The sequence below is a fragment of the Prunus dulcis genome, chromosome 3, assembly GCF_902201215.1.
Source record: "Prunus dulcis chromosome 3, ALMONDv2, whole genome shotgun sequence".
In the NCBI taxonomy this organism is placed as follows: domain Eukaryota; kingdom Viridiplantae; phylum Streptophyta; class Magnoliopsida; order Rosales; family Rosaceae; genus Prunus; species Prunus dulcis.
Genome location: NC_047652.1, coordinates 16,833,982 through 16,906,070, shown reverse-complemented (window position 1 = coordinate 16,906,070; position 72,089 = coordinate 16,833,982). Strand labels below are relative to the sequence as shown.

Sequence of the window (72,089 nt, the reverse complement as noted above, 5' to 3'; positions counted from 1 at the left end):
GGTCTTTGAGGCATGACTAAAAGTGCATTCACTCCTCGTATTCATTAAGCAAAGATAATGGCATGTTAAAAGACGATGACAACTCAGCGATCTCAATCCCATGCATCCCAAGATTGTGACTGTACCAGATAGCCCATGAAGCTCTTTCCAAGTACCCATCATTGTGCTCAGAAGAGCGAGCTTCAAAATGAAAGACAATTTCAGCCAAACGCACATAGAAACCATGGTGGCTGATAGGATTTTTAGTACTTGTGCAAACAGGGTTACATAAAATACTTGCAAGAATACAAGGCTATTGTAGTATAGATGCTCATGCAAGGTCGTTTTCCTCAAGGACTAATTAGCAATTTAAGTAAAAACAAATTCCAAATAACTACTTAAAATAAAAGGTCAAGAAAGATGATTATGAATTTGGTTGATTCTAAAAACAAATATTAAACAAAAATAAATACGATTGAAGGAAAGAGTTTTGAATATCAATTTATAAAAGCACTAGGGTTTCACCATCACCTAGCAATCCTATGAACTTTTACCAATTACTTATGATTTGCACATGCCACTTTGAAGGTTAGGTTTTCCTAATGTATATTCTACTTGGAACCTCCAACACAGAACGTATATCTAACATGCAACCCGTCCGGACGTTCGGATCAAATCTGAACATGAAAGATTCATTAAGTTTTGTGAAAACCCTTTGAAAAACCATGCAACCCTTAAGACGTGGTGTTCATCTTAAGTGAAATTACAATTATTAATCACAAGAAGCTAGCATCAATTTCAGGGAACCTTCCGACCAAAATTGCATCCAATTACTTTTCTAAAGATCCTAATGGTGATCAGGCATTAAGACAATTAGATAGTTTAAAACAGTGATTAACAATTCAAGTAGGCATGCACTCATCATAAGCAATTAAATAAAAATCACATATTCATGCTAAGGTTCAAGGCTTCACCCTAGCAAAAGAAATTTAGTTACGCATACTCATAATTGAAATCCAAGAAAATATCATTAAGAAGAAAAGAACGAAAACACCTGAAAGTTGTGAAAACCCAAAACCCTAGCAATTGCTCTCCACAATGCAAAGTTCAAAAGTGAAAAAGAAGTCCTAAATTCCTTGTGAGAAAGAGCTTAAATACCCCTTAAAACCTAGCTGCCAATGTACAGCTTTTCCATCCCCACAAGGAAACTAATTAAAATAAAATAAAACTAGGAAATAAAGTCCAAATTGGAATAGGAGAATCTGCCCAAAATCTGCCCAGCCACGTTTTGGCCCCAAATCTCCTCCAAATCTGGCCCAAGATAGCTTGTTTTAAAGATAAAAATGTTCTGAACACTTCTCTAGAAGGCCACGAACCCATCCGAGGTCATCTTGTGCTCCAAAAACTCAATAAAAGCCCAACACGTCACTATTCCAGCACCGCGCACTGCTCCTTTATTTTATTGCCAGAAAATAACCGCTTGGAAGAAAACTCTGAAATTTTGATATGATCAAGCTAAGTGACTCAAGAACGTCCTCCAACTGAAATTACTCCAAAATTCGTCCATTTGATTATGTTTTGCTCCAGAGAGAGTCGAAAGTCCTATATTGGAAATATAATTTAAAGTATCAAAATTCTTCCAAAATATTAACCAAAATATACTAAGAATGAGGTTAAATATATAATATAAAATATGTCCATCACTGGCTCCACAAAAATTCTGCAATGAATAAGTTGACATGACATAGCAAATGTAGAGCATGATAAGAGACCATATGCGCTTCCTTAGCTTGGGTACGGTTTGAAATAAAGAACCGGATGCATCCCTACTGTCCCTCATGACCTTCATATCTTGGACAACCCTATCTTCATTCCACATTGAGTGAAATGCCAAACCAACTGGGAAGCTCCTAGTGCTGGAATTTTTGCATAAACTATACCATAAGATTCAAGAATTTATACTGCATCTGACAAAAATCCTCAACTTGTTACATAGCGACCTGCCATGAAGGAGAAAGCTGTAGGTTGACACAGACCCTTGGGATTCCTACTGCAATCGGATCTGCGATCATGAAAGATGAACATGGATCAAGTACGAAATGGTCACAAAAAGAGGAGGAAACTCATGATCCTCCTCATCAAGGGTCCTTCCTTCAAAAGTGGAAGAACATATTTGTAGCATCATGTCTGTTTCCTGTTGTACTAGATCCATTGTTTCTCTACGTTCCTATAATGAAGGATGATATCAAGTGCCTGCTGTCTAACAGAAACTTGAAGATTGCCACTCGTCTTTTAAGATCACTCACTGATCTTCTCTATATATTTGACATTATTTTTCAAATTTATACATTTGACAACTTTTCGGCTTTAATGGATGAATATGGTGGCTGAGAGTACAGCTCAGAAATAAGATTTTGGTGGAAATCTGGGTGTCATATAATATCTTATTTGACATTTAGGCTATCCTTCCGCTTCCACATGTAGGAGAATCCCTTTGTTGAGTTTATTGTTTGTTTTCCAATCTCCCTATTTGGTCTTTTGGGCTTATTAAGATATTACATTCATCATAAAAGCATAAGAAATGTGCTCCATAGATTGTGGTTGAGAATTACATACACCAGGCAATTTATGAAATGGGATATAACATTATGAAATTAAGACAACCCAATATCTTAGTTAACGATTGCCTATTTTACTCGTGATAATTAGATTTAAATTGTTTGTATTATTAATGGGCGTTGTATGGGTAGCAATTCTCACTTTCTTTTAAAAAATGAGGGACTTGAGATATGTGAACACAACAAGGATGGTTATCATGAACCTTTTTGTTCTGTTGCAATATGTGTCATGAGTTCTTCGCATCTACTTCTTATGCAAGGAACTTAAAAAGACACCAAAAGGAGAAACAAGAGAGACTTCCATATGGGTTAAAAGTATCCTAAATTTTTTTATATATATCCTTGCTAGTCATGAAAGTTTCAATATTTCATCATGATTTATTTTAATTCCATAGTGCTTGCTTTGCTTTGTTTAGATAAATTAAATAGGCTTATTTAGGATTGTTTGGTTGGATTTTTTGGTAAAAGTTTAGGTTCTTAAATCAATCAATCAATCTTGATTAATGGCAAATGTGCATGGGGCAAAAATCCTCACAATTCTTAATCTATGTTTAAATCTCAAGAAGTTGAGCAAGTAAGAATCACATGCTAATCCATCGTGAGAATTTAATGTTGTGACGCGAGTCCTCCCAAATTTGCCAAAATTTGACAACATTTATTTAGTGTATATATGTTGAAGCATTTGTCTTATTTATAAATATAAAAAACATGTAAACTTTATTTAATTTCCTTACTTGAATGAAGTCAAATTTCCTTTCTTTAATTATATTTCATAATCATCTCTAAGTCTAATCTAACTAATTAACTTGTTATTCTTTAGATACTTAGTGTCGTATAGTATTTGTTCGCTATTCAATGAAGGGCCATTTGTTGGCATGATGCATGTGGAAATAAAATGAATGTAACACAAGTACGTCTGGTTGTCATGACAATCACATGTTTAGAAATATCACATTTCTAAATGATTCATGCCCTATAAATTCAGTGAATACAATGCTCTTCGATTTTGGTACATGTATTACAGTCCTTCAGTCTGGTATACCGGGGTCAATCAATTATTTTCAAAGTTCACTAATTGTTTCTGGTGGAGTTGTCCTATTGGAGCTACTAATAAGTCGAAGGGCAATTTTTCATGAAAGTCCTAACGTAGAGAAAAACCTAGCAAACTTCTTTCTTTGTTTAGCGGAACAAGGACACTTGGATCAAATTCTTAATGGTGAGATAATCAATCGGGGAAGGAAAAAGTAAGCTAATTAGCAAGAAGATGTTTGACGGTTAGAAGGGAGGAAAGGCCTTCTATGAAAGAAGTAGCCACCGAGCTCGAGCGGTTAATTATGGCGACACATCGAGCAAAAAAGGCTAATTTCTCTTCACATACCTAAGACTCTAGTAATTAGTATCTTCGGTCACCTTCAAACTCTTACGTTGTGAATATTAGAGATGAAGGTGATGATGTTAGTTCTAGTGGTTCAATTAATTTTTGTGTCTAACTAGTCTCTATTAAAATTTCAGCTCTTTTACTCTCTGCTCAGAAATTTATTTAGGAGGTCAAGAGCTTTTACTTTTGACCTCTTAACTTTTAGTATTATATTAATCCTGTTTAGTTTGAAATAACACTTGAGAAACAAACCAATGTCTTTACACGTTGGGAGTGTGGCTGAGAGACAATCGCGAAGAAGTTCACAAATACACGAACTCCACGTGTCAGATCACAGATCAATCAAACTGCTAATTGATGCCTTCCCGTCTAAGCTATTGCAAATGTGCAACTCAGAAAGGCTATATACACTAATTGGATCGACTACGAATTTGTCGTTCACCGTTGCATCAGAAATTCTTATAAACAAATCACAAATCACACACAAAATTTGTGGATCCAAATAATAAATTATCAATTACCCACACAAATCCAAATTCGTAATCTTAAGAAATTAAAATTTTGAGCTAGAAAACAAACTATTAAAAAGGTTCCACTTGAAAGCAAGAAAATTGCCACACTAATGTTTATGTAAAACCAGCATATATATATACCATCAAACTGCTTTCAAGCTGATTCACTGGCACTGCCTGTAAGAACCCAAAACAAAATATCAAAAAGAAAGAAAATATCTTAAAAAGGTAAGGAAAATATCTTTTAGCAAAATGACCAAATTGCCCTCGCATATTTTAATAGGGAAAAATTTGACTTTTTAATCGGGAAAGAATTTGGGAATTTCGCCTATGCCATTGCGTAGAGCGCGGCGAAAGGACTTCGTAGACACGGACTAGACCCGAATCGGAGCCGTAACGAAAACGTTATGGTCTAAAAATCGTGAGGGGCAAAATGGTAATTTGGTCAAAAAGTCAGATATTTATATCACTCTCTCTCCTCTCCCCCGTCAGCCCTCTCTCTCTCCTCCCGCAGCCAAACCGCCCGCGACCTCCACCCATTCAACTCGTCGCCACGGCCACCATACTTGGAACCGATCTCTGCCGTGGGTACCGTTGGAACCGTAACTCGACCGCCGTTCATTTCCGACCAACACCAGCCTCGGGGGTGCCGACATATGGCCGGAAAACCATGATTTCCGACGATGGTTTGTCCGAATGCCACCCGAACTTTCAGCTCAGATTTCTCCTCCGTTTCTCCACCAAATCGATCAAGTAAGGTATGGTTTTTGACCTATTGTTCGTGCTCTAGCTGATGGGTATATGGGCTTCGATCGATTTTAGCGTTAAGGGGTTCGATTTACGACTTAAAATCTGGCCGGAACTTCGGCCGCTCGAAACTACCATTTCCAGTCACTTTTTGGGGGTGGTCCAAGAACAAAAGTGACTCCAAATGGGGTGTTTTACCTAGGGTAGGAGTTTGGAGTCTCGGTTCCATGATTTTTCGGCACACCCGAATCGCTTTGGACACCCGATCTGCCCGCGCGTGTAGCAGCGCGTGGGCCAGGGTGGTGGCATGGCTCTGGCCAGTTTTGAGGTCCTCGTGTCGTCACGAGCGCGTGGGATTTCGCGGATCTCAATTCGGAGTCCGTTTGAGCCCCGAACGAATTTTACATATCGCGCGATCCATGGGTGCAGTGTCGTGTGATCGTTGGATCGCGCTGAATTTTGGATATGTCGGTCTACGTGAGTTCAGGATCGCGTAGCATTCAACGGATTGGGAATCGGAGTCCCGGATACTCCGGAGTTGAGAACCTTGGGGCTAGGGTTAGGGTTTTAAGCGGTAATGCGATTTTGGCCAATCCGACCGTCCGTTTCGGACCAAATTCGCAGAACATGGTTCCCGTTGTGTGAGAAACCTTCAGGGAAATCCAGATTGGCCATCGGAGATTGTGGACCCAACGGGTCCCGGGTCGGCCGATCTGACAGTTATCGCTTAGTTGAGTATCGAACCTCCCAAAACTGGTCCAACTGTCCAAAAAGGCTAATGTGGGCATAAGAGTATTTTTGTAAATTGAAAATCACGTATTTCTAGGAGCCGGGGGCAGGGTGTTTAGTTGAAATTCGTTTTATTTCAACAGCTTATTAATTTAATCTTTCGGGGTTATCAGGCGCCAGGAGCCCGACAGGATTTTAAAAGGTGACCTCTGAGGGATCGAAGTAGCTCGGACCATCTGTGGGTGGACCTTCTTTCATAAATCAGATTTCATGAATGAATTGATGTGCTTTTATATGAATTGATGTGCTTTTATATAAAATAGATTTTATAAATGATTTTATCTACATGAGTTTTATAAATGAGTTTATTTGAGTAAGTTTTTTCATTCAGTCTTTGAGTAAGTTTTAATACGATTTTGAATATGAGCAGTACAGTAATAATGCTATAAGTCTGTGCTGCTTATTTACCAGTTACAGAAACAGAGTTTGAGTTTTGAATCAGTTAAGACCGCAGCACGACTTGAGTTTTACAGTTATTATTCAGATATTTCTTTTTAAAAAGACATTATTTTAAAACCACCTCGTACCCGTTTTTCTTTATGGTGATTACCCAGAGTCGGACCGATGTCTACGGACATCCAGTCTGATTATAGTTCAGTCAGTGCACTTGACTTACCTCACGAGTTTCGGGGACGCTCGGACCGTGAGTGCCAGGATTTGCGGCTCGGCAGACTTGGTGTCCCGAGCCCTGCCAGGATTGCGGCTCGGCTGACTTATGTCCCCGAGACCTGCCAGGATTGCGGATCAGGCTGACTACGGTCCCCTGTATCCTGCCAGAGCGACTCGAGTTGACTTGGTGTCATCGAGGAATCTCCCGGCGGGACAGGCTGATCATAGTCCCCTGATTTCGCCAGTTTGCGGCTCGGGTAAGTCTGTGTGACGCCCGAGACCTGCCAGGGAATTAACGGAAATGACAGGGGTACATACTGGTGGTATTTTCAAAGGATTCTGAGTTTCTTTATTAAATGTTGATTTTCAGCTATTATAAATCAGTTTTTCTGATTTTTTTGGACATAGATCCCTTTATATTTATTCAGTTATATGAAAGGTCTAAGTACAGAGTTTTTATACGCGTTTGACTTCAGTACTTTTATGAAAGCTTTGAATTCAGTGGTTTTTGTATGAAACTTTCGAGCTTGAATATGACTGATATAGAATGCCTTGAATTGACTATGCGTGATGTAGAAAGTAAGTATTCGGTTTTATTTAGTTAAATTTCTTTTTTTTACAATGGGGGATATTATGTTTATGAGAATTGCTTTGAAGAACATTATTTTTGGTCCACTCCCATTTTTCAAACTGTTTTTCGCCCCCAGGCCATAGAGGTACGCGGGATCCACCACCGAGCCAGTCATAGCTTCCGCACCACCAAGTAAGGTAGCGTTGTAGAAAATCCTTTAAACCCTGAGAACTTGAGAATATGCTCTGATATCCAGTTGAAAATTTGGTGTTTAGAATCCAATTGATTACTAGAAATATTCTGGCTGTTGGGTGAAATATTTGAGACTGTTTGACAGGTGAAAAATTTTGGGTTTGGCCAAAATACAGGGGAGACTCTGCCGAATTTTCGGCAGAAGTCTAATGAAATTTTAAAGAGAAATTGAAGTAAGAAGGGTAAAAAGGTCATTTGTGCCCGACATTCGCCAGGTGTCGGACACGCACAGGACTTGGCTCGAATTCCAAAGTGGAAATTGGGTCGGGTTCTGTCAATTTGGTATCAGAGCATAGGTTTTATTTCCTGTAGACTTCGCACTTTGTGCATCCTCGTTTTCTTCTCAAGTTGGGCCCCAATGGTGGTGGTATCCGTAGGAAAATCAGATAGTTATCTCGACGTAAGGGAATGAAATTCCCAAGTCAGACAGGAGCTGTGTCGGTATCTAAACCGGCAGAGTAATCTCTTAAGAGGTTTGTAAGGAGCCGTACCTACTATACTTAGTAGGCAGGAAGATCCTAACACTCAGTAGACCCTGGAGATGTTAGCCCAGGTTATAGTCAGCCAGAGATCCATCTGCGAGATGTGTGGATCAAGTAAACAAGAGTAAGAGCTATAAATTGGAATAATAATGGTATCTAGCAGTAAAAGAGGATTGAGTTGAAGGAGTATAGCAGGTCATAGGAAATCCTGGTTGTTTCACAGGAGAATAAAGTTTTGGGTAGGATGTGATTAAGAAGTGATGTTAAAATCCTTTGACCCGTACGAAGTAAACATTTTGGGAACAGAATATGATAGTCAACCTTATTCATGAGTCTACAAAAGGTGTGAACACAGGAGTTTTGCAGCAGGATAGAGGATAACGGTTGAAACCGAATACAAGAAAAAGGTTTCACGTTCTATTTCTAGTAATAAACAATAGGAAGTAAGAGGTAGTATCTGGTTATGATAAAGTTAAAAAGCCTCCATCCCAGGTATTGTAATTAGTTGGTGGTGATGTCTGTCCCAGCCAGATATGGGGCAGACTATGGGGTGCACTCTGTACACAGTATTGGGAAGGAGATAATCTTACTCAGGAAGAGATCAAGAGAGATACTACAGTGGTGATTACAGTTTTCCATCATCGAACGACCGCAGGCTTGGAGGCCATCGAATTGGAGCTAGTGTTAGTAGAGAAACCAGCTAGGATGGTAATATTGCAAATGGTTTTAAGGCTGGTGTAGCCAAAAGTATGGAGAGACATAATGAACTACAGTTTCAGAATGCTAAGTAAGGTTTATTGAAATCTGGAAGTATTGTAATCCAGGATTGACAAGGAGTTAGGCAGATATTGGGAGAAGGATCTTCAGATAAGTATTCTCGATAGTTATCACCTGAGGAAGGTGAAATGAGATTTAAGGAAGTCAGGGAGCCAAATCCTAGCTAGATTGGACCCAATAAGATTACAGAACGTGTAGAAGACAAGCAGTCCAGATTTTTTTTTTTTTTTGAAGAGAAAGTAATTAGCTTTCAGTGAGATGTGCAGTGTAGTAACCCGAGTAGCCAATGCAGGAGCAGTTCTTCTCCCCTCCTGGAAGGACAGAGATGCAAATTTCGAGGACGAAATTTTTATAAGGGGGTAGATTGTAAGAACCCAAAACAAAATATCAAAAAGAAAGAAAATATCTTAAAAAGGTAAGGAAAATATCTTTTAGCGAAATGACCAAATTGCCCTCGTATATTTTAATAAGGGAAAATTTGACTTTTTAATCGGGAAAGAATTTGGGAATTTCGCCTACGCCATTGCGTAGAGCGCGGCGAAAGGAGTTCGTAAACACGGAGTAGACCCGAATCGGAGCCGTAACGAAGAAGTTATGGTCTAAAAATCGCGAGGGGCAAAATGGTAATTTGGTCAAAAAGTCAGATTTATATACTCCTCTCTCTCTCTCTCTCTCTCCCGTCAGCTCTCTCTCTCCTCGCGATTTTGCCCAGCAGCCGACCTTCACTCACTTTCGACGTCGCCACGGCCACCACACTTGGAACCGATCTCCACCGTGGGTACCGTTGGAACCGTGACTCGACCGCCGTTCTTTTCCGACCAACACCAGCCTCGGGGGTAATCAGGCACCAGGAGCCCGACAGGATTTTAAAAGGAGACCTCTGAGGGATCGAAGTAGCTCGGACCATCTGTGAGTGGACCTTCTTTCGTAAATCAGATTTCATGAATGATTTGATGTGCTTTTATGTAAATAAGTTTTATAAATGAGTTTATATTGATTTTATATAAATAAGTTTTTAGAGATGAATTTATTTGAATAAGTTTCTTTATTTGATATTAAATAAGTTTTATTACGGTTCGGAACATGATCAGTACAGTAACAGTTCTATAAATCTGTGCTGCTTATTTACCAGTTATAGAAACAGAGTTTGAGGTTGAAATCAGATGAGACAGCAGCACAATTTGTGATTTCAGTTGTTATTTAGATTTTTCTAAAGGCTTTTATTTTAAACCCACCTCGTACCCATTTTCTTTATGGTGATTACCCAGAGTCAGACCGATGTCTACGGACATCCAGTCTGATTATAGTTCAGTCAGTGCACTTGACTTGCCTCATGAGTTTCGGGGACGCTCGGACCGTGAGTGCCAGGATTTGCGGCTCGGCAGACTTGGTGTCCCGAGACTTGCCAGGATTGCGGCTCGGCTGACTCTGTGTCCCCGAGACCTGCCAGGATTGCGGATCAGGCTGACTACGGTCCCCTGCATCCTGCCAGAGCTACTCGAGTTGACTTGGTGTCATCGAGGAATCTGCCGGCGGGACAGGCTGATCATAGTCCCCAGATTTCGCTAGTTTGCGGCTCGGGGAAGTCTGTGTGACGCCCGAGACCTGCCAGGGAATTGACGGAAATGACAGGGGTACATACTGGTGGTATTTTCAAAGGATTCTGAGTTTCTTTATTAAATGTTGATTTTCAGCTATTATAAATCAGTTTTTCTGATTTTTTGGACATAGATCCCTTTATATTTATTCAGTTATGAAAGGTCTGAGTACAGAGTTTTTATACGCGTTTGATTTCAGTACTTTTATGAAAGCTTTGAATTCAATGGTTTTTGTATGAAACTTTCGAGCTTGAATATGACTGATATAGAATGCCTTGAATTGACTATGCGTGATGTAGAAAGTAAGTATTCAGTTTTATTTAGTTAAATTTCTTTTTTTTACAATGGGGGATATTATGTTTATGAGAATTGCTTTGAAGAACATTATTTTTGGTCCACTCACATTTTTCAAACTGTTTTTCGCCCCCAGGCCATAGAGGTACGCGGGATCCACTACCGGGCCAGTCATAGCTTCCGCACCACCAAGTAAGGTAGCGTTGTAGAAAATCCTTTAAACCCTGAGAACTTGAGAATATGCTCTGATATCCAGTTGAAAATTTGGTGTTTAGAATCGAATTGATTACTAGAAATATTCTGGCTGTTTGGTGAAATATTTGAGACTGTTTGACAGGTGAAAAATTTTGGGTTTGGCCAAAATACAGGGGAGACTCTGCCGAATTTTCGGCAGAAGTCTAATGAAATTTTAAAGAGAAATTGAAGTAAGAAGGGTAAAAAGGTCATTTGTGCCCGACATTCGCCAGGTGTCGGACACGCACAGGACTTGGCTCGAATTCCAAAGTGGAAATTGGGTCGGGTCCTGTCACTTTTTCTCAGTATGAAGGGGTAACGATATGGCTGGTGAAAGCAATTTTGTACAGCCAGCCATTCCCAAGTTCGATGGGCACTATGATCATTGGAGCATGCTAATGGAGAATTTTCTGCGATCCAAGGAATTCAGGGGTTTGGTGGAAGCTGGGATCCCTGCAGCAGCAGAAGGGGTGGATTCTACAGAGGTACAGAAGAAGACAATCGAGGATCACAAGCTAAAGGATCTGAAGACAAAGAACTATCTGTTTCAAGCCATTGATCGATCGATTTTGGAGACAATCTTGAAGAAGGATACAGCAAAGGATATTTGGGACTCCTTGAAGCAGAAATATCAAGGCACAACCTGAGTCAAACGTGCACAGCTGCAAGCTCTTCACAAAGAGTTTGATGTGCTTCACATGAAGGTGGGAGAATCGGTGAACGATTATTTTGCACGAACTCTCACTATTGCCAACAAAATGAGAATTCACGGAGAACAGATGGGTGATGTGGTGGTCATTGAGAAAATCTTAAGATCCATGATCCCAAAATTTGATTACGTTGTGTGCTCAATTGAGGAGTCAAATGATATTGACATTATATCCATCGACGAACTTCAAAGCAGTTTGCTAGTTCATGAGCAACGGATGAGTAGACATACTATGGAAGAACAAGCATTGCAAGTCACAAATGAAGCTCAGCCAGGAGGATGGAGTGGGGGTCGTGGCTCTTATCGAGGAAGAGGAAGAGGACGAGGCCGATCTGGGTTTGACAAATCCACGGTTGAGTGTTACAATTGTCATGGGCTTGGCCATTTTCAATGGGAGTGCCCTAAAAAGGAGAAGCTGGCACACTTTGCCGAGACAAGTGAAGAAATGCTGCTTATGGCGTATGTGGATGACAACAAAGCTAGAAGTGATTGCCTAAGGTTCCTAGATTCAGGGTGCAGCAGCCATATGTGTGGTAAGAAGGAATTTTTCTGTGATCTTAATGAAGGCTTCAAGGATTCTGTCAAACTGGGAAATGACGCAAGCTTGAAAGTACAGGGAAAGGGCAGCATTTGAATGGAGATAGATGGGACCATGCACATGGTTACTGAGGTGTTCTTTGTGCCAGACTTGAAGAACAACCTACTAAGCATTGGGCAGCTACAAGAGAAGGGTCTTGTAGTTCTCATGCAACACGGAACTTGCAAGATCTTTCATCCTAACAGGGGCTTAATCATGGAAACTACCATGTCACACAACAGAATGTTCATTATCATTGCTCGATGTCAGTCAAAGGAACAAAGGTGCCTTGTCTCCCTTATCACAGACCAATCCCAACTCTGGCACTGTCGATATGGACACCTAAGTTGGAATGGTCTCAAAGTTCTTCAACAAAAGAAGATGGTGGAGGGTATGCCACAGGTCGAAGCTCCTCTTAAAGTTTGTGAAGATTGCTTGGTGGGGAAACAACAAAGGGACTCAATTCCAAAGGAAAGCACATGGAGGGCATATGGAATTCTTCAGTTAGTACATGCTGATATTTGCGGGCCAATCAATCCAACATCAAACAGCAAAAAAGGGTATCTCATCACCTTCATAGATGACATCAGTCGAAAGACTTGGGTATATTTTTTGGTGGAAAAGTCTGAAGCTTTTGTTGTTTTTAAAAACTACAAAGCCAGGGTGGAAAAAGAAACTTGAGCATACATAAGGGCCCTTCGCACAGATCGTGGAGGTGAATTCACATCACAAGAATTCACTAATTTTTGTAGTGTGAATGGAATTCGAAGACAACTAACAGCTGCATACACTCCCCAACAAAACGGAGTTGCCGAGAGGAAGAACCGAACAATTATGAACATGGTTCGCAGCATGCTTTCTGGAAAGCACATTCCAAAAACATTTTGGCCTGAAGCAGTTAACTGGACAGTGCATATTTTAAATAGAAGCCCTACACTTGCCGTGAGAAGTAAGACACCAGAAAAGGCATGGAGTGGAGATAAACCATCAGTGGGTCATTTTCGAATTTTTGGATGTATCTCTCACGTTCATGTATCTGATCAGAGAAGAATAAAGCTTGACAACAAGAGTCTCAAATGCATATTCTTTGGGGTAAGTGACGAGTCGAAAGCTTACAGATTATTTGACCCGATTTCTAAGAAAATAATTGTGAGCCGAGATGTTGTTTTTGAAGAAGATCAAAGTTGGGATTGGGAGGTGTGTTATAAGGAAGCCATTGTGGCAGACCTTGAGTGTGAAACAGATGAAGGAGAGGGAACAGAAGTTGGTGACAATGAGGAGGAATTGGAAGCTGACAGCACTGAAGAAAACGAGGACAGTGAAGAAACGGATCATGGTATTGCCCAAGAAAACTCGTCTCATGAGGAGATTGATGAGAACTCACCTCATGATGCACGGACACGAAGACCACCAGCATGGATGAAAGACTATGAGAGTGGGCAAGGTCTTTTCGAGGAAGAAGAATCAAACATTGCTTACTTGGCTTTGTCCACTGACAGTGATCCTATATTCTTTGAAGATGCGATAAAGAATGAGAAATGGAGGCAAGCCATGAACTCCGAGATCGAGGCAATAGAAAGAAATGATACGTGGGAACTTACAGAGTTACCACTTGGCAGCAAAGTTATTGGGGTGAAGTGGGTTTACAAGATGAAACTCAATGAGAATGGAGAAGTAGATAAATACAAGGCACGACTCGTTGCAAAAGGGTACAGTCAAAAGTATGGAGTAGACTATGCTGAGGTATTTGCACCAGTGGCTAGGCTTGACACCATTCGGGTTGTGATTTCACTTGCTGCTCAGAAGGGTTGGACGATCTATCAACTAGACGTCAAGTCTGCCTTTCTACATGGAGAGTTAAATGAAGAAGTTTTTGTCACCCAACCTCCTGGCTATGAGAAAACGGGACATGAATACAAAGTGTACAAGCTTAAGAAAGCCTTGTACGGTCTGAAACAAGCTCCTCGAGCTTGGTACAGTCGTATAGAGACTTATTTTGACAATGAAGGTTTCAAGAAGTGTCCCTATGAACATACTTTGTTCATCAAAACAGCGGATGGAGGTAAAGTTTTGTTTGTTTGTCTTTATGTTGATGATCTCATGTTTACTGGAAATGATGAGGTTATGTTTAAAGATTTCAAACGATCCATGATGATTGAATTTGATATGACTGATCTCGGAAAGATGAAGTATTTTCTTGGTATTGAGGTGTTGCAAAGACCAGATGGTGTTTTCATTGGGCAACGAAAATATGCACAGGAGGTGCTTAACAGGTTCAAAATGGATCAATGTAATCCAGTGCATAATCTAGTAGCTCCTTGGTTTAAACTCATGAAGGACGAAGATGGAGTAAGGGTAGACAGTACACTCTACAAACAAATTGTAGGAAGCCTTATGTATCTGACTGCTACACGTCCTGATATGACATTCATAGTCAGTTTGATTAGTAGGTACATGGAGCGTCCCACTGAGATGCATCTACAGGCGGCAAAAAGAGCATTAAGGTACGTAAAGGGAACTATTGATTTCGGGGTGCTTTACAAGAAGGGAGGAAAGCATGAGTTTTTGGGATACACGGATAGTGATTACGCAGGTGATCAGGATGACAGAAAGAGCACTTCGGGGTATGTGTTTCTGATGAGTTCAGGTGCTGTGTCTTGGTCTTCGAAGAAACAGCCAGTGGTCACTCTTTCCACCACTGAGGCCGAGTTTATTTCTGCAGCATCTAGTGCTTGTCAAGTAGTCTGGTTAAGGAGAATTTTAAAGGAACTGGGTCATGATCAATGCAAATCTACAATGTTATATTGTGACAACGTATCAGCCATCAAACTCTCAAAAAATCCAGTCTTGCATGGTCATAGCAAGCACATTGATGTTCGCTTTCACTTTCTTCGTGATCTTACGAAGGAAGGAATTATGGAGTTGGTTCAATGTTCAACCCAGGAGCAGGTCGCAGATATTTTTACAAAGCCTTTGAAGCTTGATGTTTTCTTAAAGCTGCGAGGTTTGCTGGGTGTATGTTCTTATCCAGCAGTAAACTGAATGACAATGGTATTCAGTTTAAGGGAGAATGTTAAAGTTGTTAGGACTTTCTTAGTCACTAAGGTTAGACTTCCTTTGCAGGTCTAATACTTACGTAGCTGTTAATAATTCCTGTTTCTAAGGAACAAGTATTGTTGCACGTTCAGTTTAAAGTCTAGTCATATACCACGATTCTAGGAGCTGTAAAATCGTGGGTTGTTGCATTTCCATTCAGTTACTTTGTAAGGCTTTTAAAAGCTATTGTGATCTTTCATTTTTAATAAGATATTCTTCCTGCAAAACAAGTGCTATCAAACTTTCTCTTACTCAGTTTCTTGTGGATTTTCTGGATCTAACATATTCAAGGAAGAATTGTTCCCCTTAGGAAGAATTGTACACACGGCTTTCTTGAAACTCTTCTTGTTCCCCTTAGGAAGAATTGTTCTATAGCATTTTTTTTTTTGACTTCGAGAATATATATATTGTGTTTCCAAAAGTTTGGCGTTGTTACTCTCCCAATCAGACTTTCCAAAATAAAACCCAGAAAAAAGAAAAAAGAAAGCATTTCCTAAGTTCTAGGTTATCCCTAGTCACCGTCTTACACGCACCAACCACCTCCACTCCAAACCCATGTTCAAGCCTGACACCTTATAAACACTCTTATTTTATCCACATTTTACATGCCAAACGGGGCCTAAATCAACATTTTGTACAAAATGCCATGTTATTCTAGTCCTCTCATCTCTTATTCTAATGTGGACCCCATTTTCTCAATCTCAATCCAAATTTACAATCTTTGCGTTCACACTGGTATTTTCGTTTCACACTGATGTTTCCACATCATGCTGACAATATGCTCAAGATCAACGGTTTTTGTAAGTCTTTAATCATCCTCATGTTTACATATCAATAATGGGTGGGAGGAAATAGAATGATTTTCATTTTTTATTTTCTCTGTGTTTACTTGCAATTAGGAATGAAAAAATAAGTGGCCCCACCTCAAAATCCGTAATCACATCCCCTTAAAACTAGATATTATATCAACTAGAGGGGAGTACTCGATACGTTTCCCTTTCTTGTTTTCTCTTAATAACTTTCAAAAATACCCTTACCACTTTATCATAATTTCAAAACACCCCAAGTCGTAAAAAAAATAAAAACTCATGCTAAGAAGTTCCAAGACACTCTAACTTCTTGTTCATGTTGCAGACACAACCTCCTAGAAGTAGGAGCAACATGTTGTGCTACGTAAGTCATTCTATCTATCTATCTTTCTTCTTCTATTTTCTGTCTTCACATTCATCACAAAACAAAGTATGGTCATGGATAAAGACTTTTGTGGAGATTATATATCTCCTTTTTTGGCAATATGTAGGTTATTATTATTTGAATGTTTGCTAGTTACGTAAGTGAAAGATATACATATATTTATTGGAGTTTATTTTTCGTTTAAAATTGGCTATGGACAAAGGTGTTATTAACATTATCATTGAACTTGGCTCTTGCTATTCATCTTGTTCAACATATTGATTTCTCATGTTTACACCGCCTTACTGGTTTGCTACAGGATTAGTTTTTTGGTCTCCTTAGCTAATTTGAGAATTATATATGTGCTGTGATGAAAATATGCAAGCATTTTAGTAATAAAATTAATTTGGATTCAAATTCATGAAAATTAGTAAACCATAACAATGGGAATCAACCCCATTCCTTTGCTAATTCCATATGTTTAGTAAACAACTTAATGGGAATGATTCTTCCCATACCGATTCAATAGTTCCCCGATTTCTAAATTCTATGATTCCTTACTTTCTCCATATGTAAACATCTGTAGAGAAAATTGTAGCTTTTAACAAATTTTTATCCTTCAGAACTGCATCCCAACATGCTCTACATGAAAACGCCGCTGAAATGAAGTTTGAACACTTTCATGGGCTCATACATAGACCACCAAGTCTGAGCGTTCAGCATCTGCAGATCTCTTCAGGCGATCAGCCGCATTTACAACCTACGAAAAAACCCATGATTAAAATCATTGGCGACAATGTGACCAAATGCAGTTCATGTTTACTATATCTGATCATACGATAGTTTCGTCAAAATTCAATCACCTCGGCATCCCAATTTGTTCTGGCGGTGAGAACAATTAGAGCTACTGTTTGTAAAAAAACTCCAAGAAGCATCCCCCACCAAATTCCCTGAAAAGGCCAAAAATGCATCATGTTCTATCACAAATCCTCAATGACTTTATTAGCAAGAGGGATGAGAGGTTCAACTTACTGCCACTCCCATACTGGTTTTAAACCCAAGAACACATCCAATTGGAAGACCGATAATGTAGTAACAAGTCAGGTTAACATATGCCACAACAGCTTGCCATCCACTTCCAATTGCCACACCTGAAATTCCACACAGCTAAATTTAGAAAATGATGCCTAGAGGGCTAACAGTTTGTGCAGATCTGGTTTGTTCATCTACTATGCTTTTTTCATATATCACCATACCTGAGAGTATAGGTTGAATGCCATTCAAGAAAACAGAGATGGCTAGCAATGGAGTTAAATCAGACACTGCCTTGACAACCTCGGGATCACTTGTAAATAGCTTGCTCAATCCGGTTCGGAATATCAATATAATTGCACTGAATATTATACTAATCAGGATGCTTGTTCCGGTAACTACAAACACCGAAAATTTGGCCACTCTTGGATTACCAGCCCCTAGCTCATTACTGACTCGAACACTGCATAAACCCAATAATCCCGTTATGATTAGAATACTTGTTTTGTCTCCCTCACTATAAAACATTGAACATGTAAAGGATAAATTTAAAATTCTGGGATATACCTGGCTGCCGCACTTAGGCCTAACATAAATTGCAAACTGAAGTTCCAGTAGTTCATCCTGGAAAGATATATCTCATCAGAACATGTAAAATTAGAAAGAAACCTCGGTTAGTAGAAGGTTAAACAGATTGCATTAACAAATTCCATACTTACGAAATCGAGATCGAGTCTAGTGAGACTGTAGGGTTCGGGAGGAGCCCAGATATGAGCGTTAACCCTTGATTGTACCATATCTCCAAACTACATTAATACATGATCATACGCAAATTATTATTCGAATTTATTCAAAAGGAAAAAGATATAAAGACCACTTTTTTATACCACATTAGTGGACCACCTTATGTGGTACATGAGATTGAGCCTCACTGGTGGGTGGGCCATGATGTGACTGGAATAAGTCCGGCATAGAGTCCTGCAATATTTTCTCTAACTTGTCGAACAATTACCCAATTTAATGAGTCCAGTTCCATCATAGTTAAGTTTACCAACCATATGACCCAGGACACTTATCCATTTTAGTTGAATTTGTCATGTCCTGACCCGCCCACCAGACTAGGCTACATCAATTATAGACATCACCTTCAACATAATAAGATTGTTGACTAATAAGGTTTGGTAAAGCGGTTGCTTTAGCCTTAATGTCCACACCTACCATAGCATGATAGCAGAGGCAACAGTCAACTTAAAGTAGGGCCACATTCCTTTGAAGGCTTTCCAAGACAAGCCAGTCCAAGTTTCCTTGCAACTGGGGCTTAGACGAATATAAAGCCCATATATCACGACAAGAAGCCACCAAGAGAAGCTCAGCATAAGAGCAGCCCCCAGTAGGCCACAGTCCAGAACAAAAACCACCACCCAAGTGAGAATAATGTGTAGTACGAAAACTGCAACAGATATGTAGGCCAGAGGGTTGACTATGTTCTGTGCTTGAAGGAACCTCTGCTGAGGGCAGTTTATGGCAAAGGCATAAAGTTGAGGGATTATGCCCCTGGCAAAGATTTGGCCCTGCTCTGCTATTTCGTCTGATTGGCCTATGGCTATAAGTATTGGACCTGACCACCAATACACAAAGGTAAGGAGGACTGCTGCTCCCAAGTGCAAGATGATTGCCCTTTGGCATATAATTCCCATTGCTGGTAAGTGTTTGGCTCCATATGCTTGCCCACAAACAGTTTGCACAGCACTCGCCATTCCTAACTTTGAATAGAAAGGAAGAGTGTAACATATGTTAGATTATATATGGAAAAAATGCTCTCTTGCTAGATTGTCTAACATAAGATACTTATGTTGTAGGGAAAATGACCATTGATCTGGTTGGATCTTGCTCGAACATGTGAACTAAATTCATAGCCTGACAATATAAGCATTTGTTTGGCAGCAACTTAGGCAAGAAAGCATTATGCATAAGTTGATTTCTCAGTCCAAAAAAACAAAAACGTTCAACCACCAAAATAAATAAATAAAAACCATAGAGATGAAATTGTTTTAGCTACATGAATTTTGGATGCATACCATAATGCCATAAGCAAGACCCTGAATTCCAACACTAGCAATAGAGGCTCCAGCAAGCTCCAAGGCATTCAAATGCCCACAAAACATAAGGGTGACAAAGCTAAGCATGTAGTTGAATACGGAAACGGTGATAGATGAACCAGATAATGTCCAGAGGAGCCTTGACTCCCAAACAACTAGCCTAGACCACCATCGAAGTTCAACTGGCCGCTGCCGTTGCCCCAGAAACTGTTCAATGGAAGTGGATGACACGTCAGCAATCCGAGACTGCTGGTCATCAAGCCTGAGTAGTAGCGGCTGCTGGTACTCCTCCGCCGATCCCATGTAGTTAATTAGTATGTCAGCCGCTGTGCCGCCACTACTCAAGGGTTGCAAAACTTTGTGTTTTATTTGGAGAAAACAATGAGGACATATATTTGTATGAGGTTGAGGTCATAGTCTTATATAAAGGGAAGTAACTGTATCATCCGACAGTCTTACTACCATAAATGTTAGGTACCAAACAAGCCAAAAAGCAGGGAATGCTCTATTTTATTCATATGCGTACCCTCAGCAAAAGAATAGCTAGAGTTTCCTATTTTGGGGTACAAATTCCTCCAAACGTTGTACAATTGGAAGCCAAAAGTGTGACACGGAAATCAATCACTGCGTTATAATTTTGTTACAATGCAAACTAACGATGTATGCACCTGTGCATTTAAGATGGTTCCATTGTCAAAAGGTGCTGCGTTATTTCCTATCAGTGGGACTCCATTTCAGCGTCTTTTTCATCTCTTAGTCTAATCACGAACCTCTGAATCGGTAGCATGCTTCTTTTTTTGGTCAAAATCCGTTCTGCCTTGGTTTTCTCCAGATCTTGGTAGAGCTTTGTTAGATATAAGCGTGTGTATCTAAAGGTCAACATCGCATTGTGACCTTTAGGTTGGTTTGGCTATGTTGTTCCTAGTTGTACAAACTTAATATATTTCCAAAGCAGCTTTAAAAGGGGGGAGCTAAACTGCATTATATTAATCAATTGTATAATGATAACTTAAAAAAGTTGGGGGAAAACCTATTGGGTTGACAAGCCAGCTGACATACAAGGGACTGATCACCTAAACAATCTGCTTCTTGGCCATATGTCCCTTTTTCCTTGGTGCTGAAAACTTTTCCTTGTGAAAATTTTAGTATACAATATTGCACATTTGCCAATGGTTGCTTCAGTATTAATTTGTTTTATGCACGCCACTTGCTAAGATTCGAATATTTCGTGTCAGAAGCCTTCTGGACAGCAACTTGGATATGGCTTTACATGACAGAAAGATTATTAGTCTGTCGAAAACACACACTACTTCTATTGATTTTCAAGCACAACTAATAATATAAATTTGAGTTACAGTGCTTTATATGATGAAGTTTAGGAAGGAAAAAAAAAAGGGTGGGAAAGGGAGAAAAAAAAAAAAAAATCATTTGTACCATCTCAATTCGTATCGTGTACAATTTTTATATTAGGGATATGAGACGTACCGTCTATGTGAGATTTATTTATGTGAATTCAATCCAACCTTTAGATGATAAAAAGGAATACCAATAACTGTACGTCAAAACTCTCCTAATTAGTCCTTGAAGGGTAGGTGAAAATTTATCATGCATGTTTAGCAGCCATAGTTGACTAATTGAAAATATTAGGTGACTTGATAACGAAACCCACACCATGATTTTTGGCCACTCTATTAATAGTCAATAAATTTCACATGAGCTAGCGGTACAATTTCAAGTCAAGATAGGCGAATCTGCTTTGGATTGTAGAGAAATATTTTATTTCGGGGACCGGAAGAAAATGGAACGTAAGGAAATGATAATATTAATATATAAAGATAACATAATATAATGAAAGAAATAAATATAAAATTCCTTCCTTTGTCTTAATGGTTAAAAGAAAACAATGACGAGAGAATGAATCACAATAAATCTCATCATAACCAAGATATCAGATGTAGAATATTACAATTTACAATAAATAAATTGCTGCTTCCTACAGTAAACCACAATTTTCTTCCTAGATAGTTGGTGCTACTATTTTTTTTACTATTGGTATTAGAAGATTTTAGCAAACTAGATGGCTTGCCAAAGGCAAGGTCGTTCAGTTTTTAGCTTATGTTGAGATATAATAAAACAATAACAAAATCGACCCTTAAAAATAATAATAATAATAATATAGGCCAACATTTATTCCTAAGGTGGTGGGATATATTGTGTTTCAAAATTCTGGGAATTCAAAATAAGAGTATTCAATTTTTTTTAAGGGGATAATTGGCCTAAAAATGAGGCTAAATTTTATCAGCACTTTCAAATTTCAAAGTGTGGCTTGCTTCATCTGTCTCATCTTGTTTTGCCTATATCAAGGTGATATAAAAAATAAAAAAAATTAAGGGGAGAAAAAAGAAAAAAGGAAAAAGGAAAGAGGAGGCTACGGTAGAGATTTTACAGAAAGAGAGGAAAATACAAGTGGCTGGTTTACTTTGTTGAAGAGAAAGCAGAGAGACTCAGACAAAGCAAATTGATGGTGGCCAGCAAAAAAGAAAGGAAAAGACGCCAGGGCAAAGAAAAATGAGTAAAAAAATATTTAAAAAATGGAAAAAAGGACTAGCACCTCTTTGTAGCTTGCGGTAGCCTATTTGTTTGTTTTTTCCTTTTGCATGCGAAAGTTCGGTGCCAATTGTGACTTTTTGTGTAGTCTTTCAAAGGCTTAAGAGATATATAGTGATTGTTCTCAATTTGGATTGGTCACAAGTATTCCAAATAAATAGGGGAATGCAAGGTTTGGTTTTACTTGGAAATAAATTCTAGAAGAGTTGAATAGTTATCGGGTTGGCTTCAAGCGGCTGCTGGATACCAAAGCTTTTTTGATGTGGACTCCTTGCTCAAGCCTAACTCATAACAAATATCAAAAACCTGAAAGAGATTCATGGGTTGTCAAAATAATTGCTCATTAATTCTCAAAAGTCCATAATGTTTAGTGGGTGGTCCAAATAAACACTCATTGAATTTACAAAGGAACAAATTACCTATTATATGATTAATAGATCAATTTTAAAATCCTCAAAGTCATATTTGGGTCCAAATGCAAATGTCAATTGTAGAAAATTAATGGATTCATCAAAATTGCTCATTATTTTTCTTGGACATTGACAATAAGAAAATTGTAACACCCCGACCCCAAATTTCCCCAAATTTAACCCTTATTGAATTATTTAATTATTTAAGGGTATTTTAGTTATATATTTAACCGGAGAGAGTTTGGGACCGTGACTTGTATTTTTGGATAGGTCACACTGAGACGAGTTCATAGACACGTAGTGGGCACGAATCGGAGTTGTAACGAGAGAGATATGGTCAAAAGAAACCCAGTGGCACAATCGTAAATATTTTGAAATGGGATTTTTTATAAAAATCTGATTTTTTTTTCTCTCTCTCTCTCTCTCTCTCTCTCTCTCTCTCTCTCCTCGTATCTCCAGCCACCGGTCGCGGCTGACAGGACCCGACCCAATTTTCACTTTGGAATTCGAGCCAAGTCCTGTGCGTGTCCGACACCTGGGCAAGGTCGGGCACAAAAGACCTTTTTACCCTTCTTACTTCAATTTCTCTTTAAAATTTCCTTAGACTTCTGCCGAAAATTCGGCAGAGTCTCCCTTGTATTTTTGACTAATCCCAAAATTTTTCACCTGTCAAACAATTTCAAATATTTCCTCCCAACTGCCAGAATGTTTCCAGTAATCAATTTCAACTCTAATCACTAAATTTTCAACTAGATATCATAGCGTTTTCTAGGTCCTTCAGGGTTGTGAGGATTTCTTACAACATTATACTTGGCTTTGAGGCACGGAAGCTATGAATGGCCCGGTGGTGGATTCCGCATACTTCTACGGCCTGGGGGCGAAAAACAGGTTGAAAATGTGAGTGGACAAAAATAATGTTCTTCAAAACAATTTTCATAAACATAATATCCCCCATGGAAAAAAATAGTTAAATAAAACTGAATACATACTCTTTTGCATCAAGCATATTCAACTCAAGGCATTCTATATCAGTCATATTCAAGCTCGAAAGTTTCATACAAAACCACTGAAATCAAAGCTTGCATAAAAATGCTGAAATCAAACGTGTATAAAAACTCTGTACTCAAACCTTGCATAACGGAACAAATATAAAGGTATCTATGCCTGAAAAATCAGAAAAGCTGATATAAAATAACTGAAAATCATCATTAAATAAAAGAAACTCAAAATTCTTTGAAAATACCACCAATTTGTACCCCTGTCATATCCGTCAATTTCCTGGCCGGTCTCGGGCGTCACACAGGCTACCCGAGCAGCAAACTGGCGAAATCAGGGGACTATGATCGGCCTATCCCGCCGGCAGATTCCTCGATGACACCAAGTCAACTCGAGTCGCTCTGGCAGGATGCAGGGGACCGTAGTCAGCCTGATCCGCAATCCTGGCAGTTCTCGGGGACACAGAGTCAGCCGAGCCGCAATCCTGGCAGGTCTCGGGACACCAAGTTTGCCGAGCCGCAAATCCTGGCACTCACGGTCCGAGCGTCCCCGAAACTCGTGAGGCAAAGTCAAGTGCATTGACTGAACTATAATCAGACTGGATGTCCGTAGACATCGGTCCGACTCTGGGTAATCACCATAAAATAAACGGGTACGAGGTGGTTTTAAAATAAATTCCTTTAAAAAGAAATATCTGAATAATAACTGTAAAACTCAAATCGTGCTGCGGTCTCAACTGATTCGAAACTCAAACTCTGTTTCTATAACTGGTAAATAAGTAGCACCGACTTATAGAACTATTACTGTAATAATCGTGTTCGAAACCATAATAAAACGTACTCAAGATCAAATAAGGAAATTTATTCGAATAAACTCATTTATAAAAACTCATTTATATAAAATCAAAATAAAATCACTTATAAAATCTTATTTATGGAAATCCTCTATATAACTCATTTATAAAATAATTTACAAAAGAAAGTCCACTCACAGATGGTCCGAGCTAAATTGACCCTTTGAAGGTTTCTCCTGCTGGTCGGCTGGACCTCTGATGCCTGATTACCCATGAATAATAAATCAGTAAACCGCTGAATAAAAGAATTAAATTAAACACCCTGCCCCCGGCTCCTAGAAGTACGTGCCTTTCAATTCAAATTACTCCTATGCCCACATTAGCCTTTTTCAAACGCTTGGAACAGTTTTAAAGGGTCCGACGCTCAACTAAGCGATACACTGCCCGATCGGCCGACCCGGGACCCCGTGGGTCCACGATCTCCAATAACCAATCTGGGCTTCCCTGAAGGTTCCTTACAGAGAGGGAACCATGTTTTGCGAGTTTGGTCCAAATCGGACGGTCGGATTGGCCAAAATCGCATTATCGCTTAAAATCCAAACCCTAGCCCCAGGGTTCGCGATTCCGGAGTATCCGGGACTCCGATTCGCAATCCGTTAAATCCTACACGATCCTGACATCGTGTAGACCGACATACCCAAAATTCAGCGCGATCCGACGATTACACAACACTGCACCCACGGATCGCGCGATATGAAAAATCCGTTCGGGGCTCAAACGGACTCCGAATCGAGATCCGCGAAATCCCACACGCTCGTGACGACACGAGGTTCACAAATCTGCCCAGAATTACATTGGTACCCTCGCCCACGCACCCCAGCACGCGCGGGCAGCTTTGGGTGTCCAAAGCGATTTCGGGTGGCCGAAAAATCTCGAAACCAAGACTCGAAACTCCTACCCTAGGTAAAACACCCCATTTGGAGTCACTTTTGTTCTTGGACCACCCCCAAAAAGTGACCAGAAATAGTAGTTTCGAAGGGCCGAAATTTCAGCCAAATTTCAAGTCGAAACTCGAACCCCTTAGAGCTAAAATCTGTCGAAGCCCATATACCCATCAGCTAGAACACGAAAAATAGCTCAAAAACCATACCTTACTCGATCGATTTGGTGGATAAACGAAGGAGAATTTTGAGCTGGAAGTTCGGGTGGCTTCGAAGGAACCTCCGCCGGAAAACATGGTTTTCCGGCCAGCTCAGGGCGGCCCTGGGGTGGAGGTTGGTCAGGTTGTGACGGCGACACGGAGGCGGACCCGATGGTACCCACGGAGGAGATAGGCTCGGCCTGTGGTGGCCGGGCCGTCGCCGAGAAGGCGAAGGGTCGCACGGCCCTGTTTCGCGCGAGAGAGAGAGGAAGAGAGAAAGTGACGGGGGAGAGAGAGAGAAAGGGGTATAAAAATCTGACTTTTTGGCCAAATTACCGTTTTGCCCTTCGCGGTTTTTAGACCATATCTTCTTTGTTACGGCTCCGATTCGGGTCTACTCCGTGTCTACGAACTCATTTCGCCGCACTCTACGCAGTGGCGTAAGCGGAATTCCCAAATTCTTTCTCGATTAAAAAGTTAAATTTTCCCCCATTAAAATATGCAAGGGCAATTTGGTCTTTTTGCTAAAAGATATTTTCCTTACTTTTTAGATATTTTTTCTTTTTAGATATTTTGTTTTGGGTTCTTACAGCGGCTGCGGTCGGGACCGGTGCCAAAAGAACCGGCTCGTCCTCGGCGTCACGACCCAGCCCTCCCCCGACATCGGCCGCCGCTCCAGCCGCCGGAAAATGGCGATTGTCGCCCGGATGTCGCCCGATCTTCGCCGGCTCCGATCTCCCTCCTCCGGCCGCCATTTCTGGTGATCAAGGTATGGAAATTCATCCCTTCTGCATGCTCTAGCTGATGGTTGGGTAGGATTAGATCGATTCTTAGTGTAACCAATTCGATTTTCGAATTGAAAATCGGCCGAACTTCGGCCACCTCGATCGGCCATTTTTGGCCACTTTTTGGGGTAGGTCCAAGAACAAAAGTGTCTCCAAATAGGGTGTTATACCTAGGGTAGGAGTTTGGAGCCGTGGTTTTGAGGTTTTCCGGCGAAGCGTTATCGCTTTGGGCACCCACGCGCTGCCGGCGCATGCGGCGGCGCGTGGGCACCGTAGAAAAAGTGGCATTGTGTCTCGATGAGATCCTTAGGTTGTCACGAGTGCGTAGGATTTCGCGGATCTCAATTCGGACGTCGTTTGACTATCGAACGGATATCGCCTATTACGCGTTATCCGGGTTCGATAGGTTGGGACCGTTGGATGGACCCAAATTTAATATATGTTAATCTAGGTATTTCTAGGATCGTGGAGGAATTCACGGATCGTGAATCGGAGCCCCGGATGTTCCGATTTAATAATTTAAAGTTTATATTTTTTATTAACCGTTAGATCGTGCGATCGTGAGCGATCCGACCGTCCAATCTGAACCAAACTTGCAGGACAAGTGTCCTATACCTTATAGAACCCATAGGAACTTTCGGATCGGAGTTTGGAGGTCGTGGTCCCCATGGGCCCGTTTGACCAGGGTTAGGGTAGTTTGACCCTTGGTTGACCGTGAGTCTCCCGGAGTAATCTCACCTTCCCAGGGGGATTATCTGGTGCTAGACTATTGTTGGGGTTTACGCAATATTAGAATATTTGTTTATATAATTAAAATTATATATGTTTGTACAAGGGTACAAAAGAGTCTAGAATGTCAGTTTGGAGTGCTATACGCACTACCTTAAGTACCTCCCCGGATTTTGGATTCACTACGAGTACCACCAAGTGAAAGTTAGGTCCCACGTGGCGTAGGTTATCCGGCGTGTGGACAGACCCCATACATGGCGTTGGTTGTACCGGCGTATGGGGAGATTTGTGATATGATGTTCAGGTCTCACGTGGCGTAGGTTATCCGGCGTTGAGACAGGCCCCATACGTGGCATTGGTTGTACCGGCGTATGGGGAGATTGTGAGATATTGTGTTGAGGTCGCACGTGGCGTAGGTTATCCGGCGTGTGGACAGACCCCATACGTGGCGTTGGTTGTACCGGCGTATGGGGAGTTATGTGATATGACGTGTAGGTCTCACGTGGCGTAGGTTATCCGGCGTTGAGACATACCCCATACGTGGCGTTGGTTGTACCGGCGTATGGGGAGATATTATGATAGTATGGTATGGTCGCACGTGGCGTAGGTTATCCGGCGTGTTGACAGGCCCCATACGTGGCGTTGGTAGTACCGGCGTATGGGGAGATTTTGTGAATTACAGAGAAAAGAAATAAGGTATTGCCTATATGTGGAATTGGGTTTTATGGAAGAACTACGTGTGGCTTGATCCCTCAGTGAGGGTACGTAGGCAGCCTAAGGTTATTAGGTGCAGCCGCGGACTAATGTTAGTCATAATTGTTATTTAAATGTATTGCCTGCCTTATTCGAGGCATGAATTGACCTGTTAGCGTGTTTGGTAGTTCATTGAGAATTATTGGAAGGCCGAAAGCCATTTGTGTGAATTGCATGAAATTATTTTGTGCATGCTGCCAGTTGGGAATATTGAATGCATTTTTATGCAGGTATAAATTTTGGGAAATGTCCAATTTATAGGGGAGACTATGCCGAAATTTCGGCAAAGGTCTCGGTCTTTAATAAGTGGGCCCGGCATCGGGGTGATGTCGGGAATTCCAAAGGATTCGTCTCGGGTTTTGGGAAAATTCGGGGCGGGTCCTTTCAAAAATGGTACAAAACCATCCAATTTTTCCCATGAGTCATCTACCTGTGAAAATCGTAAAATCTCCAAATTGTCTCACTTAAATTCTAAATTAGTGGGCCACACTTACCCATTAATTTCCAATTTTTTGAACTACATTGGTTTGATCCTATCAAGGGTACGTAGGCAGTCTACCATCCCAATAAATGCAACCGAAACCAAATTTGAATCCCTAGTTTATCCTAACCAAATTCTCCCAAACACTTTTCCAAACTTCCGAACTATGTTGGTTTGATCCCTTCAAAATGGTATGTAGGCAATCTAAAGACTCAATCTAGATGCAACAGCCCAAATCTTAAATCCAAACAAAATCCCTAGTTTATTCTGGTCATTTATTCATTGCAATTCTTTGAACTACGAGTGGCTTGATTCCCACAAGGGATATGTAGGCACCCTGAGGTTCGACTTAGGAACAATCGCAAGACCAAACATACATGTTCTGTTTCTTTATGATGGAATCAAAGGGGGTGTTCCCTTGAAGCAAATGATTGTAATTAAGAAACACCGAGTCTCGAATGGTAGAACCTAAAATAATAAAGCCCCATTATTTAAATAGTAGTGGTGAAATTATGTTGGGAGGTTCACATTTTATCTTCAACATAATTTTTGGCACGCTTGGTGGGATCCATTTTCCTTTTCATCTCCAATCATAAGGTGACTAATGTTTTTATTAATTTGTGTTTGTCATAGGTTACAAAACCCGATAAACGATGGCACCACAAGTTACAATTTTCTTCCACAAGATCGAAACTACCAGGAATGCATGCACCAAACAAGTAGACTTCAGAAAAACTTTCAATGTTGGTGAGAGCATTATCAAGTGCACTGTTCCAAAGCCCATTCAGAGAGCCAGGCCTCAATTCATTTTCTTATGTGTAGTTAGCTTGATAACTTTTCTTAATCGACATTCTTTTTCTATATGCCCCAATATTTTGCAATACCAACATTTTAGCCTGTCACGATACCAACAATCTTTTTCTTGGTGGCTTGTTCTTTTGCAAACCCGACATGGAGGATAGTTTCTCTCCTCAATATCTCTTTTATTTTCTCAATTATTGTTGGGCTCATCATCTCCTTCTCTAGAATTTTCTTCAAATTTTCTTTCATCATCTTTACACTTATGAGACCTTAAATTTAGTTTCGACTGGAAGGCACTTTCTACTGGACTTTCATTTCGCCTACTCAGTCTTTTTTCATATGCTTCTAGAAAGCCCATTAGTTTTGTCACTGACAGACTGCTTATATCTTTTGTCTATTCAATGGCAGTTACTAGTTGATCATACTTATCAGTGAGACTGATAAGTGTTTTTTCTACAAATCTTGAATCATAAACTTTTTCTCCATGGGTTCTCAATTGATTGAGTTTTTTTTTTATTTTTATTTTTATTTTTTATTTTTTATTTTTTACTCTAGCATAGTACTCTTGTGTGGTCTCATAATCTTTCATTTTGATATTTTCTTGATATGTTTTCAAAGTTTGTAGCTTAACTGCACGTACCTTAGCGTTTCCTTGAAACTCCTCATTCAAAGTATCCCATACTTTCTTTGATGTTGTGATTCCCATGATCCTTGGAAAAATAGTGTCATCCAAAGCTTGTTGCAGCGCAAATAGAGCCTTTGCATCCTTCTGTTGATCTTTAACTACCTCGGCTGCTGCACGGTTGGATTACTGGAGTAGAGAACCTGCTATCAACCATATCCTATAAATCTTGGGACATAAAGTAGGTCTTCATCTTGATGCTCCATAAGTCATAGTAACTAGTTTTCTTTGGTAAAGATTGAAATGGGACTATATCGAACCCTTATGCATGCCCAAGGTGACCGAAATTTGCTATGATATCACTGTTGGGTTTTTAGAAGAACAATAGAGTGATTTTATTACAATAGGATGGATGCAAGGCTTAGCTATTTGGCCTGTTGGTTGTAGCTATTGGCTAGATAGGCTGTTGGCCTTTATCACTAGTTTAATTACATAAGTGGGCAGCATGCATATTTATAGAGTTGGTAAACCGACCATCTAATTCGGCAAATAACTAGTCAAGTCAGTTGTGTACAGTAACCGACCTTCTAAAATATTTTTAGTAGGGGTGGGCACGGTTCGGATTGGATAGCTTTCACCTCAAAACAATTGCCGAACCAATTACAATATGACGGTTTGGTTTGGATAAAAGTTATAAAGGAAACCAAACCAATTTAAGACGGTTTGGTTAGATTTGGTTCGGCCAGTTGAGCCTAAGCCCAATTCTCTTTCTTTTTGCATCTTTCAACATTGTTTGCCCAATTTTAACCTACAAATTCACAACTTGCTTTATACATAATTCATTTTTTAGTGTACGAAACCATCCTAAAGCTCAAAATTCATAAAACTTCATATTTTACTAATTAATATATCTCAATTCAAATTTTCATATATAGTAATTAACTAATTAGAGTATTACACATGTAAAATAAAATATAAATAAATAAATATACACATAAACGGTTCGGTTTGGTTTAAGCTGGCTTACAAAAGCTCAAAACCAAACCAAACCGGTAATTATGATTTGGTTCGGCCGGTTTCATTGGTTCGGCCGGATTGATACCCACCCCTAGTTTTCAGCCACTAGTTTTCCTATAATTTTAGAATTATAATTACAATTACATTAGATAATTGTTAGAATGGTTCTAGTAAGAGTCAATAAACTTGAAATTAGTAATTTTCTAAATTATTCTAGAAAATCTGCTAGCTTGTAGATTTATCCACCAAATGTACATTATTTTTCAACAAATAAGGTGATAGTCTAAAGAATTCCCAGTCCAAAAACATAGACAATTACAAGAAATTTTTGGAAGACAATAGTGGTTCGTCATCCAATGAAGAACCTACACCATCATTGATACAAGATGACCCTTTTGATGCAGAAACAATGTCCCCATGCTCGGTTATTTCACATCGAACATATTCAACATTTGCAAAAGTTTGTTGCATATCAGAAGCTTTAACTGACTGTTGAATTCCCTCCAACTCGACCGCTACTTGTTTCATAGTAGGTCGTTTCTTCCCCTTTAAATTTAAGCATCTTTTTGCAAGGTTAGCAACTGCCACAATCTCGTCCTTTCCACCATCCTTCATAACTTGAGCATCAAGAATATCAAACAGACGATTCTCCTCCATGGAAAGAAGGAAAAAAGCTGCTAGGCTTCTCCATTCTTGTGAACTCGTCAAAGAAACTGGTTTTTCTCCCGTCAAGAGCTCAGTCAGGGTCCAAATAACCAAATGTTCGTTGTACTTTGGTGGTAACATGTGTTTTGTCAATGGACATAGATCTTGAAGTCCCAAAGTCTGCTACTTTGGCTGTATATTTTTCATCCAAGAGGATGTTAGAAGACTTGATGTCTCGATGGAAAATGGGAGATGAAGCTGCTGAGTGTAAGTATGAAAGAGCTCCTGCAACTTGGATGGCAATTCGTAAGCGCATTTCCGGTGTAAGAGGCAACTCCTCATTTTGGTGATGAATATACTCAGAAAGTGTTCCATTGAGTATGAATTCATAAACCAAAAGGGGAACTTCAGTCTCTAAACAACACCCCAATAGTTTAACCACATTCCCCTGTGAAATTTGTGAAAGAATGACAATTTCATTAATGAACTGTCCAACTTCGCCTCCATCAACTATTTTTGATTTCTTGACCGCAACAATTCTTCCATCAGTCAACATTCCTTTATAAACGGTACCTTGGCCTCCCTTACCAAGAATTCTGTCTGCATTGAAACGGTCGGTGGCTTTCTCCAACTCCTTGGAATTGAATAACCTAATCTTGTCAACATTGACTGCACCAGAAGATAATTGTTGCTCCAACAACAAACCACCATTCTGTTTAAAAAACTTCTTTTTGCGTTTAATATGTTTCCTTTTCCTCACGACTTTGTGCGACCACCATCCCCCAAATAGTAGAAACAATTGTCCAAGAACACTGCTCGGAACTGAATTGCTCATAATTATGTTTATCAATTTAGTTCATCAATAATCAAGGTTATCTGAGTCTAAGATTCAGTAACTGCAGGGGCAAACCTATAACAGCTAAATAATTAACCTGTGATGGTCGATGATCGGGCATTTGGCACATAAACTTCCCGGGATAATTGATACAAATGCCAGAATCACATCAATTTGGGAGGTCTGGATCCTCACATTCGTCGATGTCTGGAATTTAATGACAAATGGAAAACTATAGTTTCAATAGATGGTCTAGGAAATAAAAGAAATGAATATAAATAGTGGTGAAGATATTAAGAAATCAGTTAAAAACAAAACCCCAGTTTTGCCAAAGAAGCCAAAAAATCAATTCAATAATTTGTTCATGACTTTTGAAGTTTGTATAATAACAGCTATAGGTTTACCTTGACATCCATCAAGAAGATAGGGGTTTCCTTGGAAGCCCTTTGAGCAGAAACAATGACTGCTGCAATTCGTGCTTTTATCATTGGTCCAATTATTTGTTCCATATATCTCGAAATTCGTATAATCAAGCAAGGACCATTCCAGCACTATAGGTACAGAATCCATTTCACTAATGGCAGAAATGTTTGTTGAATTTGATGTAAACCAATCATGGTCCACTAGGAATGCGAACTTGCATGCCATTTGACTGTCAGCATTTAAAACTGCTCCAAAACTAGTATTGAAGGCACTGAGATGCAAGGGAATGGTGGTCTGGCAGCACTTCATCCCACTGCAACTATTCGGTTGGAGGACGCTTGTGTTAGTATGATCGCATATGGACAAGCAGCCACCAATTTTTGACCCATATAAGGATGTCATCAATGCAATTCCACCGCAACTTATTGAAGAGAATCTGTTTTTCTGGGAGAACACAAACGGACTTCCTTCCAAGTTGGGTGCCTGGCGGCCTAAGGGCTTGTTACTGCAATTGGAGAAGGTAATGGGACTTGTCACCTTTAGTGTGCCTTCAACAGAAATTTCTAGCACCTCCAGACCGATAACGTTCAAGAAAGCTTTTGGAGGGCTGGCTGTGCGATCACAGATTATTTGGAACCAGTGGTCAAGGTAACATCCTGCTCCGATTCCAAAAGGATATGGGATTTCAGTGAGTACTCCACAATGCGATGAGCAATTAGGCTTAGCTAAGGCTGCTTCTGATGCCGCTGCAGTAACAGAGCATATGAACAGAGTAATATGAAGTAGAAACCAGACAATGTCCATTATTCTGCTTCTTCTTCCTCCTCTCGTTAGTTACTTATCTTATCATGTCTCGTACAAAGCTTGGAGTATTTAGTTATCAAATTAAATGATCAACCTTAGCCTCAATCTTCTTGAGGATAAAACTAAAAGAAACAATATATGGAAGGAGCAGAGACAGATAGTTCTTGTACCGTCCTGCAGCTGATGGGGAGGAATAACTGCTTCATCGACGAGTTTTATAAGTCAAGTCCGCTCAACACAAAAAAATTTCAACTAGGAAACATTTCAGAACATGCTTAATTGGGAGTCTTTGGAACTGTTAAATTTAATGCACACTTGTCTTGAAGAATTTAGAAAAATCTAGAAAAAACTAGAAAACTCAAGAAATGTCCACCAACTTTGACAGTAACTTGAAAGATAAAAGTGGAATTTCATGCAATGACGAAGCCGAATCACCATCCAGAACTGATCCTGTTCCCGTTGAACTTGAAAGCTGACGGTTTCTAATAGATGTCACGAAATTGTTTCTTTAGTTGACGTTTTTTTAAAAACGTCAAAGTTATACTTCATTAGCCGACGTTTTTTTTTATATAAAATGTCAAGAAAACAGTTATATAGTTTTTTTTAAAAACGTCAAAATTTAGTAGAATAGTTGATGGTTTTTCAAGAAACGTCAACTATGAAGTGTCAACTAAGGCATGTTTTCTTGTAGTGGTATATTCTAGATTGTTCTAGTTTTACTTGTGCAATATTATTTCTATGAGCTGGGCTTTTACTTTTCTTGGGCTGCTTCATATGTTTGTGGGCTGGGGTTGATATTTTAACAGCACCACAAGAACGAATTTCAAACTAAAAATTTCAAGATCCAACTAAAAATTTCAAACTCTTAACACTTTCAAAATACCCAGTCGCTCTAATCAGTGTAGCTAATCAGTCGGACCTCACCTATGACCTTCTGGATTGGAGTTGAAACTGCACTCACATTCTGACCGGAAAAGTTCAGAAAAGGAGCAACACATAACATTTATGGAACATGCATTACAATATTACAATTAAGAAATATTTAAATATTGTTTACCCTCCTTCTCATGTGTAGGTCTGCCAGTGTTCATCATGACTTGTAAGGTAATAGCGGAATTTCATGTAATGATGAAGAAGGACCACCATCCAAACCTGGCCCTGTTCCCGTTGAACTTGAAGCAACATCCCAAGGCTCAGTTGGGTCAGTCCTAACATATTCAACCTCTTCATAGTTTTGTCCACCATTAGAAGTTTTTTCTGACATTTGAATCCCCTCCAGCTCTGCTGTGACCTCTCTCATTGTAGGGCGCTTTCTTCCACTCAAATTCAAACATCTTCTTGCAAGGTTAGCAACTAATATGATATCTGCTTTAGACCCTCCTTTTACAACTTCAGCATCAAGAATTTCGAACAGGCGATCTAACTGCATCGAAGTAATGAAGTATGTGGCAAGACTTTTGCCTTCTTCTTGTGACCTTCTAAAAGAAATTGGTTTTTGCCCTGTCAAGAGCTCAACAAGGACAACTCCAAAGCTATACACGTCACTTTTCTCCTTAAATTGGCTTGATTGAAAGTATTCGGGGTCCAAGTAACCAAATGTGCCGTGTACAAGTGTGGTGAGGTGAGTTTGGTCAATGGCAACTGATCTTGAAGTTCCGAAGTCAGCAACTTTTGCTCTGTATTTTGCATCCAAGAGTATGTTGGTAGACTTGATGTCTCTGTGATAAATGGGAAAGGCAGCTGAAGCATGTAAGGCAATTCGTAAGCGAACTTCCCATGTAAGTGGGAACTCCTCATTCTGCTCATGGATATACTGAGAAAGGTTTCCATTAGGTATAAATTCATAAACCAAAATGGGAACCTCCGTCTCCAAACAACAACCCAATAGTTGAACGACATTTCTGTGGTTGATTTTTGTGAAAGAATGACAAACTCATTGATGAAATCTGAAAGTTGGCTTTCGTCCACTATTTCAGATTTTTTCACAGCAACAATTCTTCCATCAGTCAGTATGCCTTTATAAATAAAGAGAATATCACCCCAGCAGATCCCGTCCAATCTGCTCCAACAGATTCCATTCCTTCCATCAGTCCCATGCAATCAGCTGATCCCAATCCATCAGCCTTAGAAGACTCCTCATCACAAGCACAGCGCTCTGTCAGCCAGATTTAGTTATCAATTAAATCTGTAATATATGCAATTGATTGTACTTACCTTATATTTCTAAAGTTTCTGTAAATAGACTTGCACAAGTCTAACCCATGTACCTATATTTGTATTGACTGGTAATACAGAGTGAAATGATCGGAATTGTGCCAATTGCTCTTGCTTTCCCTCTCATCTCACCCTTCTCCCTTCCTGAGTTCATTTTTCTTATATGGTATCAGAGCTACTCGGAGCTAACCCTCAAAATATCGATCCTACCCAAACCAATGGCCAACACACCCAAATCTGGAGAATCAAGCAATATTGATATGTCAAAACTGATCTCTGAAATGTCAAAACTCACTTCACCCTCACTCTCAACCTCTTCTTTGCCCACCTCATTCAACATCTCATCCTTGTTTCCAGTTCCTATGGATCGCACCAACTACTTGAGTTGGAAATCCCAATTTGAAGATGTATTAGAGATGCACGGCCTTGCTGCGATTGTCAAGAACAAAACAGACCCACCCAAAGTGCAAGATGATGGCTCTGTGCACCCTGAGTTAGCTAGGGATAAACTGGTCCTGAGTTGGATCAAGGCAACTTCCTCCTCCTCCATTAAGACACTTCTCATCCCATGTACCACTACTCATCAAGCCTGGACCATGTTGGCCAAGCGTCTCTCACCTCTTGCTAGTACCCGTGTACGAATTCTTCGAGACCAAATTCGCACACTCAGAAAGGACAACAACACCACTGTAACTGATTATCTCAATCATGCCAAATCACTCTTTGATTCCCTCACACAAGCTGGTGCAACAATGGATGATGATGAACTCATCAGTTATGTCCTGGATGGACTTGGCCTTGAATATAAAGAGTTAGCCACAACCCTTCATCTGCATCCTGATATTGATTTCGATCGATTCTACGATCTAGCTCTAAGAGAAGAGCATCTACAGAAACGAATGTCTCTTAATGTTGCTTCAGGCGTTGCTATGGCTGCTGACCGTATGCCTAACGAGCACATCTCCAATTCTAACATGACTGGCCGCAACCAAAATCCTTATCCTGGATCTGGAAGAGGACGTGGTCGTGGAAGGAATTGGAATCAAGGGCACAGCGGGCGTGGATTCAGGAGAACAGATCATTGGGAGCCAAATCAAGGACCTTGGGCTCCAGATCAAGCCTCTCAACCTCGCGACCGACAATCTGCAACCATCTCTTCCTCTCCTGCGACTCTCTCTGATGGACGCCCTCCAATTCTTCCAACACCACAAGGAAATTCCTCAAATGCTCACTCATTGTTCCATTCAAATACCCCGCGGAGTGAAGTCATCTGTTTTCGGTGCGACAAGCCAGGCCACATAGCCCGTTTTTGTCCTGACCGCAAACCTCATGCATACATGGCAGAAAATTTGGCAACCTCTTCCCTTCCTCCTGCTGATATGGCAAACCTCAATTGGTGTTTTGATTCAGGTGCCACTCACCACATGACAGCCAACACAACCTCTCTTCCCAATGCTCAGCCTTACACAGGTACTGATCAAATTATTGTTGGCAATGGAAATATGTTAACAATAACACATGTTGGCAATACAACGTTGCCTGGGTTGCGTAAGTCATTACATCTTAATGAAGTCTTATGTGTGCCTGCGATCCGCAAAAATTTACTCTCGATTCGTCGTTTCTGCTGTGATAATGATTGTTTCTTTGAGTTGGATGCTAATGGTTTTCGTGTAAAGGACAACAAGACGGAGACGGTACTCCTTACTGGCTATAGCTCTGATGGTCTTTATCATATTCAGACAGCCCCTCATATTGCCCGTCAGATTGCTTATTATGGACAGCGTACAACACAGGAAGTGTGGCATGCACGACTTGGACACCCATCTCATTCAGTCCTTACTACGTTGTTGAATAAGTACCATTTACCACTTGATGGTACAATTATCCCCAATAAACCTTGTCATATTTGTCCTTTGGGAAAATCTTGTCGCTTGCCCTTTGAATATAGACAGTCTCATGCACAATTTCCATTCGCACTTTTACATTTGGACTTATGGGGCCCTGCACCGATTTCCTCCAACTTCGGTTATCGGTATTATTTATCCATTGTTGATGATCATACTCGGTTCACTTGGTTATATCCATTGGCTAAGAAATCAGATGTTCTACATACATTTATTCACTTCAAAAAGATGGTGGAAAATCGATTTAGTTCTAGCATCAAACAATTGCAGATTGATGGTGGTGGTGAATTCACTAGCAAATTATTTCTGACATTTTTACGTGATCATGGCATCTCTCATCAAATCTCCTGTCCATACACTCCCCAACAAAATGGAGTGGTGGAAAGGAAACATCGGCATATTGTCGCAATGGGCCTCTGTTTGCTTGCTCAGTCTCGCTTGCCCCATAACTTTTGGGTTGAGGCCTTTTCCACTGCTGTTTTTCTGATTAATCGATTACCAACTCCTCAGCTTGGCCACTTGTCTCCTTATGAGAAATTACTTCAACGCCCACCGGATTATACCTCTCTTAAAAGTTTTGGTTGTACTTGCTTTCCCCATATGGTGCCATACAACAAGCATAAGCTCTCTTTTAAATCTGTTCCATGTGTCTTTATTGGCTATGATGATCATTATAAAGGCTATCGTTGTCTTGATCCTATTTCAGGTCGCGTTTATATATCCAGAAATGTGACTTTTGATGAGACCACTTTTCCTTATCGGCAGCCTCAGATTGCACCTGATGCCCAGCCCACATTTGATGCGCACTCTGACCTTGGGCCCAACTCGTTCTCTCACCGAATCAGCACTTCCACAGGTCCACCCCAATCTGACCCCATTCCACTTGCCTCTCCACAAATCAACCCTTCCCCAAGCCCAGCCCACAATGACCCAATTCGATCTCCATATGCTCCAGCAGATCCCGTGCCATCTTCTCCATCTCCAAATTCCTTGCCGTCACCTCTGGTTTCCTTGCCATCATCCCATCCCACGAACCCAGCCATATCGCCCCTGCCAACCTTGTTTCCCACGGACTCAACGTCCATCCCAGATACCGCAAACACATCACCCCCTCCGACTCCTCCATCTTCGCCCATTCCACACACCACAACCTCATCCCCAGCATCGACTCCCCCTTCTTCCCCTCTTGATCCATCTCTTTTTCCTAACTCTCCTGATACACCAAACCATCCCCAACATTTTAAGAGTCTCAAGTCCATCGTTCCCTTTGGTCCTGTCACAAAACCCCTTTACTCTCCCACCCATCCGCATCCCCTGCCTCATGGTCTCTCTGCCACATGCTCAGACCCCACGTCTATTGAACCCACCAGCTTCACCCAAGCTTCCAAATACAGTCACTGGAAAGATGCCATGAAGGATGAGTACGATGCTCTTATGAAGAATCAGACATGGTCTTTGGTTCCGGCCACCTCTCGAATGAATGTTGTGGGATGCAAGTGGGTTTTCAAAGTTAAACGGAAAGCAGATGGCTCTGTCGATCGCTATAAGGCTCGTCTTGTTGCCAAGGGATTCAATCAACAAGAAGGTTTTGATTACGAAGAAACGTTTAGCCCAGTGGTCAAACCGGCTACTATTCGCACTATCTTGTCTCTGGCTCTTTCTTATAACTGGTCTCTTCAGCAACTTGATGTTCGGAATGCCTTCTTGAATGGGTATCTGCAGGAAGAAGTGTACATGAAACAAGCCCCTGGCTTTCATGATCCCTCACGTCCTCAGGCTGTGTGTCGACTGCATAAGGCTCTCTATGGCCTTAAGCAGGCTCCCCGAGCCTGGTTTCAACGCCTTAGTACCTTTCTTCTTGCTCAAGGATTTGTTCACAGCCACTTTGATGCCTCGCTCTTTATTCATCTTTCATCGTCCTGCACTATGTATGTTCTCGTATATGTGGACGACATCATTGTCACTGGCTCTGACCCGCAAAGTGTACACCAGTTTCTGGATCAGTTGTGTTCCACCTTCGATAGCCGTCGCATGGGTGAGCTCAATTTTTTTCTTGGCATGGAAATTACTCGGTTTCCTGATCGTTTATTTCTCTCTCAAACTCGATATGCCATTGATTTATTGAAACGGTTTAATATGACTGACTGCAAACCATGTCCTACACCGTTACCTTCTGACACTCGACTATCTTGTCTTGATGGTGATCCTTTATCTGATCCGTCTACCTATCGGAGTATGGTGGGTGGCCTCCAATATCTTACTCTCTCACGGCCTGACATTTCCTTTGCCGTCAATCAAGTGTGTCAGTTTATGCACAACCCTCGTTCTTCCCATCTTCAGGTTGTCAAGCGCATTTTTCGGTATATTAAAGGTACAGTTGCGCAAGGGCTTGTTTTTCACGAGTCCACTGATTTTACTTTACGTAGCTTCTCTGATGCTGATTGGGCTGGTTCTGTTGATGATCGACGATCTACCATTGGTGCTTGTATCTTTTTTGGACCTAATCTCCTCACATGGACTGCCAAGAAACAGTCTACTGTTTCTCGTTCTAGTACTGAAGCAGAATATCGTGCTCTTGCCCATACTGCAGCTGAAATTCGTTGGTTTGGCTTCCTATTTCGTGAACTTGGTATCCCTCTTCGTTCTGCACCTTGTATCTATGTTGACAATCTTTCCGCCATCTATATGGCTGCCAATCCTATTTTCCACGCTCGCATTCGGCATATTGAGATCGACTATCACTTTGTTCGGGAATTAGTTGCTCGGAAGGCCCTTCATACCTTTTATGTTCCCTCTTCCCATCAGATTGCTGACATCTTCACTAAGGGCCTTAGTCGTGATCGGTTCTCCGTTCTTAAATCCAAGCTCAATCTTCGCCTTGCTCCGTTACGCTTGAGGGGGGGTAAAGAGAATATCACCCCAGCAGATCCCGTCCAATCTGCTCCAACAGATTCCATTCCTTCCATCAGTCCCATGCAATCAGCTGATCCCAATCCATCAGCCTTAGAAGACTCCTCATCACAAGCACAGCGCTCTGTCAGCCAGATTTAGTTATCAATTAAATCTGTAATATATGCAATTGATTGTACTTACCTTATATTTCTAAAGTTTCTGTAAATAGACTTGCACAAGTCTAACCCATGTACCTATATTTGTATTGACTGGTAATACAGAGTAAATGATCGGAATTGTGCCAATTGCTCTTGCTTTCCCTCTCATCTCACCCTTCTCCCTTCCTGAGTTCATTTTTCTTATAATAAACAGTACCTTGGCCTCCCTGGCCAAGAATTCTATCAGTATTGAAATTGTCAGTGGACTTCTCCAACTCCTTTGATTTGAATAGCTTGATTTTCTCAACATTAACTTCACATGACGACAATTGTTTCTCTAACAACAATCCACCATTTCGCTTGAAGAACATCTCCCTGCGTTTCATGGTATGGCGTTTCTTTAGGAATCTGTATCCCCACCATGCACCGATAAGCAAAAGTAACAGTCCAAGACCAGCACCAAGACCTGCAATATATAACTCAGTAAAATGATAAATGATCACAAATTGCAAACCAAGCTTATGTCTTGTGAGTTTATGTTCAATAAATAATTAAGTCCAGAGACTTCTAATATAGTGAACAGTGAAGAATGACCAAACTAGCTCTAAACTGTTGATGGCAATATACAAAAATATAATTGCAATTTGGATTGTAATTTGTAAGTAGAATTTTCCCAAACCAAATGTTTGACCATATGTTTGAGTTTAGGTTGTTACCGGTTGATGACCATATGTTTGACCATATTTTTCACATTAAATGAAATAACAAATTAAGTGACCATTTGTTTGACCATATTTTTCTTTTCTTTTTAAAGAGAAATCAACTCTGTTTAATTCCAAAATCGTATACTATGTACGATGATATATGCATGGCGTACCTATAATAAGGATAAATTTAGTATTCTTTTTGCGTTCAGTGTTCTTTTTGTCAACGCAAACGTAATGACCAGGAATGTTCACACACTTGCTGTGGGGCCCGCATCGATGACCATTCATGCATTCATCAATATCTGAAATGTAATTTAGAAAAAGGAAAAAAAAAAAAAAAAAACAGAAACGGTAAATTAGCAATACAATAATACTATTGCATGTTGACCACTTTGCAAATCACCCTCTCCAATAGGGTAAATTAGCAATGCAATAATACCTCAAAAGGGAGTTCTTTCCACTCCCTTCCATTCCAAAAGGTTAAGAAAACAAACAAACACACGCAAAGAAAAATAAAACGCAGAGACAGACGCTAGATATAGTTAATTACATACGTACCTTGACAAGTTTGAAGAAGATAGAGATTTCCTACAAAGCTGTCTCGACAGAAACAATAAAGCGTTGAGCGATTGTTGGAATCAAAAGTGTCGATATTGAGAAGGGTACAGCATCCTAATAATTAGTAAAAAAAGAATTAAAATTCTCTGTAACATGTCTTCCAAATAATGCGAATGAAGAAGTAGAGTTGATTATATTCCATTCTAGCACCACAGGAAGGTGGCTTCTACTCTTGACTGCATGAGGAGAAGATATCTCAAACCAATCCTTGTCAACCAGAAACGCATAGTCGTCGCAATCCGCGTTTTGAGTTTCGCCTTTGTATAGAATGGAAGCGCTCATCATAGTTAGATATGGAGGAATGGTAGTCTGGCAACAGTTGATACCAATAAAATCTACTAACGTCTCGTCTAAAGATTTTTTCGAGTGATCTAGTGATAATTAATTTTTATATATCCGATGATTTATGTTTAAATGGCAATCATTCTGTTTAGCTAATCAGCCACTATGATCTTCTTGGTTGAAACTGCAGCCACATTCTGACCGAAAAAGTGGACTTGAGATATGGAACATGCATTACAATATTACAATTAAGAAAATTTTAATTATTGTTCAGCGTGACATGAAAGGTAATAGTGGAACTGCATTTGAAGTTTTTTCTAATATTTGAACCCCCTCCAGCTCTGCAGGTGACCTCTTTCATTGTGAAATTGGTACTTAGGCGACGAGAGGTAAATTTAAAATATATTCAACCAAGAACATAACAAATTTCACACTCTAGACCTTGACCAAATACTCTTATGACTAGTCAACTGTCAGATATGAATTATACCAAACAATAACATACACAGAGCATACCAAGATGTACCTGCAAGCCTAGAGAATTACTAGTGACAACTTAGGGACTCAGAAGGACCCGTTAATCTAGGCATCCCCTATGCTAGCAACAACTATGGCGAAAGTGTGTGAAGACAGCATAATCAAGCAAACACCAAACAACAGAAAATGATGACTAGTCAACTGTAAGAACACAAACCCAGAAAACACATGAACATCATGCGATGACTAGTTAACTATGAAGAACACAAACCCAGAAAATTTACAATGATGGAAACTAGAACTTGTTCACCCAAAAACCCACCATTGGGAAAAACTAGGGGTTATCAATCAACCAGGCAATTCACTAAGCAAAAAGATTCATACAAAGAAACATTAGCAAGCTCAAGAAATTCCTAGGTCTATTTAGGAAGATGAGCTTTACCTCATTTGTACAATTTTCTTCGCCAACTTAACAAAACTTGAAGCTCAGTTATTCATGGCAATGACAGCTCCTTCTCCGGCTCTTTCATCCCATGGCACTAGTTTGCAAGCTCTAACTCAGACAGAAACCAAACTTTGGATTCAAAGAAAGAATGATCAATTTCTTCAAGAAACCATACTCTTGAAGAAATCAATCTTGAATCTGACCTCGATATATATGAGAGAGTGTTTGATCTAGCAAGATGATGTTTTCATATTTCAAATGTAGTTTTCAAAAGGAAACATTTTGGAAAACTCAAAGATGAAAAATATGAAGGTTACACTCGAGGAAGAAGAGAAAGTTTGTAAAGAAACTTTCCAAAACTTGCCTACAAAAGTGACGGCTGCCAAATGAGGAACGCATGCATTTTTACCCAAAAATTCCTAGGTTAGAATCGTACAAGGCAGCAAAGGATTTCGCAGAATATGTCAAAAAAATGGGTAAGATGCAACTAGAAATAGTGACCTGGAAAATCTTACTAACGCAAAGGTTGACTAGTCATATGGAGGAAGGATGACTAGTCATATGGACGATGACTAGTCATACGGAGAAAGGATGACTAGTCATAATCTTCAGGAATAGGTTAATGCAATGTAATGCAATGCAATGCAAAACTTACCTTTGTCAAACACAATGTTGTCCATCATAATGTAGCCAGATAAGAATGCCTAGAGATGAAATTCTTAATCTAAACTTGAATTCAAACACATAGAGATAAGAACACATTGTAGTACGCTTTATTCCACTCAAATTCAAACACCTCCTTGCAAGGTTAGCAACTGTGATGATATCTGCTTTAGACCATGTGGGAACATAAAGTTTGGCATCCAATCACAAGGTGAAATGTGGATAGTGGAATATTCCTTATGTCAAATAATTGAGCTAATTAAATCTGATTTAATTAGCCAATTATTCTTGATTTACGATAGGAATATCTCCCCCAAATCAACGATTCGATTTCCAAATCTCCTTTATATTATCTTATTATTTAAGGAAAAGAATAATTCCCTTCCATATATTTATAGAGGGAGCTTCGGTTGAAAGTTCTCTCAAATAGGCTAATTTGAGGGACACTCTTATAGTGCCCGCTCCGTATTTTATTTCATTAATCCAAACAATCTATTTTGTAGATATTCATTCAAATATCATCTCTACAAAAAAAATCATTTGAATCCGATATCATTTGGCCACTTAATTGAATTCTTGAAATTTTAGTACTTTTTTGAAGCACCGTATTCATTGATTTGTATGATATAATTGGATGTCAAAACGGTTTCCGAATTGTCTAATTTTTTGTAAGGATAATTTATGAATGTAGACTTAAAAAATAGATAATTTGGATCGTTAAAAAAAAAATTGTAATAAACCCCTCAATAAAAAGGAACATATATATATATATATCAAACCGTAATTTACCAAATATGTCAAATTGTAATTTACAGAGGAGTATGTCCTTTTAGGAAAATATGCAAACAATATCCATATGTGATTGAATTCGTGTGAAAAGTCTCCATACTTGACTAAGTTTTCTTTGCAACTTACTTAGTGCGTGTACTGTATAATGAAGACCCACTTTGTCCATCGAAGAAAAGGAACAAACACTAGTGGTGGGTTGGAATGGAAATTGTATATGACTGGTACTTGATAATCCAAGTGTTTCCTTCTCATTATTTCTAGCTACCCACAAATTATTATTTTTTTTAAAAAAGAAAAAAAAAAGTTGACTAGTTACTTGATTTGAGTCACTCATGCAGTGCATGCTCAGTTAATTATTGTGGCCATAACAAGACGAATCACCATGTGTTGAGTTGACTTGAGAGGTCATTGTCCAAAAATAAATTAAAATTGAAATGTATTATTTAATTATTAATTTTTCTTCTGTCTTTTTTTTTGTTTTTTTGTTTTTTTTTTTGTTTGTTTGTTTGTCTTTTTTTGGGTTTCAAGTACACACAACTCCTTTAGATGTATCAAGAGAGGAAAACTCTCTTAACTAAGCAATCCAAAATATCAGAAAAATATCTCTGAGAACCAAGTCTGAGTTTTAGACCTCTGAGTTCAGACCCAAAAAAAGGGACCTCTAAGTTCATCTTGCATAAAATCCAACACAACAAACAGAGCTAGAAAATTTCCTTACAGATAAGGTGATAGTCTAAAAGATGATTCCAAGTCCAAAAACCGAGAATATATAATTACAACAAATATATTGTTCACTGTGTATTGAAAAACAATAGTGGTTGTACATCGAATGAAGAACCTGTACCGCCATCCGTACAAGGACCTGTTGATGAAGAAACAACATCCCAAACCTCATTTATTTCCTGAGTTTGGACACATCGGACCTCTGGGAAAACTTGTTGAACATCAATCTCAGCTCTAACTGACAATTGAATTCCCTCCAACTCCACTGCTACTTCTTTCATAGTAGGACGATTCCTTCCATTCAAATTCAAGCATCTAACAGCAAGGTTAGCAACTGCTGTAATATTTTCCTTTCTACCACCCTTCATAACTTGAGAATCAAGAATATCAAATAGAAGATTATTCTCCATTGAAAGCAGGAAATAAGTTGCTAGACTTCTGCTTTCTTGTGACCTCATCAAAGAAACTGGTTTTTGTCCAGTCAAGAGCTCAGCAAGGACCACGCCAAAGCTATAAACATCGCTCTTCTCTGTAAATTGGCTTGATTGGAAGTACTCCGGGTCCAGATAACCAAACGTTCCATGTACTAGTGTAGTAAGGTGCGTTTGATCAATGGAAACTGATCTTGAAGTCCCAAAGTCAGCTACTTTTGCTCTGTACTTTTCATCCAATAGTATATTAGAAGACTTGATGTCTCGGTGGTAAATGGGAAAGGAAGCAGCTGAGTGTAAGTAGGAAAGAGCTCCTGCAACTTCAATGGCAATTCGTAAGTGCATTTCCCATGTAAGACAAAACTCCTCATTTGGGTGATGAATATACTGAGAAAGCGTTCCATTGGGTATGAATTGATAAACCAAAAGGGGGACTTCAGTCTCTAAACAACACCCCAATAGTTTAACCACATTTCTGTGAATAATTCGGGAAAGAATGACAATTTCATTTATAAATTGTCCGACTTCTCCTCCAGCAACTATTTTAGACTTCTTGACAGCAACAATTCTTCAATCTGACAACATTCCTTTGTAAACGGTACCTTGACCTCCTTGACCAAGAATTCTATCTATGCTGAACTTGTCTGTGGCTTTGTCTAAATCCTTTGAACTGAACACCTTAATTTTCTCAACATTAACTTCACCAGAAGATAATTGCTTCTCCAACAATAAACCTCCATATTGTTTTAAAAACTTTTGCTTGCGTTTGATATCCTTCCTCTTCTTTATAACTTTGTGCGACCACCGAACTCCAATGAGTAGAAACAACAGTCCATAAAGACCGCCAGCAACTGAGTGGCTCAATAAGATACAAAAATTGATAACGTGATCAAGAAGATTTTTTGTGTGACAAATGTCTATAATGTCAAATTTTCCACCAAAGGGCCCAAAGTTTAATTCATTTTAGAGTTTGAAAGTGCATTGGCATACCTAAAAGGGCCACGGGAATCCGTAGTCTTGGTGGCATATCCGTGGAGCATAAAAAGTGCCCTGGAATATTTGTACAACTGCCACATATATTGGGGTTTTCACATTCGTTGATATCTGAAATATATAATGACAAGTGGAAAATGGGCGAAAAATAGAAGAAAAGAAGGGATGGTTAATTATAAATGGTACACAACACCGAAGAATTTCTTCAGGTATCTACAAAATCAATTAAGGAAATCCAATTGTACTCATCGTTTACCTTCGTTGGTTGAAGAATTTAATTAATACTAGATGATGTAAAGCGAGAACAATTACAAACAATAAAAATTAGGGTGATGTACAAATCAGTACTGAAAAAAGGAGTTCTCAAAATAAAACGTAGAGACGGAAGCTAGATTTAATTAATTACATATGCACCTTGACAAGTTTCAAGAAGATAGAGATTTCCTACAAAGCCTTTTGGGCAGTAACAAGAAAGCGTTGAAAGATTGGTGTAAACCAAAGGGTAGATATTGCAGAAGGATGCAACTGACAGGACCCGCCCCGGAATTTCCCCGGAGACCAGAGCGGACCCCGTCTTTGTTCCGACATCACCCCGATGCCGGGCCCACTTACTAAAAACCGAGACTCTTTACCAAAATTTTGGCAGAGTCCCTCTTATAAATTGAATAAACCCAACAGAATTCAACCTGCATAAAAATACAAAATAATCCCAACCAGCAGCATGCTTTAAAGCGAATAAACAGTTTACAACAAAATGGCCTTCGGCCTCACAAATCAAACCCTAACAGGGGCGATAACGGAGCATGTCTAAGAACTTCAATTTCAACAAAACAGAGTTCAAAGGAAATAACATGAAGAAAGAGTCCTACGAAGGTTCAAGGCTCGGAAGCGCACGATCCGGCTCTGCTGCGGAGCTCAGTCAACTACTGGCTGGGGGGCGCAAAACAGAAAATTGTGAGTGGACAAAAATAAATTCAGTTCAGTGTAAACCAACGTAATATAACCCCACCGTTTAGAAAACCATGCAAGAAATCCCATGCATCTCAAAACCTTCATACTCAAGTATATATATATATATATATATATATCCAAATCAATAGATGCCAAGTCACTCCATAAAGAACGCTTTACAAAACCCACCATCCAAAACTTATAAATCCCACAAGTAAACTCTCGAAAGCGTACCCATTGGCACGACCGGCAAAGAAGTATCCTCACCGAAAAACAAGAATGAATGAATTATATATATAAATATATAATATAAGAGATATATATAATATAAATATGACCATCACCTAGTTGTACCGGGGAAACAATCCAACCGGGGGATTGTTTGACTAGTCACCCTGGCAGAGTCCTCATGAAGAGTCCTCAATCCACCATGTGACTAGGGAACGAGCCGTCCAACTGGGGGACCAACTCTCAGCCAGCACGTACCGTCGATAACCTCAAAACCCGTACGTCTGTGATCAGTCCTACGCGCGCAGACTACCCAATCAAGGGTCTACAGCAACATCCCGTCAAGGATGCCCCGGGTTCCAACAATTCCAAGTATCTCAAGTCTCGTATCCAAGTTCCAAATCCGGGGAGGTACATAGGGTAGTGCTTATAGCACTCCAAACTGACATTCTATACTCACCACTTTCCACAATCTCATCTCAACAACCCAAGTACCTCACACATAGCCAAATATATATAGAAATTCTCAAAATCCATATATTCATACTCAAGATACTCAAATATGTCAAAACCCAAAATATATTTCCAATGCCTCATAAAAATATCACTTTCAACAATTTCATAAATAATATATCCAAAATACCATTTAAAACATCATGCATAATATTTCCCAAAATCCATATAAAATATACTTTCAAAAGCCAACTATGCCAAAGCGCTATACAAACATCAAATTCAACCCATGAATATAATATATTCAATAAATCATTTAAAACGTTAAGCATAAATCTTTCATCCATAAAACTATGCATAAGATTTGAAAACAAAGTCCACTCACAAGTAGTCCCACGCTGCTTGACCCTGAGAGGGTCCCGCCTGCTGTGTACGCGTAGTCGGAGTACCTAATTTAGAATACGTATACGAGATTAATAAGAAGCATTTCGAACAAGTACTTTGAATTAAATATCCTAATTTCCCAGGTTTCTAGTAAGTGTACTAGGAATGAGACGTTCTAAGGTCCAATACCCAATTTAGACGATGGAACAGTTTCGGGAGACACTCAGTCAACCGACGATCAAACTTCCCAATTCGGGTCAACCGGGCCTACAAGACCCACGACCTCCGTTTTACAATCCGAAAGTTCCTAAAGGTTTCACAAGGTCTAAGATACCCGTCTGGCAAGTTTGGTCCGAAACGGACGGTTAGATCGCTTACAATCGGACGATTGAACAGTTATTATAAAACATAAACTTTAAGTTATTGAATCGGAACATCCGGGGCTCCGATTCATGATCCGCGAAGTCCTACACGATCCTAGGAATACCCAGAACAACATATTTTAATTGGGAAACGATCCAACGATCAGAACCTATCGAACCCGGATAACGCACAATATGCGAAAATCCGTTCGATAGTCAAACGATGTCTGAATGGAGATCCGCAAAATCCTACGCACTTGTGACAACCAGAAGATCGCACCCACCCGCCGCCACATGCTCGGGCAGCGCGTGGGTGTCCAAAGCGATAACCCTTCGTCGGAAAAACTCAACCCCTCGGCTCAAGACTCCTACTCTAGGTACAACACCCTATTTGGAGTCACTTTTGTTTTTGGGCCTACCCCAAAAAGTGACCGGAAGTGGCCGGAATCGGAAATCCAAAACCGGCTGAACCCTAAGTTGAATCCGGCAGTCCGCGTTTCGAGTTTCACCTTGGTATAGAATGGAAGCGCCTATCATAGTGAGATATGGGGGAATGGTAGTCTGGCAACAGTTGATACCAATATCGCAGGAAGCATTATACCTTCTATGATCACAAACTGACCTGCACCCACCGACCACAAACTCAGCTGATTCCATCATGGCAAGGAAGCCACAACTAACTGCAGTGAATCTGTTTTTGTCCTGAGAGTAGACGAAAGGGCTGCCCGTCAAATTAGCCATTTCGCTACTTCCATTTCCGTTGCAGAAGAAGGTAACAGGGCTGTTCACCCGAAGCGTGCCTTCAATAGAAATACTCAGCACCTTCAGTTGGGCTCGCTTCAAAAAGCTGGTAGTTTTAGAAGACTGGTTGCTGCACTCGATTTCAATGTGTCCAATTCCAAAAGGGTAGGGGATCAAGACGCCTCCACATTTCTCTTTGCAGAACGGCTTTGCGTTCGGATAATAAAATTCTTGTGCTGCAGCTGCTGCACATGCGTATATAATCAACAACACGAGGAATATTAATAATAAAATCATCATATGAACTGCTTGCGATTGCATTGTTCCTATGCTCGGATAATAAAAATTAAAAGATTATCAAGCAAAAGTTTTCTTTTCAACTTAGTGCTTGTACTATATATAATAAAGACCCCTGCTCGATGGAAGAAAAGTGGGTTCGCATTGAAGGCTACTTTTCTTTCTGTAATGTGAGTGGAAGTTGTATATGATTAGTAGTTGAGTATTCAAGTGGAAATTGTATATGACATATTCAAATCTAGCTGTCGTACTTGACCAATCGGTAATTGAAACTGTACTCACATTCTAACCTTCTGGATTGGAAGTTGTAACTGCACTCACATTCAGACCGGAAAAGTTCAGAAAAGGAGCAAAATAAAACATTTATGGAACATGCATTAAAATATGAGTCAATTATGGTGTGAGATTAAAATTCCAATTAAATATCAATTATGGCGCTAGGAAAATAATGAAGGCGTATCGTTGGGATTTTCTAATTGATTGAGGAAGTTTGAAGCAATTATGATCCTGTCAAGATTTATATTTAATTTTATATTTTGAAGAATAAGTTATCTATTAGGATATTATTTCCCTAATATGATTTTTATTATATTCTTATTAGCTAAGTTTAGGAATATTCTAGAACCTAGGGTTTCCTACAGTTTTAGGGTTTCTTTGTTTTCTATTTAAGCCAACTCATGGCATTGTATTTGTGAGTTTATTCATCTTATTTTCAATCAATATATTTGAGGTTTACTCAATTTCTCTGGTGGATTCCAGTTTGTTGGTGGATTCCAACATTGTTACTTGTAGGGTTATCGTTCGATCTCTCTATCCCTTATATCTCGCTACGTCGGTTGGTATCAGAGCAGGTTTTGCCTGACTCGAGGTGTCTCCAATGGCTCATCCAGACGAAGAAGATAGGACCTGTGGAGATGGGGAACCAATCACTCTAAAAGAATTTGATGGTGCAAGTGTTCCATACTTCATGGGGAGTGACTGCATCGAAGGCTTTCTCCAATGAGTTGGAGACGTAGAGGAAATATTTGATTCAATAGCGATCCCAGAGGAGAAGATGGTAAAAGTTCTTGCGTCCCGTTTAGAAGACGATGTCGCTTCTTGGTGGGATCAATTGCGAAAATCTAGGAAGCAACAAGGTAAAAATCCTATCAGTTCTTCGCGTTGGATGAAGAGACTTCTTATGAAAAAATTCTTTCCTTTTGAATATGATATATATTTGTTAAGGAATGGTTACAAGATTGCTCAACCCAATATCATGGTGAGTTAAGAAAAGATGGAGGAAGATCTCGATGAGGAAGATCTCGAAAAGGAAGAAACTGTGATGGATGCTGAATTAATTGAAGATCCAATAATCCACAAGATGGAGGAAGAGATTCAAGAAAAACAAGATATTGAGCCTATTGAAACTCATGTTGTTGTTGAAACAGATATTTCAAAAGATGAAGAACAACAATTGGATTCCTCTGAAATTCGAGGTATGGATAAATCTGAATTTGGAGAGGAAAATAATTCATACAAGAAGTTTGATTCTCAACTGACATATTCTAATCTTGTTTATAGAATTAATTATATGATTATTCCATCCAAATATGAGCAAGTCCAAACACCACAAATTGAAGAGCTTATCTACACATCAAGTTCTATGTCTACTCAGGTTCATTCTAACGAGAACTTGAGGTCGAGTTCTTTACAAGTGAAGGGTCTGATGTAGGACGAAATATAGTTCCATTATGGTGTGAAAAATTAATTAAAATAAAGTGGCTCAAAGTTGGAAGGAGATCATGCAAGAGAGGAAATTTCCAATTAAATGTCAATTATGGCGCTAGGAAAAGAAGGAAGGCGTATCGTTTGGATTTTCTAATTGATTGAGGAAGTTTGAAGCAATTATGATCCTGTCAAGATTTATATTTAATTTTATATTTTGAAGAATAAGTTATCTATTAGGATATTATTTACCTATTATGATTTTTTTTTAAAATTAGCTAAGTTTAGGAATATTCTAGAACTTAGGGTTTCCTACAGTTTTAGGGTTTCTTTGTTTTCTATTTAAGCCAACTAATGGCATTGTATTTGTGAGTTTATTCATCTTATTTTCAATCAATATATTTGAGATTGACTCAGTTTCTTTGGTGGATTCCAATTTGTTGGTGGATTCTGACATTATTACTTGTAAGGTTATCGTTCGATCTCCCAATTCTTTATATCTCACTGTGTCACTTTTCAACATGACTTGAAAGGTAAGAGCGGAACTTTTTCATTTGTTCGAATTGAAGGCTACTTTTCTTTTTGTAATGCGAGTGGAAGTTGTATATGACTAGTAGTTGAGAATATTCAAGTGTTTCCTTCTCTTCCTAGCTATCCAAAAAAAAAAAAAAAGTTGACTTGACTTCAGTCACTCATAAAAGGAAATGCACTACATACTGAGTTAATTATTATGGCCATAAAGAAATTAAAAATGAAAAGTATTCTTTAATTGTTTTTTCTTCTTATTTTGTCGTTTTCAAGTACATAAAAATGTTGTGAAATCAAGTCCATGATTACATAGAGCTCAGCAAACGTAACATTAACTAACTAAACAATAATATCTTGAAGGGTCATGCAACACAAGCGAAACATATTTTTATTTGTTTTTATTTTCACTGTATAACATGTTGGAAGTTTGAAAGCAAATGTCCCACGTTGGAGGAAACAAAAGGTTCCACATAAAATAAATTATTTTATTTTATTTTACTTTTTAGATTTCTTTTAGCAGAAGTTAAATTCAAACCAAAAGTCTTATCTTTTCGTTTGAATTTGAATAGGTATAGCTGATACTACTAGCTATTTTGAAGGGCTGCAATTGTGTTATAAAACCACAAGTCCTAACCCATAATACGATCATCTTTTTCAAACTATCTCATACTGCTTTAAAAATTACATTTTGTATTGGAGAGAGAATTCAAGGATCTGATGTCAGACCTTGAGTTGTAGATAGTTGAATCCTGAGAGATAATACGCCTGTTGAACTTCAAGCATTGAGGAGAGGCGAAATTCTGTCTTTAGGACATTGCGAATCTGCAAGTTTCTATCTTTAATAAAAGTATTTTGTAATCGTGTATTAATATAGTGATCCTATAATATAAGATCTTTATTTATTTTTCCTAACATAACCAACACAAGCAAAGCCAGAAAATAGGTTCCACAAGGTGATAATCTAAAATCTTCTAACGTCTCGTCTAAAGATTTTCTCGAGTGATCTAGTCATAATTAATTTTTGTATATATCCGGTGATTTGTGTTTATGGCAATCATTCAGTTTAGCTAATCGGCCACTCTGATCTTCTTGGTTGAAACTGCAGCCATCACAGTGAGATAAGGAGGAACGGTTGTCTGACAGCAGTTGATACCAATATCACAGGAAGCAGAGTTTTGATGATCACAAACTGACCTGCAGCCACCAACCACAAACTCTGTTTCCATCCCGGCAAGGAAGCCGCAGCTAACTGCAGTGAATCTGTTTTTTTCTAGAGAGTAAACGAAAGGGCTCCCCGTCAAATCCACCATTTTGCTACTTCCATTATTTCCGTTGCGGAAGAAGGTAACGGGGCTGTTCACCTGAAGCGTGCCTCCAATAGCCTGATGCGGGCCTCCAGTAGAAATATTCAGCACCTCCAGTTGGGCTCGCTTCAAAACAGGCTTGTAATGAGGAGCAGAGCTGGTAGTTTTAGAAGACTGGTTGCTGCACCGATTTCAAACCAGTCGTCTAAGTAGCAATCTGTGTGTCCAATTCCAAAAGGGTAGCGGATCAAGACGCCTCCGCATTTCTCTTTGCAGGCCGGCTTACTTTCGGATAATAAACTTCTTGTGCTGCAGCTGCTGCACATGTATATATGATCAACAACACGAGGAATATTAATAACGAAATCAACATATGAACTGCTTGCGATTGCATTGTTCCTATGCTCGGATAATAAAAAGTAAAAAATTATCAAGCAAAAGTTTTCTTTGCAACTTAATGCTAACGTCTCGTCTAAAGATTTGCTCGAGTGATCTAATCATAATTAATGTCTATATATCTGGTGATTATTGGAGGTAGATTTTGGAATGGAATGGCTGCCTGCATTTTGGGCAGCTGCTGGGCAGTGATCCATGACTTTTCTGAGTGAAGTCCAGCCCATGACCTTTTTTTAAAAGAATAAAAAAGAAACAGAGCAAGTTACTATTTGCTTTCATGTGGCAAGTGCTTGTAATGAAATGAGTTGGTGTAGATCGTCAAGGTTTCATGTCATGGCATGCATGAAAAACACCAACATTTTACCAGCCCATTAATTAATGCTTTTATCGTAACGTGCGTTTGGTCACTGTCAATAGAATTATAGAAGTCCCAAAGTCTGCTACTCTGGTTGTAAATTTTGAATTAGTGCATCCTGCATTTTCTATGTAAGAGATTCTCAAACAAAAGCATTTTACTTTCTTTCGAAACGTTGTCATTAATTCATCACACAAACTATCTTTTGTTTTTTAGAGTATCTACAATCATACTCTCTATTTTTTATTTAAAATTTAGCTAAAACATAAAAAGCGATAAGTTTTCTTTCGCGACGATACGTTTCGTCGGGCAAGTTTTTGGCGCCAATTAAAATAATCCTGAGTTTTTCCGGCTAACTTTACGCAACGATAAGCAGTACTGTCGCACTAAGTAATAATACGCGACGATATGTGTCTTTGCGCAAGTTTAGCAATACTTTGTGCTACACATGCATTTTTTGGTCACACAAGGATTTCTTGTGCGACGAATAATTGTTTGTCACTCAAAATATCGTTGCGCAAAGGATAAAACGTAGTAGTGGTACTCACATTCTGACCGGAAAAGTTCAGAAAAGGAGCAACACATAACATATATGGAACATGCATTGCAATATTACAATTAATGTTCACCATGACTTGTAAGGTAATAGCGGAATTTTATGTAATGATGAAAAAGGACCACCATCCAAAACTGGGCCTGTTCCAGTTGAACTTGAAGCAACATCCCAAGGCTCAATTGAGTCAGTCCTAACATCTTCAACCTCTTCATAGTTTTGTCCACCATTAGAAGTTTTTTTTCTGACATTTGAATCCCCTCCAGCTCTGCCGTGACCTCTCTCATTGTAGGGCGCTTTCTTCCACTCAAATTCAAACATCTTCTTGCAAGGTTAGCAACTAATATGATATCTGCTTTAGACCCTCCTTTTACAACTTCAGCATCAAGAATTTCGAACAGGCGATCTAACTGCATCGAAGTAATGAAGTATGTGGCAAGACTTTTGCCGATCCTCTTGTGACCTTGTAAAAGAAATTGGTTTTTGCCCTGTCAGGAGCTCAACAAGGACAACTCCAAAGCTATACACGTCACTTTTCTCCGTAAATTGGCTTGATTGAAAGTATTCGGGGTCCAAGTAACCAAATGTAACATCTCACATCGACTAACGGAGAGGGGGTGATGTGCCTTATATGTACATGTTCTCCTCCATCTAGCACAAGGCCTTTTGGGAGCTCATTGGCTTCGGAGTCATAGGAACTCCGAAGTTAAGCGAGTTTGGGCTAGAGCAATCCCATAATTGGTGACCCACTGGGAAGTTGCTCATGACTTCCCAGAAACAAAACCGTGAGTGCAGAGAGAGGGGCCCAAATCGGATAATATCGTGCTATGACGGAGCCGATCCCTGGATGTGACACCAAATGTGCCGTGTACAAGTGTGGTGAGGTGAGTTTGGTCAATGGCATTGGCAACAGATCTTGAAGTTCCGAAGTCAGCTACTTTTGCCCTTTATTTTGCATCCAAGAGTATGTTGGTAGATGTTTACACCATAGTGAACCGAGCAGACCCAGCATCAAAGGGACTAGCACCAAGGCAGCCACGCCTTCTTCCCTGTCGAAGGAAGACACACTTCCGAGGTACCAGACACCTACCGAAGCTCCCAATTGCCAAACCTAATCTCCAGGACACGTGTCGCCACCACGACGACTTGCACAAAGTCCCACATTGAAACTTTGTGCAAACCTCCTACTTTCACCTCCCTATAAATAGTGAACAGTACCCAAGTAAAAAGGGTAACTACTTTCTCACTTTTACTGTTACTCTGCCAAAGTTACCACTTATAGCTGACTTAGGCATCGGAGAGCCTTCGGCCGGCACCACACCGATGTCCGAAGCTTAACGATTGCTTCTCCCATTTTATCTTCTGCAGGTCCCCCACTAGCCTATTTCACCAAGGGCCTCAGGCCTCTTCCCTGCTGAAGACTCCACTTACCTCATCACTTCATCACTAAGTTGGACTCAATATTGACCGGGCCATTTTGAGCATCAACAGTAGACTTGATGTCTCTGTGATAAATGGGAAAGGCAGCTGAAGCATGTAAGTAGGAAAGAGCTCCTGCAATTTCCATGGCAATTCGTAAGTGAACTTCCCATGTAAGTGGAAACTCCTCATTCTGCTCATGGATATACTGGGAAAGGTTTCCATTAGGTATAAATTCATAAACCAAAATGGGAACCTCCGTCTCTAAACAGCAACCTAATAGGTGAACGACATTTCTGTGGTTGATTTGTGAAAGAATGACAACCTCATTGATGAAATCTGAAAGTTGGCTTTCGTCCACTATTTTAGATTTTTTCACAACAACAATTCTTCCATCCGTCAGCATGCCTTTATAAGTAGTGCCTTGGCCTCCATGGCCAAGAATTCTATCAATATTGAAATTGTCAGTGGACTTCTCCAACTCCTTTGATTTGAATAGCTTGATTTTCTCAACATTAACTTCACCTGACGACAATTGTTTCTTTAATAATAATCCACCATTTCGTTCGAAGAACATCTCCCTGCGTTTCATGGTATGATGTTTCTTTAGGAATCTGTATCCCCACCATGCACCAATAAGCAAAAGTAACAGTCCAAGACCCGCACCAAGACCTGCAATATATAATTCAGTAAAATGATAAATGATCACAAATTGCAAACCAAGTTTATGTCTTGTGCCCATAAAATAAAATAAAATAAACTGTTGATGGCAATATACAAAAGAGTTTGTCTAAAATTCCTCTTGACCCTTAGGCAGAGGGTGTTGCCATAGGGATCTGTTATCTTGTGTGGATAAAATTACCAACAGAAAATGCTTGGGCCGGAATCATATTGCATTCCCTCTGTTTCCTCCTCTGTTTCTTCTCTGTTTCTTCCTCTGTTTCCAAGTTGTTGTTTGCTAAGAAGAATACACCACATACAACTTGCTTTCTTACTCAAAAAGGGACTGTGGAGTTTGCAATGCCAATTGATTAGTATCCAACTCAATATATGTAATCAAAATGATGAAATTGAAAAGTAAAAGATTCTCAAATGAAAATTTTCTTTGCAACTTAGTCTTCACGATGGGGGAAAAAAAGGACCAGGACAAATTGAAGGGTACTTATCTTTTGGTAACGTGTTTCTCCTGATCCAGCTATAATTTTTTTTTTAAATTCTTCAAATGACAAAGTTGGTCTTTGAAATGAGATTGCATATACTGTCACGCCATGGATCCAAAGGTCAATGAAAACCCCGCTCCCAGTGCGTGAGAAAAGTAAAATAAAATAAAAAGAAGCCGAAACATGAGTTTAAAATAAACTTCTCTTCTAAAAATAGATCCAAAATCATTCAACTTTATAATAAAGAAATAAAGCTCTATCATTCTCATCTAATTCAGCCTCAACTGGTTTAGTCCTTGTCTTGCCAACTAATTCATCTGAAAAATTAAACAGGATGAGGGATGAGCAACCACTGCTCAGTGAGTACATTATGTGATATGTCAATCAAGCAATGCCGTTTTACACTCTCTAGAAAATATCATGAAAAGATACACCAATCCATATCATATCACATCATCCCTTCATATCTTGGTTATCCTTCATAGCATGTAACCAACCACGTGACCCCTATTGGCCTCACTGCCTTATGTCTCTGTGTGGTACATCTATCCCTCGGATACCCCAACATTGAAGTTATCATGTTCCATGAATAATACATACTTCACAAATATTCTAGTCAACATATATATATATATATTGTGAAAGGTTGCACCAAATAAGACATGCTTGACTTGAAATAGAGAGATATTTGTAAATAGAACAAATCCACGATAATTCATGGTTTTCATATTTTATCACAAAATAAGAACTTTTAGAACACATTATATAAACCACTCACCTCGATAATAAAAACCCTTAAAATAAATTGGCAAGACAACCCATTTACCTATCTCATCCAATATCAAATTTCCTTACATCTCTCTTTAGTCCTCTCTAACAAATATCATATTGCATGTAGGTTATCTCTAGATATGGTACTAAACAACTTGTAAATGCAAGTTCTCTATTTATACTAGAATAAAGGCGGCAGCTATCATGTCTTCGGGGGTGCAAAACCCAAGCTTTGCTTTTGGGTTGCAAAACCCGATGCTTTGATTTCAGGGTTTAATACCCAATGACGTACTTTGCACTCAAATGGTTTCGGGGTTACTCACCCATGGATTTGCATCCAAGAAATTTGATTCAAGGGTTGCCACCCCACACGGATTGCCATCCATTTGATTGATTAAAGGATTGCCACCTAACATGGAGGACCTCAAGAGAGGAGCTTTGCTGCAAATGCATCTTTGATTGCTTCTGTCTTTTTTTCCTCTCCAGCCTTTTGGCTGTTCTTCTCTGCCTTTGTGGCCTTACGAGCCCTTTGTTTTTGTTTTTTTTGAAGCCTTCCCCCTTTCCTAGCCCTTTTTTTTTTTTGTTTTTTTTTGTTTTTGTTTTTTTTTTTTTGCGGCTGCTCCCAAGTCCAAAAGTATGTTGGTAGACTTGATCCAACTGAAAAATTCAAACTCTTAACACTTTCAAAATACCCTGTTGCTCTAGTCAAAATGAATTTATATATCCAGTGATTTGTGATTTGTGTTGAAATAGCCATCAGGCAGTGTAGCTAATCAAGCAGACCTCATCTATGACCTTCTGGATTGGAAGTTGAAACTGCACTCACATTCTGACCGGAAAAGTTCAGAAAAGGAGCAACACCTAACATATATGGAACATGCATTACAATATTACAATTAATGTTCACCATGACTTGTAAGGTAGTAGCGGAATTTCATGTAATGATGAAGAAGGACCACCATCCAAACCTGGCCCCGTTCCCGTTGAACTTGAAGCAACATCCCAAGGCTCAATTGAGTCAGTCCTAACATATTCAACCTCTTCATAGTTTTCTCCACCATTAGAAGTTTTTTCTGACATTTGAATCCTCTCCAGCTCTGCCGTGACCTCTCTCATTGTAGGGCGCTTTCTTCCACTCAAATTCAAACATCTTCTTGCAAGGTTAGCAACTAATATGATATCTGCTTTAGACCCTCCTTTTACAACTTCAGCATCAAGAATTTCGAACAGGCGATCTAACTGCATCGAAGTAATGAAGTATGTGGCAAGACTTTTGCCTTCTTCTTGTGACCTTCTAAAAGAAATTGGTTTTTGCCCTGTCAAGAGCTCAACAAGGACAACTCCAAAGCTATACACGTCACTTTTCTCCTTAAATTGGCTTGATTGAAAGTATTCGGGGTCCAAGTAACCAAATGTGCCGTGTACAAGTGTGGTGAGGTGAGTTTGGTCAATGGCAACTGATCTTGAAGTTCCGAAGTCAGCAACTTTTGCTCTGTATTTTGCGTCCAAGAGTATGTTGGTAGACTTGATGTCTCTGTGATAAATGGGAAAGGCAGCTGAAGCATGTAAGTAGGAAAGAGCTCCTGCAACTTCCAAGGCAATTCGTAAGCGAACTTCCCATGTAAGTGGGAACTCCTCATTCTGCTCATGGATATACTGGGAAAGGTTTCCGTTAGGTATAAATTCATAAACCAAAATGGGAACCTCCGTCTCCAAACAACAACCCAATAGTTGAACGACATTTCTGTGGTTGATTTGTGAAAGAATGACAACCTCATTGATGAAATCTGAAAGTTGGCTTTCGTCCACTATTTTAGATTTTTTCACAGCAACAATTCTTCCATCAGTCAGCATGCCTTTGTAAACAGTACCTTGGCCTCCCTGGCCAAGAATTCTATCAGTATTGAAATTGTCAGTGGACTTCTCCAACTCCTTTGATTTGAATAGCTTGATTTTCTCAACATTAACTTCACCTGACGACAATTGTTTCTCTAATAATAATCCACCATTTCGCTTGAAGAACATCTCCTTGCGTTTCATGATATGGCGTTTCTTTAGGAATCTGTATCCCAACCATGCGCCGATAAGCAAAAGTAACAGTCCAAGACCAGCACCAAGACCTGCAATATATAACTCAGTAAAATGATAAACGATCACAAATTGTAAACTGTTGATGACACTTAGGCAGAGTTTATGTTTGATAAATAATGAACAGTGAAGAATGACCAAACTAGCTCTGAACGATGATATGTGGCATACCTATAATAAGGATCAATTTAGTTTTCTTTTTGTCAACGCAAACGTAATAACCAGGAACGTTCACACACTTGCTGTGGGGCCCGCATCGATTATGACCAACGAAAATTTTGTGGTGCCTCAGCTGTATCGGTGCAGCTGGTTATCCAAAGGTCAGTATTGCATCTTAAAAATGAAGGGCTGAGATTGAATGACCTGAAGACTTGTTGAGCCCTTTGTTATTAAATATCATGACATACAAGTGACTCAGAAAACAAGTGAAAAGCTTCAACGAACGTGCGGAAGCCCTGGCGTGCGTGGAAGCTGCTTGTCTTTGCGATCTATCTCTCTCTCTTGGAAATCCAATCCTCATCTATGTCCCCAAATCAGAATCTGGGCGTCTCACCTCTGCCAACGCCGAGATGCAACAGCCATCGGACATCGCCGATTCCGGAATCACCATCCACGCAAGGTTTGCTTGCTTAGTTGTCTTCTTTTTCCATCGGTTCAATTCAGAAGATTACTCGGTTTTTGTCTTTGAAGAATCTTAATGAAGAAGCTTGGAAGCAATTGGGTTTTGGGGTTGATACATCTGGCATATCACCACATGCTCTCCATTTGTTTGCTGAAATGTCACACTCATGTTGGGTATGCAATGGTGGTACTGCACTTCTTGATTTTGATCTTGGCTACCATATGGGCATTCGAGACAATGGTGGTGGTGAGTTTCTCACGAGTTGCTGCACAATTTTTTCTGTTCAAGAAGCCTCTATCCCAGTGGAGAGAATTGTGCATCAGAGTTTTGGTCATTTGTTTCTTTTTGAATTTGCAATAGTCATGTTAATTGTATCAAGGTTTCTTCGTTCTGTTGTTTATTGTGTGCTATTCATAGTTTTATACCAGTTATCGCACGGAGTAAGACTCCTTTTTCAGGCCACTTTTTTGGTGTTACACTCCAAATAGCACGATGCTTCCAGTTTTTGATTGTGTACTGACATTGAGATGAACAAGTTATGTGCCATTCGTAGATGACATTTGGAATGTCGAGTGGTATTTTTGCTTTTCGAGTGTTAATTTGTTTGATTTTTAGATAACATGTTATTTGTGTTAGATTTAATGTGTCAATTTCTGTTACAGAATTATGATCATGCAATTTTTTTTTCCATGTAAGAGTACTGGGATGGATGCTTGCTTGGGCATTCTTCTCATTCTCTTTTCCACTGCAGATTATAAGCTTAGATGGGTCTGCTTCAAGAAGCTTTGTTATATTCATAATCAGCAGTTTATTTTAGTTGCTTGCAGTTTTTCGGTGCTCTCCTCTTCATCTCTGCTTTTCTCATTAATTCATTTATTTAGAGTTGTGTCCAGGTTAGGCTTTGATTTTTGTTCTTCTTTTGTTTTCTCAGGGGATTCTTTTGGCAGAGGAGTTGAAGGGTTAGAAGCAGTTAGGTGAAGAAAATGCTTTCTTTGAGTTACTTCTATTTCAACTTTCTGTGAAATTCCCTTTTCATTTGACTGAAAATGCTCTGACCTTCTAATGCAGATCTTCTAAGAAAGAAACAAATTGGATGATATTTAATCCAAGTTATATCATCTTTATATGTTGAATAAATTGTTTTAGTATTTGAACCCAAAGATTGAGTCTTTGGGTGACTATGCCTTTGTTTGTTTGTTTAAACTTATTTATTTGTTTGCCATATCAATAGCTTCATTTTGGTTTATTACGAAGCATACATTTGGTATGTGATTTGGCAATAGAACATAAATTCAGCCACTATTCCTGTTTTCACTAGTTGATATTAGTTTTGTTCTTTAAACTATCTATTCTATTTTGTTGTGTATAATGGATGAAGTCAAAAAATTTCAGAGGGGAACAATTAAGAGATAAAGCTGTGAAGCATTTAAGGTATATACATTACTAATATTTGCAAAGGAGGAGGACACAACCAGGAGGAAATTGTTGACGAAGTTAAAGGATCTTCACAGGCAACCAGCAGTTAGATTACACACAACAGGTTGTGAGAACAAAACATGTTTAGCAGACAAACATACAAATTCCACGAAATAGCAGATGATTGTCTTTTTAGCGGAGAAATAATTAGTATAGCTCTACTTTTTCTTTTCTTTTCCTTTTTTGGGTAAAGAGTTAGTTTAAGTACAGAGTTGCCGTATGAAATTTGTTAATGTTTTGTGTGATATCTGTTTTCTCTTTGTATAAAAAGCCTTAAAGGCTTCTAATATTTCCATTTTCCCAATTGAACTCCTATATTAGTCCCTTTTCCTATAATAGGAACATTTGGTTGCAATTTTTTTCTTTCCTGTTCTGTATTCAGTTTAAGTTTGATGCTTCATGATTGTAATGTTTTTTATTTTAATAAAAAAAAAGCGATAATTTTCTTTTTTAGTTGCACTATTAGAATTCTGAAACTTTAATTATCTACTTCAATTTGGGTAATTGTCATTATAGAATTTGATTGGTTGTATTTTGAGGTTCTCTCATTATTTGGTTGTTGTAGTTCATTCTAATTACTGTTTTTTTCTCCCCCTCCCCCATTCCCTCAGCTCTCTCTCTCTCTCTCTCTCTCTCTCTCTCTCTCTCTCTCTCTCTCTCTCTCTCTCTCTCTTCCCAGTCTAAAAGAAACACAAACATCAAAAATCAATCAAACCAAGACATCAAGAATCAAACACAGCTCCATCAAACCCAAACATGAAAAATCAATTAAACCCAAAAATCAATCAAACCCATCCCAGCTTCTCCATTTTTCACATATTTTGCAGGAGAAGGAAGTTTTCATCAGTTCATGACTGCAACTTTGTGTGCATCTGCTCCATTTGGATTTAGTAGATTTTCTATCTCATTATGTCAAAGATTTTCTTCAATATGGTAGTATTTTTGTTCAAAATTTTAAAGATGTCTTAAGCTATCTTTAGTTTGCACACAGCCGGTCGGCTTTTGCATTATAAACATACAATTGCACGACGTTGATGCAATGCGAGAGTGACTGTACGCAAACCCCTAAAAAGGAAAAATGGATCTTTTTTTTTTCTTTTTTTTTTTCTACTGGCATAAGTAGACCTATTTTTTGTACTATCAAATGAAAGGTACGAAATGATCCTTGCAAAGTTCACATGGACGCAAATCATGTGGAACATGGTTACAGAAGTTAGTCGTAACATGAACTTTGGGATCATTTGGATCCCAACCTTGCTGTTTTGGGTTGTTGACAACATGAGGTTGGTTTGAAGAGGAAGCCATGCATTTGTAATGGATAGAGTCAAAGAGGCAGTCACTCAAATGCCCTTTTATAATAGAATGGAGGGTTTCAAATGCTAACGCAAGGGTTATCCGGAAAAATTAACCCAGCCAACTAACTTTTTTAAACTAACAGAGTATTTGTTCAGACAAACGCAATACCTGCGTTCCTGGGGAAAAGTTACCCGTTCGCTGAAAACATGCCCCGACCACCTTACCTTTTCAAGAAAACAGAATACTTTTTCATACGAACGCAACAGGTGCGTTCGTTGAGGAAAGTTTTATGTTCCCCAAAAAAATATATCCAACAAACTTATTTTTTCAAACAAATGGGGTGTTTGTTCTAGCGAACGCAAGGGTTGCGTTCGTTCAGTAAAGTTACCCGTTCCCCTAAAAAAGGGCCCAACAAACTTACTTTTCTAAACAAATGGGGCGTTTGTTCAAATGAACGCAAGGGTTTGCTTTCGTTCAGAAATACTCGACGTTCCGCCGAAAAAGAAGGCCTACATAGTTACTTTTTTAAACTAACAGAGTATTTGTTCACAGGAACGCAATACGTGCGTTCCTTGAGAAAAGTTACCCGTTCGCCGAAAACATGCCCCAACCACCTTACTTTTTCAAGTAAACTGAATTCTTTTTCACACAAACGCAACACGTGCGTTCGCTGAGGAAAGTTTTATGTTCGCCGAAAAAATAAATCCAACAAACTTACTTTTTCAAACAAACGGAATGTTTGTTCTAGCGAACGCAAGGGTTGCGTTCGTTTAGTAAAGTTACCCGTTCCCCTAAAAAAGGGCCCAACAAACTTACTTTTCTAAACAAACGGGGCGTTTGTTCAAATGAACGCAAGGGTTTGCTTTCGTTCAGAAATACTCGACGTTCCGCCGAAAAAGAAGGCCAACATAGTTACTTTTTTAAACTAACAGAGTATTTGTTCACAAGAACGCAATACGTGCGTTCCTTGAGAAAAGTTACCCGTTCGCCGAAAACATGCCCCAACCACCTTACTTTTTCAAGTAAACTGAATACTTTTTCACACAAACGCAACAGGTGCGTTCGCTGAGGAAAGTTTTATGTTCGCCGAAAAAAGAAATCCAACCACCTTACTTTTTCAAACAAACGGAATGTTTGTTCCAGCGAACGCAATGATTGCGTTCGTTCAGTAAAGTTACCCGTTCCCCTAAAAAAGGCCCCAACAAACTTACTTTTCTAAACAAAAGGGGCGTTTGTTCAAATGAACGCAAGGATTTGCTTTCGTTCAGAAATACTCGACGTTCCTCAGAAAAAGCCCCGCCGTCATTGTTACTTTTTTAAACCAACAGGGTATTTGTTCAGACGAACGCCATACGTGCGTTCCTTGAGAAAAGTTACCCGTTCGCAGAAAACATGCCTCAACCACCTTACTTTTTCAAACAAACGGATTACTTTTTCACACAAATGCAACATGTGCGTTCGTGGAGGAAAGTTTGATGTTCGCTGAAAAAATAAATCCAACAAACTTTCTTTTTCAAAGAAACGGAGTGCTTGTTCTACTGAACGTAAGCGTTGCGTTCGTTGAGTAAAGTAACCCGTTCGCCTAAAAATGAGTCCAATCAAATGACTTTTTCTAATGAACCTGGTGTTGGTTCAAGTGAACGCAAGAGTTGCGTTCGTTCAGTAAAGTTGACCGTTCCCCAGAAAGATGGGCCCAACCAACTTACTTTTTCGAACAAACGGGTATGTGTTCAACCAAACGCAAGTAGGTGCATTTGTTTAGAAAACTTTGACCTTCTAACGAAAAAGGAACCCAATCCAAAGTACCAAGTACCAAATACCAGCTACCAACTACAGACGAAGGATTATTTTAGGAGTTACTTCCTATACATTTCAACTCAAACATTTCCACCTCTTTTACTAATAACATTACTCATACACAACCTAAAAGAGAAAAACGAAAACCCAAATAATGTCACATTCAATGGTTGGTAGCTCAAGAGGCTCCTCCATGCCTAAGAAGAAGGGGGTGGGTGATGATGATGGTGTTGATTGTTCAATTTCCTCCACTTATTACTAATCTCTTCTTGTACCTGAAATAAAAAATTCTCATGAATATACCCTTCTTAATAAAATAATTAATAAACTGACCAAATCATTGTCATCTCTCACCTTATGGTCCAACTTTGCATTGGCCACTTTCCCCATTTCATGTCGTTCTTTTTTCCTGTAAATCATTTATTTTTTATAAAAAAAACCATTATAATATTAAGCAACCACATTTCCAATTTCTAGATGTATGTGTAACTTACATGAAATTAAAAAATGCATCTCGGCCAACTCTTGTTTGTTGCAAGTACTCTCGGCCTTGCGCTTTCCTTTCGCTGATCCCCTTTTTTGAGCTTCCATAACTTGCACAAATCAAGTACAAAACACTATCATGCAATTCTCTCTAGCGCCGATCATTTGAATACTAATCCAAAGCCTAATACACCCTAAACCCCGTAAACCCCGTAAACCCAGTAAACACTACAACATCACATTGCTTAATTAAAAAAATATGGGGACCAGGATTTGCACACAGTTGCTTAGTAATTGCATATGATATGCAATTGCACGACACTACTTGCAAGTGCATCAGCCCTCGATTATAACATTGCACAGATAATGCACACAACCCACCAATGCATTTCTATATTGGGCGGACATTCTAACTCATTTCAAATCCCAATCCAAATCTTAACCATTCCTAACATTACACTTTCGGAACACTTTACTCCCCATACAAAAAATTCAAAAACACAGTCAAACCTACCTACCTACCACGAAATCACCTCACGTGCATAATTTCAAAACAAAACTATATCCTGTAATTGCATTCAGTTACTTGGATTTGCATACAGGCGATTAGTAATTGCATATAGAGATATGCAATTGCATGAACAGAACAACCATGAATGTGAGATACCCACTTCACCTCACGACACTTTCAGACTGAGAAACCCACTTCATCTCATGAATGTGAGAAACCTACTTCCCCTCTTGCCCCAATTCATCACCACAGAAATTCAATTAACAATAACATAAAACATAGTGTTAACTTACCTTCACAAGGAACTAATACCAAATGCTTTCACAAGGGCTCGATTGCAGATGAGAGGAGTGCCAACAACCTACCAGCGACTGGAAAAACTGAATTCCAATTCCTATTATCAACCCAAAATGCTAACCCAAAAAATTTTCCCAAAATCCAAACCCTAGAATATGGGGTTTTCTACAATGATGACAAAGAAGAGAGAGAGGTTGCAGAGACAAGGAAGAAACTTTCTACAGAAGAGGAGTTGAAGAAGATGACTTTGATCAGAAGAGGAGTTGAAGAAGATGACTTTGATGTAATGAAGATGTTTCAAGTTGAAGCCGGTCTGAGTGCATGCGAAATTGAAGACAATCCTTAACCTGTTGACCAGGTCAGCAGGTTTCCTATGTTTTTTAAAACCCCTCATGTGACCGGCTGTACTGGTACAGCCGATGCACCACAGATGGTCTCTATGACCAATCATGCATTCATCAATATCTAAAATGTAATTTAGGAAAAGAAAAAAAAAAGGGTAAATTAGCAATACAATAATACTATTGCACAACATCTATTGACCACTTTGCAGATCACCATCTCTAATAGGGTTTGAACAATCAAACAAACAAAATAATAATACCTCTAAAGGGAGTTCTTTCCCTTCCCTTCCATTCCAAAAGGTTAAGAAAACAAACAAAACAAACGAAAAGAAAAACAAAACGCAGAGACGGAAGCTAGATATAATTAATTACATACGTACCTTGACAAGTTTCAAGAAGATAGGGATTTCCTTCAAAGCCAGCTCGGCAGTAACAAGAAAGCGTTGAGGGATTGTTGTAATCCAAAGCAGGGGAGCCAAGGCAGTATGGTCTACCCTGATAATTATGATAATGAAGAAGTAGAGTTGATTATATTCCATTCTAGCACCACAGGAACGTTGCTTCTACTCTTGACTGCATGAGCAGAAGATGATTTCTCAAACCAATCCTTGTCAACCAGAAACGCATAGCCGTGGCATTCGGGAGCTTCACCTTGGTATAGAATGGAAGCGTTCATCATAGTGAGATATGGAGGAATCGTAGTCTGGCAACAGTTGATACCAATATCACAGGAAGCAGACTTTTGATGACCACAAACTGACCTGCAGCCACCAACCACAACATCATCTGCTGATACCATCCCGGCAAGGAAGCCGCAGCTAACTGCAGTGAATCTGTTTTTTTCCTGAGAGTAGACGAAAGGGCTGCCGGTCAAATCGGCCATTGGGCTACTTTCAGTTTCGTTGCATAAGAAGGTAACGGGGCTGTTCACCCGAAGCGTGCTTCCAATAGCCTGAAGCGGGTCTCCAATAGAAATATTCAGCACCTCCAGTTTGGTCCGCTTCAAAACAGGCTTGTAATGAGGAACAGAGCTGGTAGTTTTAGAAGACTGGTTGCTGCACTCGATTTCAAACCAGTCGTCTAAGTAGCAATCTTTGTTGGATCCAATTCCAAACGGGTATGGGATGAGCACGCCTCCGCAATACTTTGCCATCCGAGGAACCACTTGTGCTGTACATATATTTATCGACAGAAGCAATAAGAATAAGATCATCATATGAAGTGCTTGCGATTGCATTGTTCCTATGCTCGGATAATAAAAAGTAAAAGATTATCAAGCAAAAGTTTTCTTTGCAACTCAGTGCTTTCTACTATATATAATATTAAAAGACCCCAACTTGAAGAAACAGAGTTTTTCTTCCTCTCTCTCTTCTCTGTTTCCACATTGTTGTTTGCCAAGATGTCCAACTCAACATATGTGATGAAAAGAAAATGATGAAATTGAAAAGTAAAAGATTATCAAACAAAAAAAATTCTTTGCAACTTATTCTTCACGATGGAAACAAATTGAAGGTTGTTATAAAATAACCTGAGATATGTGCGGATATTGAGCTGTACGTAAAATAGATAAGACACAGCTTTTAACGAGGTTCGGCTATGCCTACGTCCTCGGAGAGCAGCAGCGGTAACCTTTCACTATAAAATGATATGGCTACAACTTTAGTGTTTACAACATATGTGGCTCACTGAATTTTCTCTTTAGGAAAATTTGTCTATGCTTTCTCTTCTCTCTTTTCTTTCTTTTTTTTCTTCTTCTACTTCTCTTTCCGTTTCTCTTCTTATTTATAGGCTGAGAAAATCACTATTCATCACTATTCACCCGTGACAGACAAACTCTATCAAAGCCGCCAAATGAACATTAATGAATAGTAATGAACAGTAATGAATAGTAGTGGGCTCCACTTTTACAACACTCCCCCTTGGAGACCACATGTCCCTAGATTGGTTGCTTCATTCAAACCTTGCTTGAAAAAAAAACCAGTGGGAAAATCTATGCGAAGGAAAAAGAGTACAACGTGCATATGTCCTATGTTAGAGGACTCTTGAATGCTCCCCCTGATTTTGCATGCTCCAACTTGATTGCTTGCAGAGTTGTCATAATCCGATGCCATGCACTAACTTTTGGAAAGTATATTTCGGCAATGATTTAGTGAAGAGATCTGCCAGGTTATCACTTGAGCGGATTTGTCTGACTTTGATTTCTTGACTCTTCTGGATCTCATGTGTATAGAAAAACTTTGGTGATATGTGTTTGGTCCTGTCACCTTTGATATATCCTCCTGTGATCTGAGCAATACAAGCTGCATTGTCCTCATTAAGAATTGTTGGAGTGTCTGTTGTTGAGGGTAGGGCACATGTGCTTCGGATGTGATGGATTACCGACCTTACCCAAACGCATTCACGACTGGCTTCATGGAGGGCAAGTATTTCTGAGTGATTGGAAGATGTGGCCACTAATGTTTGTTTTGTTGACCGCCATGAGATCGCAGTTCCTCCACATGTAAATACATATCCAGTCTTTGATCGTCCTTGATGTGGATCAGAGAGATATCCTGCATCAGCATAACCAATAATACTCTGGGCGTTGGTCGATTCACTGGAATAGAATAACCCCGTGTCTGTTGTCCCACGAAGGTATCGTAGAACATGTTTGATGCCGGTCTAGTGTCGCCATGTTGGAGCAGAACTGTACCTTGCTAACAGATTGACTGAGAATGATATGTCTGGTCTGGTACATTGTGCTAGGTACAATAAAGCACCTATGGCACTAAGATATGGTACTTCTGGACCAAGGACCATACCATATCATCATCCCCTTTTGGACGATATGGGTCTTTCTTAGTGTCAAGCGATCGAACGACCATTGGAGTGCTAAGTGGATGGGCTTTATCCATGCCAAACCGTTTCAATACTTTCTCAGTATAAGCAATAATCTTGTTGGTATAATGCTCGATCTTTCAGTCGAGACAAATATTTCTGGAACTCTTGAGAAGCTTTAATGTGTTTGCAAACATATTAATGTACTCACTGAGGCAATTTATGCATATTAGTATTGAGTACGGATTTTGTGCTTCAGGCACATGTCATTCGGGGACTTGCTTCATGCAATTTCAATCCTTTCAAGGATTTTGTTTAAAGGGATTAAACTTTATGACACATTATATAGCTTTAACCCAGCTATTTATACATCTTTAGGGAATCACTTCAGGTGATATGCTCTGTGCATTTAATAACCCTTAAAGATAACATGTTGGTCTCCGTAAATGTGCAACAAGGGGGCACAATTGAATTTGTAAATATGGAGAAAACCTAACATTCCTTGTTTCTGCCAGAAAACATTGTGTCATACAAAGTAGGTATATTCCCTTTTATTCCGAACACCCAAGTATAACTTTCAGTATTAACAAATTTTGGGGTTAGTACTGTGGGTTTGTTCTTTCACGTTCATTCTCATCTATAATGGAATTGCCTCATTCCATTTTGGCCAATGATATTGTCGACATTTAATAATTGAACGTGGTTCCAATCAACACAGCCCATTGATGATTTGAGTAGCTACTCCAAAATCAAAATTTGTCATTCATCAATTCATGATCCCACCATTCTCATGTGCATGCGCATGCATCAATTATAAGCATTTCTTTGCCTTTTGGGTACCCAAGCCACTGCAGGGGGCTTTTATTATGTGAGAATGTGAATTATAACCTCCAATGGAGCGTTATGTTATAGTAGGGCGTGGATAATCTCCATTTAGGGAGTTGGAACATTTAGAACCATATATCTGTCATGCTGCAGGCATGCTACAGATTAATATATATACATGTCAATTAATTTCTGGGACTTTAACCCATACAATTTGCTACGCATTAGGCGTGCACAATATCAATATTGACATGTCAAAGGATTGTCTTTTCGGGACTTCAATCCACATCATTTGCTACGCAACAGGCGTGCATCATATTGATCACTGCTATACCCATATTTTGTTCTTATGGGACTTTAATTTGTGCAGTGTATTATCAATGTATCCAACTTGCAATTTGTAAAATTTGCATTAATAATTCATGGATACATACAAGCCATTCTTTTGGAATGGACTTATCTCCCCATTTGGTTACCTTTCAAGATAATATATCAAATAAGTATATAAGCATAAAATAACACAAGTATTGCTTACATCCTTAGGTGGGAGAAACTTTTCTCAAGTATCATTCAAGCTTGTATCGGCCCAGTAAATGTAGTGCTTGATGATCTAGTTATATCCTGCAAAAGCAAAATCACAATTCTTTTCTCTGTCAATAACTCTCAGAGTTAGGATCACTTCATGGATTCTTTCTTCAGATGTTCATTCTAAAGAAATAAAATCTCTTATGAACAGAGAGCTGCAAAAGAGAAAAAATGCAAAAAAAATTGTGATATTGATTGCAAGATAAGGTAAGCAATCAGGGAAGGAAGCTGGTGGGAGCAGACAAGCAGCTCATCAATCAAGGAAGGAAGTCGGTGGGAGCAGAAAACAAGCTCTCAATTCTCCTAGTCTAGAAGGACCTCAGGAGATTAGAGCACAAGGCCGCCTTCACAATTCCCTGATCTTGCAGAAACATGATCAGGGATAGTCTTGCTTCTTGAATGGGTGATCAGAGATAGTCTTGCTTCTCAGGCATATTAAGTGCTTAATGATAAGAAAAACAAGTAGATATAGCATCATTTTGTATGGGAAAACTGGATGTCTTCTGCAAAGAAAATTTCGTTAGTAACACATTTATACACAAATACAATGAATAGGTAGAACCGGTGAATTTCAAATTAACCATAGGAAAATTGCGAGATTCTCGGGATACTTTTGAAAAAGTAGCTCCGTGAAATCCGTAAAGCAAGATCGGCTTTGAAAATAATACTTGAAAAGCG

General features: G+C 39.3%; 2 protein-coding genes, 2 long non-coding RNA genes and 4 pseudogenes across 4 annotated transcripts; all 8 read right to left on the bottom strand.

Annotated features, from left to right (window-relative positions):
• Positions 1 to 16,855: 16,855 nt before the first annotated feature.
• On the bottom strand, positions 16,856 to 19,868 carry LOC117622557 (protein DETOXIFICATION 41-like). The gene is made up of 8 exons (XM_034353284.1): positions 19,506 to 19,868; positions 18,646 to 19,190; positions 18,147 to 18,233; positions 17,995 to 18,051; positions 17,652 to 17,890; positions 17,428 to 17,546; positions 17,259 to 17,345; positions 16,856 to 17,155 (listed from the first exon to the last, which is right to left on the bottom strand). The coding sequence occupies exons 1-8, from the start codon at positions 19,827 to 19,829 to the stop codon at positions 17,084 to 17,086; spliced, it is 1,530 nt and encodes a 509-aa protein (XP_034209175.1). The 5' UTR covers positions 19,830 to 19,868; the 3' UTR covers positions 16,856 to 17,083.
• Positions 19,869 to 30,976: 11,108 nt separating this feature from the next.
• On the bottom strand, positions 30,977 to 33,368 carry LOC117621880 (annotated as a pseudogene).
• A 1,090-nt stretch (positions 33,369 to 34,458) lies between these two features.
• LOC117621879 lies at positions 34,459 to 42,146 on the bottom strand (annotated as a pseudogene).
• A 3,162-nt stretch (positions 42,147 to 45,308) lies between these two features.
• On the bottom strand, positions 45,309 to 46,698 carry LOC117621878 (annotated as a pseudogene).
• A 770-nt stretch (positions 46,699 to 47,468) lies between these two features.
• Positions 47,469 to 48,725, bottom strand: LOC117620894. Its single transcript, XR_004584874.1, has 2 exons — positions 48,682 to 48,725; positions 47,469 to 47,594 (listed from the first exon to the last, which is right to left on the bottom strand). It is a non-coding gene; the product is annotated as an uncharacterized LOC117620894 (long non-coding RNA).
• Positions 48,726 to 53,379: 4,654 nt separating this feature from the next.
• LOC117621877 lies at positions 53,380 to 57,868 on the bottom strand (annotated as a pseudogene).
• A 1,098-nt stretch (positions 57,869 to 58,966) lies between these two features.
• On the bottom strand, positions 58,967 to 60,617 carry LOC117620892 (wall-associated receptor kinase-like 1). The gene is made up of 2 exons (XM_034351137.1): positions 60,530 to 60,617; positions 58,967 to 60,390 (listed from the first exon to the last, which is right to left on the bottom strand). The coding sequence occupies exon 2, from the start codon at positions 60,308 to 60,310 to the stop codon at positions 59,174 to 59,176; it is 1,137 nt and encodes a 378-aa protein (XP_034207028.1). The 5' UTR covers positions 60,311 to 60,390; positions 60,530 to 60,617; the 3' UTR covers positions 58,967 to 59,173.
• A 5,178-nt stretch (positions 60,618 to 65,795) lies between these two features.
• On the bottom strand, positions 65,796 to 66,084 carry LOC117620895. Its single transcript, XR_004584875.1, has 3 exons — positions 66,044 to 66,084; positions 65,904 to 65,958; positions 65,796 to 65,824 (listed from the first exon to the last, which is right to left on the bottom strand). It is a non-coding gene; the product is annotated as an uncharacterized LOC117620895 (long non-coding RNA).
• Between the last annotated feature and the right edge of the window lie 6,005 nt (positions 66,085 to 72,089).

Coding starts and splice junctions, on each gene's coding strand:
- LOC117622557 (XM_034353284.1), bottom strand. CDS start 19,829: ATGGGATCGGCGGAGGAGTACCAGCAGCCGCTACTACTCAGGCTTGAT. Junction 19,191..19,505: donor GTCTTGCTTATGGCATTATG/GTATGCATCCAA, acceptor TTCTATTCAAAG/TTAGGAATGGCGAGTGCTGT. Junction 17,891..17,994: donor GGCCTAAGTGCGGCAGCCAG/GTATATCCCAGA, acceptor GGGTTTATGCAG/TGTTCGAGTCAGTAATGAGC.
- LOC117620892 (XM_034351137.1), bottom strand. CDS start 60,310: ATGAAACGCAAGGAGATGTTCTTCAAGCGAAATGGTGGATTATTATTA.